At 44.8% G+C, this 71,211-nt stretch overlaps 2 protein-coding genes across 10 annotated transcripts; both read right to left on the reverse strand.

Moving 5' to 3' along the window:
* Window positions 1-8,509: 8,509 nt before the first annotated feature.
* Window positions 8,510-12,474, reverse strand: LOC101919812 (cytochrome c oxidase assembly protein COX20, mitochondrial). The gene is made up of 4 exons (XM_055811072.1): window positions 12,262-12,474; window positions 10,041-10,155; window positions 9,844-9,907; window positions 8,510-9,264 (listed from the first exon to the last, which is right to left on the reverse strand). Exons 1-4 carry the CDS (start codon window positions 12,292-12,294, stop codon window positions 9,123-9,125), a joined length of 354 nt encoding a protein of 117 aa, XP_055667047.1. The 5' UTR covers window positions 12,295-12,474; the 3' UTR covers window positions 8,510-9,122.
* Window positions 12,475-34,369: 21,895 nt separating this feature from the next.
* On the reverse strand, window positions 34,370-50,209 carry DESI2 (desumoylating isopeptidase 2). Of its 9 annotated transcripts, none has more exons than XR_008748083.1 (6): window positions 43,081-45,574; window positions 42,620-42,836; window positions 40,761-40,854; window positions 39,910-40,051; window positions 36,590-38,025; window positions 34,370-36,252 (listed from the first exon to the last, which is right to left on the reverse strand). XR_008748083.1 is itself a non-coding variant. In XM_055810518.1 (6 exons), exons 2-6 carry the CDS (start codon window positions 43,141-43,143, stop codon window positions 37,792-37,794), a joined length of 750 nt encoding a protein of 249 aa, XP_055666493.1. In that variant the 5' UTR covers window positions 43,144-43,191; window positions 49,779-50,209; the 3' UTR covers window positions 34,370-37,791. The 9 variants fall into 9 exon arrangements, 8 of the variants coding, with proteins under 8 accessions (XP_055666493.1, XP_055666499.1, XP_055666495.1 ...); XM_055810518.1 differs by adding an exon at window positions 49,779-50,209 and having other exon boundaries at window positions 34,370-38,025; window positions 43,081-43,191; XM_055810524.1 differs by lacking the exon at window positions 43,081-45,574 and adding an exon at window positions 49,779-50,209 and having other exon boundaries at window positions 34,370-38,025; window positions 42,764-42,836.
* Between the last annotated feature and the right edge of the window lie 21,002 nt (window positions 50,210-71,211).

Raw genomic sequence — 71,211 nt, forward strand, 5'->3', positions numbered from 1 at the left:
CTCTTGCCCCAGTGCCACGGGCCCCTCTGGAGCGAGTCACTGCAAGGAATCAGCTGAAACTGGGACTTGGCCAGTAATTCATCTGGATGTGACTCCTGCCTTAGTTTGTCTTTCTGCCAGTGCTGGGAACGGTAGGAGGATTCAGCAATGTATCGGTTGCTACGTAAACTCAGCTGTAGCTTAAAAAAAAAAAGATGCTAAATGCTTAGCGCATTGTCAGCATCCAAAGAAAAAAAAAAAACAAAACCCAATGCAAATGTAAAAAAAGCTACTATTATAATTACTCATGAGGGTGACTTGATATACAAGTGTTACTTTAGAGCAAGTTTTTCTGTTCTCTTTTCTGGTTTAGTAGACAATCTTTGATCTGCAGAGTAATTTTGGTTTGGGAAGTTACTGAAATCAGAACTCTGGGTAAGACAGCTCAGCCATTTTTCCCCTCAAATGTCTTCATGCTCAAAAAATTTTTATGACTTGGTAGTCAAGGGCAGACGCAATTTACACTAACGATTTGGGGATGTGCTGCTGGTTAGCACACAAGGACTGAAAGGTGCTTGTTATTCTCCCTTAGGTCAGATGGCTGCTTACTAGGACATCTCTGGTAACTAATGTGGCATAAAAATGCAAGTACGGGTTTTCTGGTCTGAGCGTGGCCGTTGTTTCAGTCACGTTAGCCTATGTTAACTGTTCTGCCACCCGGTGCTGGGGGCTCGCCCCCACCAAGCTCCAACACGAACTACTTTGCCGTAGCTGTGGGGAGGTCTGTGCTGGCGAGGAGCACTGACGGAGCACGAGCTCTGACATGGTGCCCATGCCCAAGAGGGTTGCAAAAGAAAAAAGCCCGGAGTAGTCCTGAAGATCTCTCTGGATGCCAATGCATGCTTCAAATACCCCCGACTGTTTACAAGGTGAGAGAAGAGTGAAAGGCTCGATTCTCTCTTTTAGTCTCCATGTAACCAATTCACATGCGGGCAGTCTAGAGCTATGCTGGGGCTGTGCTGAGCTTTCAGCTTTGTGGGGCTGTTGAGCAAGCAGGTAAAATAAGCCCTTGTATTATAAAAGGACTTTTGTCTTTATGGTAAGAAGGTAGTAAGAGATGGGGGAGAGGAAATGAGTAAGCCCTGTTGGAGGGATTTACTGTAATTTGTTTTTTTTTTCTGAAACAAATGATACTTGGGTTTTGCTCACATCATGCTGAGAAGCAAGATTTGGAAATAGCTGAGCTAGCAGAGGCGAGTGCACAGGCAGCATCGTGTGCAGGCGGCGAGCAGCGGGGCGACGTACCAGAGCCTGGCACCTTCACGTCGTGCACACTTGGTCTTCTCTGCTTCATGCTCCCTGCTGCTGCCGCAGCACCCGGGGTGCTGCCGGGCCTCCAGCCCGCAAGCACTGCATCAGAGGGAATGAATTCCTCAAAGCAAAATGGGATGCTGCTTTGCATGGGTGGTCCTCTGCACCACAGTGGGCTTTTTGTGCCTTGGGTTTTGCAGATTCTCCGTCTCTCAGTAGGTCCCAGGACGGCAGGAATGCTGTATGCAAGGCCCGCTGAAGATGCCATCCACCCCCCGGCTTGCAGCAGGACTGGCATGCGTACGCAGGTCAGCCAGGGCTTTGTCTGGCTGAAGCTTGAAAACCTGCAAGGGTGGAAATTATGTGACCTCCCTGCGCAACCTACTCCAGCGCTGCGCTGCCCCCGTAGCAAAACAGCTTGTCTGGCTCCCAAGCCAGAGTTTGTGGCCATTGCCCCTGCTGCATCACCTGCAACCATCAAGAGGCTCCTGCAGATGGTATCAGGCAGTTACCGGGTCACCCCACAGCCTGCTCCTCCAGACCAAGTCCAACTCCTTCCACCGCTTTTCCAGAGGGTGTGCACTTGAGCTCCCTGACCACCTTGGGAGCCTTTCACTGGAGCCTCCGTGGTTTTTCAACATCCTCATTGACTGGGAGGCCCAAAGCTGGACAGCAACAGTGGACACACTGCCTCAGCAGTGTCACATACCGGGGGATAAGTGCATCCCTTGATTTCTTGGCCGCGCACTTCCTGATGGAGCCCAGACTGTGGTTTGCCTTATTTGCAGTGAGAACACTCTCTTGGCCTGTGTTCAACTTGGCATCCACTGCGAGCCCCATCCTTTTCAGCAGGACGGCTACTCAGCTAGCTGCTTCCCAGCCTCCGGTGGACACTCCAGTATGCAAGCAGCCACATCATCATCATCATCATCATCATCATCATCTAATAACAAAACCAAAAACAACAACAAAACCACCACCACTAATAATAATAATAAAAATAATAATATTTTTTTAAAAAATCTAATTTATTGCTAAATAGCAAGCCAAGCACCTAAAAAGAAACATTAGATGTAACAACTTGTGCAAATTAAATGTCTTGTGCATCCTGTCTGTTTGCTGAGAAACCTCAGAGAAAGTGGCTGGGATGGCGCAATAAGAATTATTTTAGTACTTACATAGCAGAGAAGGCACAAACACTTAAATTGTCACAAAACGCATTTGGTTTCCAGACCTAGGGCCTTCCTTCAGTCACACCTTGTGTAAGAACTTGCGGGTCCCTTTTTTACAAGGAGTAGTATTTCCCGCGCAGAGCAGGGGCTGCCGGCGCTGGGGCTGCCCGGCTGGCTCCTGCACGTGGCTGCGGCAGGAGCTGCTTTCTTGGAAAGGAAGGAGAAGGTGGAAGGAATCGTGGTTGACTCAGTGCTCCGGTCCACGGGGCAGCACGCTGAGCCCAGCCCTGCTTGGCATTGAGGAAAACTCCACGGTCTTGCTCAGTGGTGAAGAAAGCGGAGGCCGGGAGACGCTTCCAAAGAAACCAGCATCTCCCTGGGGGGTCCCAGACATCCTCGGGAGGGGGCTGCTGCTACCGCTTCGGCAGCCGTGTTGGCACAGCCCCGGGATATTTATGTGCCTCCATGGCTTGGCAGCTGGCCAGTCCTTTTTTATTTTTTTCCTTTAAAGAAACACCCACAGAAGAGAAACTAGAGACTCCCAACAGTTTCTTTCGGCAGATCCTAGTACAGAAAATGAAGAAAAGATTTCAGGAATGATCTTGCTTTTATAGATACTGCCTTGAGAGGTGGATTATCCAGCAAGTACCAAGTGTAAGTATCCTTGTCCGTCTAATTCCGGAACAAACCAGTGAAAATTACACTGCTGAAAGCAACCAACAGGTTGTAGGGGGCAAGGAGGGAGTGCATGGGTTCCTCCTTGAATGGTGGCTGTATCTTAGGAGCTGCAGTTAGTGTGGATCCCATGGGAGGTCACCAGGAGATGGACGGTGTTGCTGATGTATCAACTGATGTACCAGCAGGTAACTATGAATTCTGTCAGGTTTGCTGCCATACTGGGAGTAGGCGATTTCATACGGGGCTGTGGTTTGCGGCATCTCACAGCCCTGCAGCTCTCGGAGCATTCCTGAAGCGCAGGCAGCACGGCCGCACGCGTGTGTCCACGAGTGTGTGTGTGCACGGGGGCACCCGTGGCTCTGCTTGAACTGAACGTTATCCTGAGGGAGCGGCTTGCTGGCCCTGTGGTAGCTGGGGACTCTGTGACCCACCTAGATGCTCCTGAGATACATCTTGAGAGTGCACATGCTGGTGGTATCCCCAGTAGGATGAATAGTGATGCAGAAAATGGTGAGTAGAAATGAACGGTGACCGGCTTTGGGGATGGAGAGGACCATCGTGCTGGTCAGTGGGGGTAAGAAGCCCTCTGCAGCCGGGGTTCACAGGGCCTTGGTGAGGTTTAGGAAGAAAAGGCTGAGCTCTTTTTACCCGTCTGGGAGCCCGAGCTGGCCGCTGCTGAAGAAGGCGGCACTTGGAAACTGTCGGAACTGAGAAAGTAAAACGAGTTCTGTCACAGCCTCCCAATGCTGCCTCAGGGTGACCCTCGAGGGCTCTAAATGTTGGATGAAAGTGTTACAAGCACAACAGTGGTAGCTCCAGATTTCTTTGGGGGGGGGCCTGAACAGAGTGTCATCCCCTCTGTTTTGAGGAGCAGATCGCTGGAATATTTTTTTTTGCTGTATATTTGCTTTATGAAGGATTCCTGCCACAGCCATTTGTGATAATGTATCTGCCTGATAACAAAATAGTTATTGGCTTTTCATCTTTGCTGCTATCATCTCAGCCAGAGCCTGAATGTTTCCTGACGGGGAAGGGGACGTTAGCTTCCCTTAGATCACTGAAGTAATGTATCCTAAATGTTCTGTTAGCGGGGATTGTGGGCGCCCTGGCTGTGAGTTTGCTCAGAAGGAGCCACAGGCAAATGGGCTGGGTGGATCTCTCATCCCGTTTCCACCGCATCTGTGCAGTGTCACAGTGATGGGGTGGTAAAGGAAGATCTGTCTCATGGTGTTTGGCCACCTGCGGAAGGTGAAGGTGGTAAGAGCTCTTGACCTGGGTGATGGAAAGCATGAGTATCAGCTGGAGTTGTAAAGCTTGTAGGTGAACTCCAAAAACCTGTGCGTGGAGACCAAGATGTCTCATGGATAAACGCACACAGTGATCACCGGAGTTGATCACAAGCCATGTGCCATCAACGGGAGAGATGATCTGTTGTCTGGGGAGAGAAGCCACCATGGCTGAGAGCTCCCCTGCCATCTAACAGCATTTGACAAAATAAACAAGGAGTTAAAAAAAATAAGCAAACCAGCATTTCCTTCTCTCCAGAGCATGAAGACAGAGAGGGGGAACCTTTGCTTCTGTTAAATAGATCACCACGCTATGCAGGCTCGGTATTTTTGGAGCTGTGGCCAGTCTAAAGAGCCCTGCAGTGCTGTCTGGCTGCTCCCACGGCACGGTGTGGCTGCTGCCGGGGGCTCCTGGCACGGCCGGGGAAGCGGAGGGCTCTGAGGCAGTCTCGCTTACAATAGATGACAGAAGTTGGAAGGATTAAAATATCTTCCTCAGAACAAGCTGCTCTTAAGCCTTTCAAACGAGCAGATCCAGGGATGCTGTGACCTCTTCCTGCGGGAACAGGCAGACCCGCTGCTGGATGGCTCTCAGGCAAACTGTGAGCCCACACAGAAAAAATAATAGCACGTGAAAACGTGGGGGCCTACTAACAGTTTTAACCAGGGTGCTGCCAGCCATGAAAAAAAATCTGCATTTTCCTCCCATCATCTCATCTAAGGCTCTACCTTCCCTTCACGAGCCTGCTCCCCTGCCCCCATCTGAAGGTTTAGCAGCCATGCCTGCTTAGTGTAATATTTCCATTTTAAGCGTAAGTATATATGTTGCAAGGCCTTGAGTCACGTCAACTAAAACTCAGCTCCACTTCTGACATTTAATTAATTCTTTGCTCTTCAACTAAAAAAAAAAAAAAAAAATCATTGAAGCATCATCCAAACATACTGTAAAACCTTTGTTTTGATCAGTTTTCCAAAATCTATTTGTTTCAAACTTTAAATCGAGCAAACCAAACAACTTTCACTGGTGACCACTGAGCTTTTGCGTTAAACGCTTGGATAGGAATGAGAGAAGTACGGGGATTAGTCCACTAAGCTGGCAAAAATCGTTCACTTGGGAGCTCATTACAACCCAGTTCCCACAGTACTTCATTGTTACCTGGGTTGCTTACACCAGAAATAACAAATGTACTTCCCCTCGCCCACTTAAAAAATGAAATAAAACATCACCCTACCAAGAGCCAGGCTCCGTGGCAGGAGGTGACCTTTCCTTTGCAGCACGGGAAGATCTGGGGTGGGTGGTGGTGCACACAGACCAGCCTGGAAGCCTGCAAAATGCAGGGAGAGCCAACGCCTCCCAAAAATCTCTGCTTGGGTACAGCTGTAAATGACGAGTTTGGGGTGACGCTTATCATCGCCTCTGCTGCCAACTTCCAAACGGTTCCTGGGTGCTGAGCCTGGCACAATGGTCGGTGGCTGAAGCATGGACATTTGCTTTAGTGAAGGCGCTGAGGAGCAGCCACATCTGCTCGCACACATCTCTATTAATGGAGATAGCAATTCACCTCAGATTGCCGTGTTCCTGCCCGTTGCCTTGACGGTGACCTTCTGGAACGGCTTGGAGGACAGGCGCCCTTGCCGTGCGCTCCTGCAAGCACCTTTTCCCAAAAGTATCGCTGCCGGGGGGAGTGGGAAGAGCAAGGTGTGGAGGAGCACAACGGGCCACAAACCCACCTGTTTATTTTGGTGGTGGTTTAGATTGCTTCAAGGGAGGATTTGAACTTCAGGGATAAAAGCTAAGCGTGCTTGTCAGTCACCATGGAAGTCACCAAGTAACGTTAACTCAGTAAAATAAACAGGATTTTAGCAACTTTATAGCTTAAAGTTCCTATACTTCATTCTCTCATTCAGAGGGGCTGAAACCCAAACGTCTTCAAAATTCGTATTTCTCTTCCTTTCTGGGAACTGTCTGGTAAGCTTTAATTTGAGAAATATTTTGAACCTTGTTAAAACAAGAACTATCACATCTGTCATTAGCAGCAACACTTAAAGATATCAAGTCTGACTATAAAACACAGATGGATGCTGTGTATTTCCACCAATAACTTAGATTTAAAAAAATTAGAGTTAATAGGGATATGGCTCACTAGCTTAAAAAATAGTTAGGGAATTGTTTTCAAATGTTAAGATTACTCCTATTAAGTTACAACAATTTTTTGTTTTCTTGTGAATGTACCCTAATTTCTGACAACTAATAACTTTGAGATTTGGGGGTTTTGTCCTGTCCTTCACCTTTTCAACAGGGGGTTGTAACCCATCAGTCCCTTTCAATCCACTTCCCATAGCTGGCGCAGAAGCAGCTGTAGCTGTAGCGAGGAATTATGCCAGACTTTCCCCTGCACGTTTAACCATGAGCATTCTTCCCCCTGCTATTCCACCCCCACTGAGTCCTGCTCACAGCTTACTCGCCGTAACCCCCCCGCCCCCCTCAGTGAAGGCTCCGACTTTTGGTTAGCTCAATTCCACCTCAAGTTTTACTAGCTAAGGAAGCTCAAACGTGCCGGCCACACTGCCTGCACATCGCCTCTTTCCCCATTTTTCTGTTAACATCTGGCATACTCACTTTACACTTTGCACAGTGGAGCAGAAGTATTAGATCAGTTATCTGTGCAATGCAGATACATCTGGCATGTCAAAGTTACTGGCCAGAATTGCTAATACTGTAGTTAAGCTGCTGTTGAGCTAATATCCTTAAATGCAGTAGCTTAAACCAACACCAAACAACACCGGAGAGGATCTAATGCTGCAGTTTTCCCCAGATTTTTTAAATTTACAGAATCTCATGATGCTTCTCCTTTTTTCTCATCAGTCACAGTACTTGTGCATTTTGAAGGGTGCCATTATGTGCATGCTGACTTTTTTCCTGTCAGTACAAACCAGCATTCTCTTCTTTCTCTACAACTGCTCTTTGCCAAAGAGTAAATTTTCATCTGCCTGCTTTTGTTTCCTAAACTCCCCGGCTGAACTATGACCTCGCAGCCAAAAGACCCCCTGCTTAGGTTGCAGTTCCTTTTCTTAGGTCAGATAGGAAAGAACTCAACCATGTATTAAAATAGGCCATTGCTAAGTCCTGGTTTGTGGCTCGCTCCGTTCCCCACTGCTGCTCCAAGGGCTTTACGAGGCAACAGCTCCCACCCCAAAGGGAAGGAGCCTCCCCCCACCCCCAGCACAGAACCAGGGGAAACATTTTGCTCTTCAGAATTAAGTTAACTAACTGTTAACTTCTGAGTTTAGACTTTGCAGTGAGGGCAGGAAGTGTTTCACTGCGCTAGTTCAGGTTTTCTGGAGTCTTTACACGTAAAATTATTAAAATGAATGGCCTCCATAAAAACCTTTTTTTATTGTTTTCTCCAGAAGAAACGAAAGGAAGAGGGGAAAAAAGGAAACAGAGTGTACAGGTTTGTTTTCCTCTTGTAAGAGGCTAATCCACAGGGGGTAAAAGTTTAATTATCTCAGTGTAAATAACATGTTTGTTTAATGCTTTCAAGTGTATTTCCAAATTAAATAAGTAGAGCAACGCGGCTGTTTACAACTGGATTCCCAAACCTCCCCACACCAACCTGAGTTAACAACAGATCACAAACTCCCTCAGACAAAGTATAAGGTGGGGGGAAAGGACTATTTTTGCTCAGTGAATGCCTGACCAAAAAGTGCTTACAGCATAATACACTATAAATCATTTTGTGAAAACAATAAATACATTGTGTCACTGATGTAAACAGAAGCAAGGAATGTTACACCCATCACTCATCTTTTTACCAATATGCAATTAGACCTAACACTGTATTTCCAAGTAAGATGGTTTCCTTAAAAAAAGTACCACTATATAATTTCAACTGAACGTGTACCGTGAAATATACAAGTAGAATATGCCTTTTTTGATTTAAAACCCCACAAAACCTACTGACCATCAGTACTTACAAAAAATACTAAAAAAAATTATTACTCCACCAATTGTAAAGCAATGCCCTAAACAGAAGCGCAAGATTTTTAATCGAGTAAAAAGATTAGTTACATACCTTAGACTGCTTCTGAAATTTGGTTTTATTCTTGGTTTCACACAGAACAAAGATGGAAATCCTTCAACTTCACAGTGTATACACATTATCTGAAGTTATTTTGCAGCTGAAATCTCACAAAGGCTACTGATATCACCCATCTTGCACAAACAAAGAATTCACCTACTGTTCAAATATTCCTGGTTTTACAAACAGCACAATTAACAGTAGCACTGAAGGATCCATTTACTCAAGACAACAGCTGATAAAAATACTTCTCTGTATTTGAATGAGATCTAATTAGAACTTTGCTAAAACGAACCATTCAGTTTATAATGGAAGTTAACACAGTCCCAAAACACTGTCATTAATCCTCCGAGTGCCTGCAATACACCCCATCGGTTCCCAAATGTGTGGTAGGAGGTCATTTCTCACTGTGTACATAGTCATACACATACATGAAAAAAAGGCAAGCTTGTACACCGACTTCACAGATTTGCTATGAATTTCTTGCTTGGATTTGCTAGGAAAACCAGCATGATTTATCAGGTTCAGGCACCTCACCCATTCACAGGGAAGACTGCCATTCTTGGACCACCTTCTCCCACGGCTGTATTAGCCCACAATTCCTCCATAGCAGGCTATGAATCACTTCTTTCATTGCCAGTTTGTTTTCTTTCTGGATCAAGAGAACTGCCTTCAAATAAAATTTTGTTTCTCATTCCTTCTTTAAGCACTCTTTGGCGGATCCTCTGTTGGGCCAAATTGTACCTGCAGTAAAACCTAGAGGAGGGGATGAAAAGAAAACATAATTCCCTGCTTAATACGTGACAAATCAGAGTTACTCAGCCAGCTGAAAAGTTGAAACCACATATAATAACGGTAGTAAAAGTCATTATGAAATGATGCACCATGAAAATACTTGGCTAACTGCTATTTCTTTAAGGCAAACATTACGCAGCCACTGAGGAGCAAGATATACAAGCCCAATGGAAAATGCTAATTTCTGCAATATGGAAATTAATTTAATGACCTTGTAGTATGCTGCCTTTATAATTAGGACAGAAGGATGGCATATGTGAAGGAAAAAAGAAAGAATTAAGAAAGACTGAAGTAACTGGGTGGCTTGACCTCTTAGGATTCAAGAAACAATAGCAAGGTTTTTTAAAAAAATAACAAAAATTCAAAGACATTGAACTCTCTTCCTTTAAAAAAATAAATATTTGGGGGAGAAGGAAGAGGATGCTTTGCCAGGCAAGATTTGTATGGAGTTTCTAAAACACTGTGAAAGGTCACACGGGGATCATGTTGTACAAAGCAGCCAACATAGGTCTGTGAAAATTCAAGAAGAGTTTTACATACCAGTATCCTAACATTGTGCAAATAAAGCCACCAACTGCAAAGTCACAAGATCTTCTAACTCTACCTGAAAGAAAAACAAAAATCCTCAGAAAAAACCTTGGATGACTTCCCATTATTAACAAAACCTAACAGCACATACAAATCAATTTTTCCTTGCAGAAATATATATCTAAAAACTAGAAGGAGTAAGTACTTACTGGTTGCTAAAAAATGTCCAAGACCCACAACTAAAGATCCCAGGGATCCATAGAGCACTGACTCTCGTGCACATGGGACACTTTTGACATCAAGAAATCCTAGGAGTTTAAAGGACTGTAAGAAAAAAACCACACCATAGATTTAAAAAATTGCTTTTGTAGAAGTCTACGATACCAACTCCACAGTAAAACTGACTCGTTGTCTGAGGAGTCAGAAATAATCACTTGAGGATTTCCTACTTCCAGGGTTATATCTGAGGAAAAGGGAACATACACAGCTGCGTCAGGAATAGTTTCCAAAGAGTTAACTATTGATTTAGGCAACATCATTTTGTACAAACCTGTTGATCCATCCTTTCTATTGAATATTACAAAGGAACGATTTCATTTTTTCCTTTACATTCCCCCAAAAAGGAATGGAGAAAACCTTTAAGAATCCAGGATCTTTATTCAAAGCCAACAGACATCACAACAAACAGGCAAGGTTACAATCAATTATGCCATCAGTTATGCCACATAATTTTAGTACCTGAAAAGGCAAATGTGCTTGGGGAAAAAAAAAAGCAAAGTTACTGGAGATTGTTCAAGTAGCAGAGAACCTTATACTGAACACTGAATAAAAACATTTATAAACCAGTAATTTTTAGCCTAATCCTACGTATAGGCAGGGGCTGTACACAGAAATTCTTCTATATACAACAGATAAGGTTTAAACGAACCTACCAGTAAAAATTATTTGAACTATTTCACACACTGTCGCACATCTGTGACCTACCCTAGCTAGCATCTATCAGTTTTCTATTTTCTATTTAAATATTTCTATTTAATTTTCAAATGGAAATTACATGTGGCATTCATAAACCCAAATGTGAACTGACAAACATGTTTTGCATTTCAGAGGTGCCTACGCTGGCTCCAGCATCATCTAAGCCTTCTAACTTGGAATACAACTCTTATTTCCCACCTGACACATCCTTGCAAATGCACCTTGGTGCCACAAGCAGGAGTGAGAAACTACGTACAGAAAAGCCTCAAGATAACATTGGTCAGGGTTAATGTGGCTACACTGTAGTAACATCTGCACATCTTTCTGCTATTAATTCGCTAGGGCATGAAAATTCATCTACATTCTATCGTGTTTAAACCCTTAGACCATTAAATACCACATGTGCAACTGTGCCAACTGAATTCTTGTGTAAGATGCTTTTAAAATGGTTTTGGTTTTTCTTGGTAAAGCTACGTACTTGGACAAAGTATATTTTGAAGATGAAGTATTATAGTTAACTATCTGTGGAGGGCTGACGGCTCTGTGAGACACTGTGAGAGGTCTGACTGGTAATGGGGATGGCAAGCATCTGACAACAGCTGGATTTGTATGCACGCACGGAAATCCCCATCAATAATTTTATCCATGTTCCCTATGGACACCCATCAGCTGTTTCCACATAATCCCCGCGTACAAGTGAGACAAACAGGATTTGGTCTAATCTCCTAATGAGTAATTTCAAGTACTCTCATATGGAAGAAGTCATGCGATATGTTGCTGTTGTTGGCTAAGAAGGTATCCCTGCCACATCCATGCAGCATGAGGCAGCCTTTTAAAATAGTATTTCACCTGTTGCTATACTTGAAATCACTGATTGCGACGCTAACTGCTGCCGTGACATAGGCTCAAGCGCCATGGCAGTGTTTCAGCCTGGAGAAAGCCTTGAGGAGGGTCTGTGGGGAAACATGTGCACACGCACCCCCCTTCACTTGGCCCTGCGTGGGTTTCTGTGTGCTCTTCCCGTTATTTCCTCTGGAGAAGAAAAACCCTGCGGGGCTTCAAGACTGGTGTGCGAGAGCCCCTGTTCTCCTCAGCGCTGCTGGCGCCACCGACACGCGTGGGCGCGGGGAGCTCCTCCTCCTCCTCCTCGTCTTCCTCCTCCCAGCGCCCGGCAGCGCTTCAGCGGGGCGCTCAAGGAAACCTTCAAACGCGTGGAGACCCCCACGCACGGCCACCCCCCTGCGCCTGGGGGGCTCCAGACCCGGCCCCGCCGCCTCCCGCCGCCCGAGCTCCCTCAGCCGCCCGCCCGCCCGCAGCCGGCCCGGCCTGAGGGGCTGCTGGCGGGGCATAGGGGCAGCGCTCCGTAGAGGAGGGAGGGCTACGGCCACGTTCGGGGCGAGAAGGGCCCTCGCCGCACTGCCCCCCCGCCCAGTACATCCATCCAGCCTCCGTTACCTTCCTCGGCTCAGAGTCGCCCTCGCCCGCCATGACGCGACAGCGCCTTTCCCGGCCCGCGCCCCCTCCCCCGCCGCGCACCAGCGAGGCCGGACTACGGCCGCGTAGAGAAGGCACGGGGAGCGGCCGCTCTAGCCGCCCCGGCCCGCCCCATCTCTATGGTGCCCGCGGGGCGGGGAGGGAGGGGGACGGCCGAGCGTGCCGGCGCCATTTTAGGTCTAGCGCTGAGATTCCAGCAAAATCCTTTGTTCAGTGAAATGGGTCACGGAGCAGGGCGCGCGCACGCACGCACGCACGCCGGGGCGGGAGGGGGAGGGGGGATGAGGAGGAGGAGGCGGGAGCGGGCGGGCGCTGGCGCTCAGCCCGGCCACCCCCCCCGCCGCTCCGGGCGGGCCCCTGTCTGGCCCAGGCCCCGCCGTGCGTGGGGGGCTGTTTTCTGTGGGGGGGCTTTGGGGGGCAGCCCCGGCACCCTGAGAGGCTGGTGCCGTGTCACTCGTGTCCTTTATGCGTGGGGGCCACAGGCGGCCTGCACAGGCCTCCCTGCTGGTTTCAGGCCGCAGCGCCCCGCCGCGGGACGCAGAGAAGGTTAAAAGCAGCTCCCTGCGCTGTGGTGTGCCATAAATCCCCGAAGAGAGGCCCTGCCTGGTGGCCTAGGCCCCGGCCAGTCTGAGCTGAGTTATTAAAAGCTAAAAGAGTAATAACACGGCTAGGAGACGTAAATGTGCTCAGTGAGTAGCCCTCAGTGGCAGAGGGAGGTGGTAGGTCCTTCCCTGGGGGTTGGCAGCCAGAGCTGCACGGCGTGGCAGGTGGGGTCTCCAGGAAGGTGCTGGAATGGGGTGAAGAAAAGGGCAGGTGCAGCTGGGAGAGGGCGTCCTGGTGGCAGGGAGAAGGAGACAGAGGAAGAATGATTTCAAAAGCAAGTGCCCTTGAGGATGGTTCGGGGCGGGATGTCTGCAACTAAATTAGAGAAAACCCTAGTGGGTTTGTTACCGAAATCTCGGAATGAAGAACTTACCGACACCAATGTGATGTAGATAAGCAGACGCTTCTTTATTGATGGCCGGGTGCGTAAGTGAGGCCTCTCACGATCAACGCACACCATGGTTCAAAATCATGCACCTTATATAGAACTTATTCATGCATATTCATTAAATATTCATGCAGAATCATGATATTTCCCGAAAATCATTAACATACTCTCCTCCCATATCCAATTCTGCGCAGTAAAGGTTAGAAAGGTCTAGAAATGGGTCTGGGGTATTATCCGGGTGGGTGGTACTTGAGTCAGTGGTCGCGATACCCCCTGCCGGAATTACCTTTCACTTAAGGTAACTGTTTCTTGACAGGTAACTATGAGTTGCTTCACTTGACTCTACCCAGTTCACATTAATTCCCATTTTGACATTTTAGTACATTCTCCTAGGTTACATATAAACAATCATCTTGAATCTTAAGTCCGTTATCTAAGTTCTAAACATTCCTACTAGGTGATTCTGACCAATTCCTCCGGCCTTGGTACGGGGTTATACAGAGGATTTCATAGCAGCTATAGCTGTACAAATAGAAGTTTCATTAAAATATTTCTTATAACTCTATATTCCTATTAAAATAACTGTGTAAAATCAAATGTGGTTAATTAATTCTAACTTATTAGCAAATCTGTGACAGGTTCAGTGAGGATAAGTCCTGTGCTAAATCAGGTAGACATCCTGAAAACGGTCCCTGAGACACGTAATTGTACCTGTAGTGATATCTAAAGAGGTAAATAGTGCTAAGTAGCATAGGACAGAGTTTTATAGTTCTGCAAGATACTGTAACAATAATTTTGCTGCAGGAAAACAAGTGCCTACCTGCTGAGTAGTTAAATTTAGAAACTTTTCTCTCTTAGCAGTGAAGTGTAACAGGGATGAGAAATGCTCTTTGGTTTAAAAAATGGTATGTCTCAAAACAGGGTTACTTTCCTAGGGGAAATGAGATCTCTCCAGACCTTGCTAAATATTATTTTTGTATGAGGTGTGATTTTTTTAACCCTGTGGTCTTTTTCACAAAACAAAATTTAGGCCTATCTTGGGTTTTTTTTCTGTCATTATGTGTTTTCAGGATGTTGGAAACAATCTGCTTTTACACATAATCAATTTTCATGTATCATGAGTTGAAAAGTGCTACTGTACATTTACAGAAGCTATTTTAAATTTCTGTTGGATTAGAAACAAGTCTCAATCCTTCCAACAGTCCCAATCTAGCACCATTTTATCATCTTTGTGGACTTTGCAGGCAATGCTCAGAATTCGTGGAACACTGATTTATTATGTTTACTACCCATTTTTAAAAGATCAGTGAACATTGCTTGAACTGTGAGTAGTTTAGCCTGTTTAATATATATTATATATGTAGTGCTGCAAACGCAGGATGTTTGCTATAATACGTGAAACCCAAAATTATTGGCATGATCTTTCTGTGGAAAATTTTGTAATGTCTCTTCTTATCTTAGTTGGCCCCCAAAAATGTAATAGCATTTTATTAAGCAATGATAAACTTTGATGACTATAGTGAGAAATCCCAAGAGCATACTGATATGCCTGCCATTAACAAGGCCACAGTGGTGAAAAGTAGACACTGCTTTTACTGCCGATGAGGTGGCTTGGCCTGCAGAAGTTTGTGTTTTTAAGGAGAAGAATGGAAAGATCTTTTTTTGCTTTGAAACAGGAAATTGATTTTAGAATGAAGGTGCTGGAGAGCAGAGCACACAAACTGAGCATCTTCTGGCTGGTAGTCAAGAATAGGCTAAGGAGAAGTGTGTGGTTTTCCCTACGTGTCAGTTATCCCTTTTCCAAATACCTGATCCATACAAATTACACAGAAATAGCCATTGACAATAAATGTATCATTCTAATTTTTTCGTCTTCTCTTTGGTACTCATTGATCTGCTTTATTGCTGCACCTCACAGTTCTGCTTCATCTGTTTTAGCAGTTGCTCTAAAGGTAGTAACTGTTACCCTTGGAGGAATTGGAAGCATGCAGAGGGCTGCTTGGCAGTGCTTGGGAGCAGTGCAGACACTTGAGCTGGAGCCTCCTTAGCTTAAAAGCAGAGGGGCCACTGGCGCAACACTTTAGGATAGCCTGAAGTGTGTGGCTGGCTTTCCTTCATGGCCTGTAGGGACCTGAGATGTTGGGGTGTTGGGGGGCTTGGGGCGATGTCCTCAGGCTCTTGAGGAGGGCAGGGCTCTTGAAGCAGGGGCCTCGTACTTCTGCTTTTCTCCCGATGTGTTTTGAAAGCTCTGGACGTAGGATGTTCTTTTTCACATGCAGGATTTGAATAAAAATGCAGATAACTAATTCTAGCTAGCTAAAATGCAGGTTTTAGCCTGGTAGCTGATGAAGTGGGATGAGGCTCTGCGGGCATGCGGTACTGTTCCATGTATGAGGGTGGTAGTACAGGGAATGCGCCTGCTGCCTTGCCAGCATGATTTGCTACAAGGGCTGGACCAACCTTTGATTAAACCCTTGGTACAGCTGGCCCAGCAGAGGCACATCTTGGAGCATCTCTGTTGTATCCTATCAGTGTGTCCTACAGGGAAGGTGGCTGAGCAAGAGCCCTGGCCTACGTGCCTTCGGCCATTGACAGGGACACTGCGCTGTTTCTGGAAGCTGGGCACCTTGTGTATACCTTTGGGATTGCTGCCTTGGTTTTCTGATGCTAAAGGACATGACTGATACAGAAAGATCTTTCCGTAATGACATTATCTGGAGCTGCAGACCCTTGGAGAAGCTGCCTATGCACGCTTAGTTTTCCCCATCGCAAAGTGGTGACTGACACTCGCTCTCAGTGGTTTGAACTTTCCCTATATTTATGCAGTCCTTGTTTTTATTAGTGGTGATCCAAAAGGTGTAGCATCCTTCAATGGGAAGCTGCATGCCTGTCCACTCCATCCTGAAATTGCCAGCTTGGGAACGGTTTGGATTGGTCTTTGGCAGCAATCCTTTTTCTGTCCCATCCCCCTTCACCTCCGTGTTTAAAGGTCAGGCCAGGCAAAAAACTCTTGTCAGTCCAGCAGTGAGAAAGAGGTGACCGCGTACAGGACATGGAGCAGTGGGCAAAAGGCACTCGCGTCACAACAGTGCAGACGGGAACCTGGCTGGCTGGCTGACTTGTCCAGTGCTTATTTCCTTCATCACACAGAGCACTTTCATGAGGAATCTGAACCTATGTGCAAGGATCTCATCACTTGTGAAACAGTTCAGGCTGTACTCCCTAGGAGGAGCAAGCCATCACACAAACGTGGAATTTCCTACCTTTAGCAGTTACTCCTAGACCACGTAGCTTTGTGGAGAAGCAAGGACCTGAAAAAGGTGTGACAGCCTGTCCTAAGAAATACATTTAACAGGCAGTATGGATGATAACCACTTCAGATTGATGGCTACCATAGAATTTCCAGATAATAAGCCTTCAGTGAGATGAATTAATCTCTGCAGGGGTTGCGTGCTCTGCCCGGGTAGGTTGTGAAGGCAGTCCTGGTCTGTCTGTAGCAGTTGTTACTGGCAAGTAGGGGCTGCTCTGCCTGTCAGTATCGAACCACTCTCAGCTTTGCCTTTCAGCTTAAAATGTTCCAGACTGGGCTCCCAGCACCAGCAGCAGTCCCAGCCTTCCTCTTCTTTGCTGGGCCATCCTGCCTTCTCCTTTGTACCACCAGCTCTGCCACCTGATGCAGCTGAAAAGTAACGCTACACAAGAAGCTGTTTCCCGGCCAGTGTGAGGGGAGAAATGCTGATCTTTCGAGAGCAGTGCAGAGTGAGATCAAGTGCTGCAAGAAATTGCTCTGCTGAAGGTGTTGTTTGCTAGGTACCAGGCTGTTAGGTTCCTGGGCTAGTAGTTGAGGCATGGCGCAAGACAAATTTTGGAGATGTCCACAGAGTATTTTTTATCTGTCTTCATGGTCACCCTGAAGCTACTTAAATAGCAGCCCAGCAATTGCTTGTGGTGATCATGTGCTGTTGCGTAAGCTGTGAAAGCAAGGGGGACACAGAATTGCCAGGAGGAAGATGGTTATTCCACACATGTCCTCAAGTTGTCATGAGGGTGTTTGTCCTCCAGGAGAGGAACATTGTGTTACTGGATGCAGGTGTGTAGGAATTACATATTTTGATAGTTTTGCGGCGTTAAATGGTTATTTTGATGGCTTCAGAGACTGCGCAGTAGGTTATGTCTGAGTAAGCACCCTTGTGGGGCCGGGGCAGGCAGGAGTGTGTGCAGGCTGCTGTTGCCAAGGCAGTCAGCAAGCACGCTTGTGCAACTGAATAAAAAAAAATTACTTTTTTTCCCCCCAAGCATTAATGCTAATGCAAATTAAATTTCAACTGCAAGACAGTTTTATTCTAGGTTTGCTTCGCTGATGGTTTCTGTGGGCTGACTTTTGCCTAACTTATTCCTAACTGCCTGTACAAATGATCGTTTCAGCTGGAAAATGTAAGAGATGTTAATTCAACATACTCTTCTAAAAGCTGAGGGAACAAGGGCAGGCTTCTAACGGCTTTATTTCTTCTGCCAGATCTTTAAATCTGTTTATCTTAGTCAGGCACTTGATTCAAAAAGGAAGAGGGGTTTGTCTTAAAAAAAAGAGGCTTTGTCTTAAAAAAAGAGGCTATGAAACATAAGGGTTTATAATTGTAGCTATTCTGTTAAATGTAGAGCTACATTTAGAATTTCCTAACTTATTAGCAGCAATTGGACTTAACATGCTTCTAACTAAAAATAGAACAGTTTTTCTTAATGTACTGAAATTTTTGATATATTACAAATTACTTGTATTTTATCTTTAAAGTGTGTCTTAAATGTGTAAGTGGCAAATACTGACAGATAACTATGCTTTCTTGTACATCACTGTAATTCACTTCAAGCAGATGATGGTAGTATTTATTTCTGCCATTTTTGGGTCCACTTTTTAAGTTGCAACTATGTAAGAGGTAGAACTTGTTTTCTGTAACAGAGGACATGAGGAGATTCATGCTGTTTCTGAAACAAGTCTGAATAATAATGGCCTAGAAACCATGGGGTTAGAGAAACACGAGTGTGGAGGGGAGCTCTTCTCTTGCCTCAAAGCTACTTTACTTAGGCCTGTTTCATTCCTAACATGTTTATCTTTGTTTTAAAACTTCCCCTTCCATTTCATGTCTTAATTTTTCAAAATACAGTAGCTGTCCTGAGGTTTCTATCATGAACGGTGTGGAGGACAGTTATGAACTCTGAGCCTTGAGTTCCATGTATGTCATATGAATGTGTCAGGCTTTATTAATTCCTGGGGGAAAACGGGAGACCAGAATGAGTAAGATATTTGTATGGTAATTGTTTCTTTTGGGATATGGTTTCTGAGAATTCGTAATGAACCAAAGAGGGTTGCGTCAATAAGAAATTTAGACATAAGCTGTTTAAACACGCACACGACAGAACTAGAAAATTCATTGGAGGGGAGGGGAAATAACATCTCTTGAAGGCTTTTAAATGGTCAGGTGCCCTCTCATGCCCTCAGCACAGGTTGCTGGGGGCTGCAAGGGTATTCTGAGGAAGTATCATGGTGTGCTTCTTATGTCCTTATGCTTTTTCCTATATACCCAACACTAGCTAGATTAACTTTTTGCATTACTTGCTGTGGCTCTTGCATTTTTACCAAGATTAGGCTAAAGCCCAGAGAAAGGAAAGAAATATTAATATTTCTTTAATGTACTATGATCTGGACAACTGGTTCATTTTTACCACAGACAGTGATAGAATATAATGATGTCACTGAACTGAAGGGTAAAAGAGAAGTGGTGTGCCAGGAGCCACTTTGATGATGTGTTTTGCATGCAGTGTGCCGTTAAAGTAGAATTGCAATTAGCAGCATAACAGGGAAAGAAGAGTCACATTGAAGGAGCAGAGCATATCAGCGTAGACACCCCAAGCAGGCAGCTGGAGAGGATGTTCAGAAATGATGCCATGTATCCACTAGAAAGAAAGTATGGGGCATCAGGTAGATCTCATTATATCTTGGGGGTTTTTGGGGTTTTTTCTTCCTTTTTTTTTTCTTTCTTCTTTTTTTGGGGGGGAGCAGGAGGTTAAGGGGCTGGGGTTTTTATTTTAATTTTATAATCAAGTACTGAACACTTTAGAGTAGGTTTTGCTGACTTATCCCCACCTCACTTTGTCTGGTGACACGACTGTCCACTAGCACCCTGCCAGATGCAAGGTGTGAGGTAACAGTATACTCCTAAGACAGCTGCTGTCCAAAATACATGGAAAGCTTCAGACAAGTCAGGGTGTGTTTTTTTGTCATGCTGCAAAGGCTGGTTTCAGTATGTTAGGGCAGGATCTCCTGTGCAAAATAGTGCACCTTTGGCAAGGGGCAAGGGAAAGAAAGCTTTTGGTTTCAGAAGGATCTCGTAACAGCCAGTCTGCAAGGCTGAGATTTGAGAGATCAAAGTCAAGCACAGCATACTATTTCAAATCGGTTCTTCCAGATTTGCAGGCACCTCAGGTGTCCTGCTTTGGTGTCCAGATCTGTTGGCAAGGATTCAAGGTTTTTCCTGTTTGTGACAGGGATGACTTCATGTCTTGCACACTGAGAGTGTTAATTTAACATATAAATATTTCTGTACCTGGTGTGGTTTCTGCTGCTTTCTGAGAAGGATCAGATATCAAAAATACTTCGTGTCTTGTTGCTTGTGTTTTCAAATCCAGTATTTTTTGCTCTTTTCCTGGTGCCACACTGTGACCTGGCCTGAAGGCTGAGTCCGCCTGTTGGTAACTGGCTACCGAGGGCTACAACCTTCTGTCATAGCTGGGTTTTGGAGGATCCTAGTTTCTCCCTAAAACATCAGGTGCTGGGCTAAAGTCACGTACATCTATGAATTAACTCTATAGAGCACCTGTTGCAAGACAGCCAGCAGAATTTGGTGGGGGGCAGAAGCTGAGCTCTGTTGTTTTGGAAGATAGTAGGGCAGCTGGAGCTCTCTGGGCTGCTGGGGGAATTGTTCCCGGGTGGACCAGGGGGATTTGTGTGCACCTTCTGCACTGAACTGTTTGTTAATTATTGTCCCCCTCCGTGTGCCCAGTGGTGCTGCTGAGGAAACCTTCAGGAGTCTCCCTTAGTGGCGAACCCACTGCTGTTATCCTCACCAGTGAGACAGCTAGCTGCTCCCTGAATTCAATTTCTGGCCTCCTGGGCATGGGCATCTCTTTGGTGGCTACTGGTCTATGCAGAAAGGTTTCTTTATTGATGCTGGTAATCCTATTGTCCCATACATTTTCCCATTCTGATAGTTGTATTTTGCCAGTTTGTCAGACTTGTGCCTTCTTGGTACCTCTGTGGGAGCAAGAGCAGAGACTAAACCTGTGCTTAATTACCTCACTTGTAAACTGTTTAAAATTCTTAGAGAGCTGGATATAATTGGTGTCTAATAGATTAGATTTTCTGGTCTGCTAAAGCTAAAATAGCCTAACACAAGCCAGAGGTAGCTGGTGAGCTATTCTTCAGTCCTGGGGAAGTCGGTGTTGGCAGGAAGCTTCAACGACAAGCTTCATGGGCCTGGTGCTTCAGAGAGGGGCCATTTCTGAGGTGAGGAAGGGAAAGGAGTGCTTATTTTGATGAACAGTCCTTTAGAGTGCTAACTTGGGCTTACTCAAGTATAATTCTCAATAATAGTGTCAGTTCCATCTGATTCCCACCTCGTCCTTGCGCTCGGGAGCGATAACGTATGTTCCCGTATTTTATGGTTTCCTTTTTACGTTTGTTTACCTCCTGTGAGGGTACTTTAAAGTCATCGATCAAGATGATCGTTGCGATACAGCAGTTTTTTCTTAAATTCCACATCTTTTTTAAGTGCTTGTAATGAATATTAAGAGAACTAATGCTGTTCCAAGGGTTTGGGGTTTGCGTTTTTTCCCAACCTAACTTCGGGCAAGCCTCAGATTTATTTGTAACATATTAGAGGTCTCCGTAAAATCTTATCTATAACTGGCATAATTATCTGCTCAGAAGAGAAAGACCAATCTTGTCTTGTGGCAAAAGAGCAATGCCTAAGAACTTCAGGCATTACGCTGTTATTTTTAAGTCAAATCATGGAACAATCCCCAAACCCTCACTGTTTAATTTATTAGGTCTTTCTCCAAAGAATGCAGAGCTGCTGTGCACTCAGAGGAGTAGAATTTAAGCATTTTGATTTTATTTAAAGCTCAGTAACCATCAGCTCCTTAGTTACTAGGGGTGTGTCTGCTAAGAGCAGTCTGTCACCTGTCACTGGGCTTGTGAGTGACTGTGATTTCAGATCCAGAGTTAAGACAGGTAATTAATGAAATCGTGCAGGCTTCAGTTGAGAAAAGTGCTAATTTTTGATATTGTTATCCACAAGAGTGCTGCTTTTTCAGTTAATTTCACATTCTTATGCAATTTCAATCTATAGTTACGAAGAATGACATATGGACCAATTTTAGCTCATTTGCAGAGGTGTCTGAATGTCCCTACAAACTGTCCAGAATCTGTGAATGTATATAAATGCTGGTTAAACTTATTTTTTTTCATAATTAATACAGCTTAGTTCCTGGAAACTTTCTAGAATCCATTTTGTTGCACATACACTGATATTTCACCAAAACACTAAGCTCCCTATTTCCTTAAAGCTTACTTATAACTTCAAATTTACTGAGGTTATTAGTTTGATTTGGGGGGAAAAAAAGAGGCCAGAGTACAGACACTGAATTTTTACAAGTGCTAAAACATCATGTAATCAGTGAAGAATAGCATCATTAAATAAAACAACAAAACCTGTTTTCTTGTCCAGAAAGATAGGAAATTGTTATTGGGCCTCTAGCCCAACAACAACGAAGTTACCATATTTAATGGCACTATAAACTCAGGAAAAATAGGGCTGGAAGGGATCCCAAGGTGTCACTTTGTCCAAAATTGCGTAGGAAATAGGAACTAGATGAAAACCGCACACAAATCCTTTCTGCCTTTAGCATCCTTCTTGCAATGTAACACCTTCAGGTCGTCATTGCGAATGAATGCTTCCACAAAATACTGATGTGAAGGGAACATTAAATGTCAGGTATTTAATTTTTAGTACCTGTATATTATCCTGTTGGTGCAGCCTGCTTTTGCATCCAGTGAACACGCCTGATCAGAGTAAATCAAACATCGGGGAGGGCTGGGATTTGGAGAGACAGGTACCTTACCCTGTATGTCTTCTGTCGGGAGTCAGGCTGGTCGGGACTGCCCGCATGGAGTGGGAGCCTGAGCAGTCTTGAGCGAAATAGTTGGCAGAGCCCCAAGAAGTGACATCTCTTTTGGGTTTTAGAGCCACGGTAGAGCAGCTGTCACTGTGTTCCCTTCTCTCCTGGGGAGGTGCTGCTGGTTGCTGTGTTGGTCTCCCCTCTGCCTTCCAAGCCCAGTATTTGCTACAGCTTTTGTAGATTCCTGGGAGATCCTGGTGCTAGCGGAGCTATGGCCACCTGTGCTGCATTTGCCTCTGGCCTTACCGTGTGCAGTGTGGAAGCTGAACATGTATTTGGCTGTCTCCCCGCAAAAGGGTGGCCCCTGGACAACAAGCAGAGTGCCAACCTTCCCGACAGCCTCTGAATTGCCCTGGCGAGGAAGCAAGACTCTTCCTTCCCCGGTTGGCTTGGGACCCACCATCCCGTCCTCACGGGCTCTGTGTCCTTTTGGGCTTTCCTTGTGTCACCACCTGGCTGGGGGCTTTGACAACCATCCCGAGAGCCCTGAGGACCATCCCATGTTTCTCCAGAGCTCTGGGTAACCTGCTCTCGCTAGCTTTGAGTGTGCTAGCCTGTTAGAGGGAAGGAGGTAGCCACGATGACTTGTGTATTCCACCTTGTAGAAAGCAGTGGTGGAAGACTGCGTTTGTGTTGCTTTGTGAAGAGATGACAGGAAAGGGGAAGGAGCTGGTGTGTGATTTGCTTAAGTGCTCCTTTAAAAGGAGTTGGTGGGAAGTGGGGTGGTTGGAGGGAAGCTTGGTAAAGGCTCTGCAGGCAACAGCCACAGATGGGAAATTTGATAAAAGTTAGGGAGGTCAGAGGTGGAGCTGGTGGCTCCTGTCCTGGAGGGTTTGAAGGAATCTTCTCAGCAAGAAACGTCCTCCACCCCCTCCGTGATCAAAAGCTTTCTGTCTTTGCCCCGTTTCAGCTCTCTGGAGAGATCACCTATCCTTCCACTGACAGCTTCACGACCATACATGCCCCATGCTCCCTCCCCAGCAGGGTCCCGATAGGCAGACCTCCTCTGTCCCAGAAACTCTCTCTCCTGCAGGGAAAAGCACTGAGTCATGCCGCTATCTTTCTTCACCTTTGTCTTCCGTGGGCAGGTTATGGGCAGCTGGTCATCCAGGGCCAGGAGAGGCCATCACCAACCCTTGGGCCGTGTCCTCTGCGCCCTTCCAGGTCCCCCAAAGAACACAAATACTAGGAAAGTGGGCAGCTCTAGGCAAAGATAAGACATGTAGTTACAGAAACAGGTCAGCGAAAATGTCCAAACACCACAAAGGCTTCTTGTTGCCACCATGCTGTTCTCACTCCATCCCAGCAGTGCTGAGCACCCCCTACACATCTCCTCATTGACCTGCCATGGTTGGAAGGTAGTACACCATTGCTAAGTTGAGCAGATCAGAAATACTCTGAAATTTCACTGCCTTTTTGAAGGTCCCTTCCTGCTTCAGAAACTATTTTAAAACCATATTCGGAATTTCCCAGGCTGCTTGCCAGCAGATACCGACCAAGGATGTTCCATCTGGGGGAAAATTCTTCCAGTTATTGGAAGCAAAGGTGTTCTCACCTACGTGTTGCCCTCAGACAGAGGAAGTGAATGCATGAGTCAGGTTAAAAAAAAAGTAAAATGCCTCTATTGTTTTATCACTCGTCAGGATACGCGGATTTCATATGTGTCATTTGCTTGACTCGCCTGCAGCAGTTCTGGGTGTGTATACCTGCCAGTCCCAGCCTCTTCTCACATTGCTGGGGATGCTCAAGTCATCACAGCTATAGGGCGGCAGAGGCACGGCAGCATCAGTGAACTGGAAGAAAACTTTGGTGTTGCAAGAGAAAGCTACAGAGAAAGTTCGGTGGTGCTGTCAGAAGGCCCTGCTATTGTGATTCGGGGTGCAGTTCAGTTATCGCTGTGGGATTAAATTGCATTTTGTCAATGTCCCAGACAATTTCCAGTTAGCAAGTTGCACTAGATGCTCTTTACGAGGCGGGGGTGTGTGTGTGTGATTTTCCTGTACTTTGTGTGCCACTATTGGAAAAGAACACTGGGAACCAATTCTGAAACTCATTGTCTCCACTCCCATATGACTGTGGGTCAAGCAAATTCTAGACTGAAAATTCGTTTGCAAGTTGATGCATATGGCTGAACAGAAGTAAGAGAGACCAGCTGTGAGCAATCTGGGAGTCAAACATGAGCATTCCTTTCCTGATCTGAAGGTTTGACTCTGAGGGGCAACTAGAGGCTTTGACAGCAAAGAAGAATGTAGGGACTGGCGCCCTGAGCAGCCAGCGTTGCTGCCTCTGCTGGGGTGGGCCCCCCACGTGCCCAGCTGTCCTTACGCTGCTCTTCTCCACTTTTCTTCGTGTGGCTGTCCAAGGCTTTACTCAGCGGGTCCTTACAAGGCAGGTAGACTCTCCTCTAGGGTTTCCTTGAGTCCCTCTCGTCTTCTGTCCAGGCTCCTGCCTTGTCTTCTCAACATCAGCTTAACTTCTGACCAAACTTCCTCCTTAAATCCTTGATTTGATGCAAAACCTGGCTTCTCTGATTGCTGTCCAAGACCTTTATTTACTATGGGACTCATCTCCTGGCTCTGTTCTGGCCCTAACCATTTAGGCAGCACCCTGGCACTGTATTTTTCCTAGCAGCTCCCAAGTGCTAAGCCATGGCTGGGCCAGCTGGAGCACGAAGCCGTGTACTTTGCAAGCTCATCAGGAAATGAGCTGATCCCTCAGGGAACGTAACCCATGTGGGCGAGAGGGTTTCAGAGGAAGGAGGTGGAGTACTCTGAGACAAATTATTCATCCAGGAAGAAAGGTGGTAGGCTGGAAAGCTGATTTCCTCACATCACCCTCTACCTTCCCTGGCAAGGCTCCGAAGAGCATCTGAGCCTCTTCTGACATGAGCTGGGAGGAAGGGTGAGAAGGAAATCTGTGAAAGGCTGCCTGATGGAGAGCTTACTCAATCCTGCCAATCCTGTCCATGCCAAACAAGTTCCTTTCAACTACGTGTGTGTCCTTATTCCCATTACAGTACTAAATCAGCTGGAAAAGCACCTTGTGTTTGGCTGGCTGAACCGAGAGAGACCCAGCGCCGCTCTGTAGGCAGCTGGACTGTGCCCTGACTGCCCGGCAGCTTCAGCCTGAAGAACCCAAGCCACAGCTCCCCTCTGCACATTTAATCACTGCCTTGTATGTCATATAATGCATCCTTCTTTTGCTGTCTCATTTATGGAGTGACCATCATGTTCCTTTCAGCTAATTAATCACTTTATTGATAGGCTAAGTGTACACGTAAATTCAAGTCATTGGCAATACCATGTGTCTGTTCACTCTGCATCTTCAAATGCCACAGTGAGGCTCCTGAGCTACACGTTTCTTCCACGAAATACCGTATCTGTCTTCTGAGGGGCTTTGTTTCTCCTTTGATGGACTATAGACCATCACGTTCTGCTGCTTAATTTAACATCTAATTGCTTGTTAGTTGTACTGTAAAGTCCTTTATGACTTTGTTACATGGTTGCAGTAATTAGTGTTTATATTCCCGAGGCCTGCGTAGCAGCGCTTTAATGCTGCATAAGGAGATGAAACACTCTGCAACAGTACAGATTGCTCCCAGGATTTTTAATTTTACATCCTCAAGTTTTGTAGAGCCTTCCTGTGAGAGTCTCTCAGAAACGGGGTCATGGGTAATCCAGTATAGTCATTTTGAGTGGATTTCACAGCAGAGATGCAGAAGTATATTTATGGGAGGCCTCTGAGATCGTGGAGCTTTCACTGCACCGAGGAACACGGGGACTTTTCAAGAACGATCACTTGTTCGTTATCGCTACGACCGGCTGTCATTTGCAGGGCGTGAACAAAAGTGTTTGATTTGATTGCCTTCAGCATTTCTGTATTCTTGACTACATTTTTGTGCAATGTTGGACCAACTTCCAGAAACATCCAAATTCATGCTAAAAATGAATTCCACCCTGCTAACATCTGTTTCCAGATCTTTTCTCTGATCTGCCTGATTATTATCCAGTGGGGAGACTTCCCACTGAAGTTCTTCCAGTGAAGCGATTCCCTGCAGGTGCTCACACTGTGTTGGGTTGACCAGGCACAGGGCACGGTCCACACATCTGGGCTGCCGCTGTCCTGGTTTCAGCTGGGACGGGGGTTAAACCACGACAGCCGCCTTTCCAGGAGCCGCGAGTGGCTGCGGTGGCGGTGGGCACAGCTTGTCCTCACACCACCCGTCCTGAGCCTTGGCCCCAGGCCTCCGCCGTGCTACCCAGCCTGGGCTGTGGCATTTCTCTCATCAGGCTAAAATGCCTTTCTATTCTGGTGGACTCTTTCCAAATGAAACTTGATCGAGGAATTAATAGTATGGAGGGAGAGTTAAGCTTTTTAAGTTTTGCATGGGTTTCTGCCAATGATTCCACCAAAGGCCGGCTCGCTTTCTTGCTGCAGAGCTTTGTGAGGCGTGACTTTGGTTTATTCAATAATACATGTATTTCTGAGAGCAGCTTACATAAAAGCTGGCTCATCCAGACTTTGTCTTCATACAAGGCTGATTTTTGACCACTCGGTGGCCATGTCATATGTGAGAGCAGACACTGAACGAGGTGTCCCCGTTCAGGATGTGGGTAAGAGGGACAGGCAGCCTAGCAGTGACCACCCGTGTCTCTAACCCACCATTGCTGCCTTTACCCTTTCCATTCAAGGCGCATCGTCTTCTTGCAGCCTCTTGGAGATCTTGCCACATGATCATCCATTGCTGCTACTTCTGCAGGCTTGCCTTTCGTAGAGCAAACGATAGATTTCGGCCCTCAGAGATGGCAACAGCGCGGCCTCTTGTACCCACCTGTACGGAGCTAGTGGGACCTGGAAGTCCCTGCTCCTTCCTCCTCCTCCTCTCCCCTGCCTGGGGCTTGGCAGGCGACGCAGCACGCGCTGCCCGCAGCTTGCCTTGGGGGTACCTGCAACTTCTCTGGAACTGTTTTTACGCAGGGCAATACAGCGACGAGTCCCTTTACTCTCATTAGAGCAAACCCAATCTGTTAGCTTTAATCTGGGAAGTCATTTTCATAACATGATTTCTGCAGCAGCCAGTTTCTATGGGAACTAAGAAATGACTCGCGGTGCATACAGGACAGACCGCTGACCTGCTTGTCCTTCCCTGGCCCATGCAGCTGGGCTTCCCTCCACTGTCACGGGCACCGCACTGCTTATTGCTGTCAGATGGACAGGCCTGGGCTCGGAGGCTTCAGATTGTTCCAGCAGCACCCACCGAGGGCAGCGCCTTTCTGGGCTGTCAGCCGTCCCCCTCAGCCTGCCTCAGGGCAGCTGGTCCTGCAGCCGGGGGAGGAGGGCAGAGGGAGGAAGGGTGCTGAGATGTCTTCACCCCCTCCCACCACTGTGATGTTCCCAGGCCCTAGCAGCAATGGAAGGATTTGTGCTTTGCTTTGAATGTACGTGTGCCCCTTCCTTTTTGGACTCTACGTGACATGTTTTGCTCACTCCTCTATTCCACTGCTCCTAGCATACTCCTATAGGTTAAACAAGTATATTTAGAATACCAGTCCTACATGTGTTGCACTTAATTTACAAATATTCTTGGAATTCTTCCTAACTCCCACCAGAAATATCTGCTCTGGTTAAGTCTCGTCAGCTTGCCTGCTGGCATTTCCAGGTTAAGGTTCCGTTACCAGATTCTCTTTAAATGCACCAGGAGCAAACGCACCGTTGCACTTTTTGAGGCCAGCTTTGAAGAGCGAAGCTGTTTGAGCAGCGTAAGCATCAGCCTGTGCCTGTGGTGTGTCCTCGTTGAGATGTCCTGCCTGGAAAGTGCTCTTTTCCAGCCACAGACCGGGAAGGGATCGGCAAGAAGAAGGAGCTGCGCTCTTGCTGGGAGTTGTGACTGGGGTGTCCCAGCACTGTTATTCCGGCACTAAATGCGGCGGTGCCGAGTGGGTGCTTCCTTGGGAGCAGCCATGGGATGACTCCAGCATTTCCATAATCCAGACATTGACTTGTATCAGGAGAATTAACACCTGGCACCAGGTGATATTTTTTTAATTGGATCGTGGACTTCCTTGAGCTTTCAGCAGCCAGGCAGCTGTTGATGAGATGCAGTTTCTCTGGGTGGCTTTTGGAGTCAACTAGCCTCGAAGGTAAGCTCTTCCAGCCAGCCAGGAGCAGCCACCCCACTGTCTCAGCCCGTCTGCCTGTGGCTCCTGCTTTGCCTAGCTACCCGAGCTGGACGTGCCTCAGGTGCCTGCGGTCTCTGAACCCAGTCCCTGTGCCCACAGGAGGAACGAGTGCCTTGAGCCTCTCCTTTAGCCGCGTGGTGGCTGAGCTCTCCCATCCCCACAACCAGGGGTTTACTACAGAAAAATCAGTTTCTACCTTTACTCTTGTTCCAAGCCTCGTACAAGCACGGTGAGGCAAGCAGAACCCCAGCTTTTTGTTTAAATGGGAATACTGCATTATGCAAACAGCAGAAGAGCCCTTGCTTTCCTCACCAAGCATAAAAGCCAGGCCGTTCATTTCTGCTGCTTGTCCAAGTGAACCGCGTTATTGACTGAGTGCCTTAAGCATGGCCCTGTACTAAAACCTGCAGTAGAGCCTTACCAATCCCACCCCACCTCATCCCATCCCACTCCTTCCCATTCTGTCCCATTCCATCACATCGCACCCCGTCGTGTCCCATCCTACCCGGTCCTGTCCCCTCCTGTCCCACCCTGTCCTGTCCCATCCCATCCCATCTTGTCACATCCCATCCCATCCTGTCCAATTCCATCCCACCCCATCCCATCTCTTCTCATTCTGTCCCGTCCCACCCAATCCTGTCCCACCGCATCCCGTCCCACCCTACCCCATCCCATCCCATCCCTTCCCACATCCCCCTCCCTCCCGAGGCAGGAGGCTCTGAAGGAGCCACAAACCCTGTCACACTCTGCCATGACTAGAGGTTTTGTCTGTGCAGTTGGGTGGGGAGAGGAGACTTGTCCGACCACTGACAGCCACCGTTTTACATTTAAAAGCAGCTTTAGCCCTTGGTCTGAGCGTCCCCATGCCGAAAGGTCACTTAGCACTGGAATAATTGCAGGGGGGGCTTTCAAAGTCAGAGGAAGGGGACATCATGGGGAGGGGGGAACCGAGATGGAGCCCTCGAAATCCTTTGCTGGGTCTCCAGGAGCCTGTTCTGCTCATCGGTGCGTGGCTCTGGCTCGGGCCCCGGGCAGGGTGCGCTGTGCCTGCTGCAGCACCCCCGTGGCCGGGGTTAACCCCGTGGGCGGCGTGTCCCCCCAGCTCTTGGCCCAAAGGCGCCCAAAGGCAGGGTGGTGTTGGGAGAGGAGCACCGAGAGAGCTTCTGCGGGCTGCTTGGACGGGAGGGCACAGGGTTCTGTAGTCTGCAGTCATTGTGGAGGGGTGCTGTCATCAGCTTCCACAGTTAGGCTGGGAGAGCTGTTAATTGAGTCCTTTGGCCCCTCCAGCTGCCAGCGGACGGGGCGGTTCTAATATTTCTCAAAATCAAGCTGGCAGTCACTACAAGTGTGCTTTTAGGGTAAGGTTGTTTTTTTTCCAAAGCCAAAAGATTAAAATTTATGAAGGTGATCAGCTGAGAAGTAACCTACATAACACTTTTCTCCAGCTTGCAGATATGGCTTAAAGGCAACAGCCAGCTCGGAAAGATGGCACGAAGTCACCGTGGAGCCTGCAAGGAGGGACAGACCTGAGCTGTGCCAGGCAAACGCTGCAGAGGTCACGGCTGGTGGGCGCTGAACAGCAGCCCCTGCCTGGGGGGTCGCTGCTACCTCAAGACATTCTTAGCAACCCCCCCAGAAGCTGAAGAACTCTAGATTGGTCGTGACAGTCAGGGAAGCGTCAGGACCTGCAGGGCTACCTGGTCTGCAGGTAAGAGGTCCCCAGAGACCACGTAGGAAGTTGAATGTCTGTGGAGGACAGTGAGGAGAAAAGGTGACTCTGAGCTACACACAGGCTATGCCACAGGCCAGGGCTGGGGAGGTGCCTAGTCTAGCTCCGTGTGGATTCCTGTTGGTACTTGGCTGCATTCTGTGGTATTGGTGTATTATCAGTCATTACACATCAGTACATTTAGTGTAAATAGAGAAGATGTCTTTCGGCTCTCATTTGAAGATAACCTCGGCGACATTAGCACCAGCCGTTACACCTTTGAAGCGCGAGCTGGAGAGGTGCTCGAGGCTGCTCGTCTCTCCGAAGGATGCGTCGCATCATCCGTACTCTCTGAAGGCGCGGGGCGAGCGCGGCATCCCCACGCGTGTGCCGCAGCGCGGGCGTTTCACTGGGGGAGCGCTTGTGATGGGAGCAGTGGAGCAGAGGCAGCTCGAGGCCACAGAGACTCTCCTTCTCTTCACAGGCACGGGCTTGTTAAGGCTCCTGGAAGGGCAAAGCAGCTTAAAGCGATGGCAGAGATGAGGGCATCCTCACAAGCTGGCAACTCCCTGAGGTGTTTCTCTGCCCTGGACTCCAAAGTGCTGGAGCTGAGAGCCACCCCGAGCGGCCCCCGCTCAGCTGGCCGCCCTAATGTGCTTTTACTGAACTTCCCAGGTCTCGCTTTGACTTAAAAAAATAACTGACCTTCCCAGTTGCATTTGAGCCAGCTATGTAGCCATCAGCTCTTGCTGGCCTTCACTACTCAGATGATATTTGCTTAATGGCATGTGAATTAATTTGTTGGAGGTTGACGCTTCACTGCAGGATTAGTTAGTGCCTCTAACACAGGGCTGGTGCACAAAATTTAAGATGCATAGCGTCTTGGGGGGTGTGTGTGTGAGGGAAGCAGGGAGATTCCAGTGCTCTTGGAAATCTTCACTTTTAGGATGCGATGACTGGAGTAATGAATGAGCTGAAGTACAGAAGAAAAATAAACTCAATTCCAGCTATTTAAAGGCTCAGCAATTCCTTCCAGGCAAAAAACAAGCAGCTATTGTGTGGCTGTGCTGAGAGGGCTGGGGGGAGGCACACTTTCCCACAGGCAAATTAGGAATGGGAAAAGCAGAACAAAGCCCGCAAGGCTCCGAAGCCCGAGTAGGGAACACAAGCCATTTTCTGTTCGACATGATTTGTGTTGTCATTAGGTGGGTTTAATGGGGCTTTATTCTTATTCTGGGAGGAAAGCCCTGGCTTTGCTTGAGCTAACAGTAATGACCGTTCAGACCTGGGAAACGTGAGGGAGCCAGCCAAAACCGCATTCGCCATGTCACTCAGGCGCTCGCTGGCAATGGGGGGGGTCTCCTCCTCCTGCCCCCCGTCCCTTCCTGGTGCTGGAGGTTGGCCAAGTTTCACTAGAGCCTGATAAAAACCTGACTGTGCCCCATTTGGCAGGGGGGTGCTGACTGACGTCATTGATCTCGCTGTAAAGGAAGACCCGTATCGGCCATCAGCCACGCTGGGACCAGACCCCAACGCCCCTCTGCTGCCCCCAGTCACCTGGGGCAGAAGCCGAGGCCGGCATCGTGGCTGTGGGAAGGGCTTTTCTCATCCGAGAAGGATTGGGCCCCTTCCTACCCCTCCTTCCAAGTTATCCCCAGCACAGAACGGTTCAGCGACACGGTTGCGGCTTCTTGAAGCGTAGTATTTGGGCGCCTTGTGTCAGGCTGCGTAACAGTGAAAGGGGACAGAGATAAAAAAGGTTGCCTGAAAGGAGATCTTAAGAGTTGAAACCCACAAGCTTAGTCTGAACAGCCCCTGTAGGGCACGCGTAAAGCCCCTCTTTCACCTGCCTGCCTTCACTCGGAAGACACGGACGGAGATTCCCCTCCTCTCACGGCCGTGGGCTGGAAGCACACACAGGGAGGCAGCAAGCGCAGCAGGCCGGCTGCTTTGAGGCTTCCAGGACTGACAAAGCACGCGAAGGGGAACAGAACCACCGGCCACCCATCGCCCAGCTGTGGAAGGAGCGGGGTTACCTTCGCGCTGCTTGTCCTGGGCTGCTGCTCAGAGCCGGGCAGGGACGGAGAGCCGGGCTGGTGGGAGTAACGTCCCTCTCTAAGGAAACCGGGGGTACACGTAGTCCTCTGTCACCCCCAAAGCGGTGTCAGCGCGGGAACCTTACGCTCCTTTATGGTCCCGGTTCACTTTGTGATAAGCTCATTTTAGCAGACCAGATCACATGAGAAATACGGGATTCCTACTCCAGCCCAGCAGGAATTGGAGCTGGTGGTGGAGTACAGCTGCTTCCCTAAAGCGATGCCATGGCTCCCTGAGAAGTTGTTACATTGGAGAGTTTGAAGATTTTTTTATGATCTCATTTAGATCCAACCAAAGGGAATCGGAGAATGCTGGGAACCATCCAATACCCATTTTCATTGCGTTATTTCAAGCACTGCGAAAGAAAACATTTATTTTGGGGGAGTGATATGACTAAGGTGCCTTTAGCTGTAAAAAACCTTTGCTCATTGAGAAGCTGTTCCGATGACAAATTTGCCACATAAGCCCTGCAAGCCTGATGAGATTTCATTTTCTAAACCCTTTTTATTTGAAACATTTCTGTTTTCTTCAAGAATGGTTCAGTTAAACTGGGCTACGCACCCACTAACAAACAATGCACTGTATAGTTTTTGTGTGTCTATCTCCCTCCCAGAAGTGGACAGGCACTCGGCCATCAGATGCCCAAACTGAGTTTTTCTGGTCATCATTAACCTTAATTGATGAACTCTGTCAAATTTTTCAAGAACTTCAAGAGGGTAGAAGCTCCTCCAACTCTCTTGCAGCTTTGCTAGTGATTAGGGTCCACTAGCAGTCGGAAAAGGGAACGCACCTGTTATCTTGGCAGCTTCTCCATCGGGTCCTGTCCCACCTGCATTAGCAGCACACAGGGGGACGCCAGGCTCCGCACACCAAGCGAGCACGTCCCCTCCCAGCTGCGGGGCGAGAGGGGCAGAGACCCCAGCTCTGACAGCCACAGGGCACTGCTCCCACCTGTCAGTGCCCTGAAGGTGCACAGAACTCGCCCGTTAAAGCACCTGCACCCACCTGCGTTTTGCAAAGTCCGCAGCCACCACGGCCGGGTGCCGGCAGAGCCCATCCTCGGGGGATGCTGCCAGCTCTGCCCGAGCTGGGGGTGCTTGGGGAACCTGCTCTGCAGCTGCCAGTGAGGAGCAGCCAGCACGGCAATGCTGCCCAGAGCGACCACAGCTTCCAGCAGAGGTGCCACCGCCCCACAGAACTGCGCGGGGCAGGGGGGTCAGGCTGCAACCCAGCCGCTGAGCTGCCCCCTGAACTGAAATAGCTCGGCAGCTTTTTAACGGAACAGCCGCCTGGCTCAGCGCCGGGCTGTGCCACCCGCAGCAGGCGCAGCCACGGCGCAGGTAGCAGTGGCCGAGGCCGGGTTGCTGCTGGTACTTTACGTAGCCTGGGTACTCCTGCTCTGCTCAAAGGAACCGGCCAGGTGCAGACGTTACAGACCCCCGTGCCTCGTAGCCTGCGTTGGCAGCAGGTGAAGCAGCCAAGGTCGGGCTTTCGAGCAAATCCGTAGAACGTGGCACGGAATATCTGCACCGCATCCAAGGCACAGCTGGGTGTCTGGATACCCCAGCCACTGCAGGCAGCACACCACACCTGAAAACGTTTTGAATTTAGTCTGTTAAAAACTGAGGCTTTTAATAATGCCTCAGACAAACCAAACTGCAGCTCTCGATGCTCATGTCAGAAGACGATAAGAATATTATGTCAGAATAAGCCTGTAATTTAGCTAGTTTCCTTATGCAAGGAAACCCTCAGATAGTTTACTACTCTTTGAAAGCATCTTTCAAACCCACCGATCAGCCTGGGAGGCACTGGCAGTGCAAGCTGTAGGCACCAGGGCAGTAACACACACAGCCAACTGTCTGGTTTTTTTTTTATAAAAGTATTTTTAATAAACTGATGGATTTAAGTTTAAGATGCTAGACAACTTGTTGCCATGTACAGGTAACAAAAGTCAAAATTCTTTGAATTTTATACAAATACTATGTAGTACAGTAAACTTGAATACAAGTTTACAAAAAATGCATCAGTGAATATTCAGCTTGTAACCAACTTCCAACAGTGAAAATTACCATGTATCAATAGTGATCAGAATTGCATTGCAAATTTTAGAAGTAATGCAACTATGTTTTTACCAAGCCACTCTGAAGTTACTGGTGCACACTGACAGTACATTGGATTTTTTTTGGCTTGCTGAACAGAAAATGGCATTTAAATAAAATGAGTTAAACAACATAATATGTATCAAAAGTACTATCTTACAGAAAATTAAAGAAGAATGAGAAAGTAAACAGAGCAGAACCCTGAAGTAGTGATATTTTTCTACCCGTTTTGATGGAAAAGACTCCACAGGTGTCCAGCCTTCTCACAGCATTTTGGAGTGTTCTAGTCCTAGCACAGTGTGGTCGTTAGTAGACTAAAGTAATCCCTGCTTGGCAGTAATGCTGGTGAAAGGTAACTTGCTCTATTGCTAACGAATCGGAGTAACCACTGGCAGGGTGACTTCTTGGAGGCATCCAGTGGAGGCTGAGTTGACAGCACGCGATTGAAGTTACGGTACCGCCTGCTTTGACACGATACCCAACAGCCTTCAGGGTTCAGGTGTCAGTTTCCTCACAGGATTTACAGATGTATGGTTTTGAAACAAACAAAAAATAATAATTACGGAGCATAAGACAGTATTTTCACCTGTACAGCTACCAATAAAATGAACGTTTGTTACAAACTTTCCAGTCTGCTTTATAAAAAATAGTCTCAGTTTTACTTCTAAATAAAAACTGTGCTGTGATCTGTCACGTTCTTGCATTGTACATGCTGTAGTTGTGTGTGTTAATGAAGGTGTAGAGATTTGTGACCTAGCGCTCTGGATGTATCACAAGCCTAAAAAGCTGATTTTGGTACATAAAAGTTAGGTAGCAATGAAAAGTCATTCTATTTATTTTTTCCTAAAACTTAGGAAAAGCTACAGTACATTGCTAGATCAGTGGCCTCAACCCTGAGCTGAAATAAAGGACCTGCCTTGGCCAAGAGACTTAGTCACATTACTACCACAGCTGCACAGCAGAGACAAAATAACCTGTCCGCGGCCTGTTGTCTGAGCTGTAAGTAGTGTGAGATGCAGTTCTGTAATGCTTGAGAGTTGACTGGAGACCACCATGTTCATTTTCACTACAGGAAAAAAAAAAGGAAGGAGAACTCAAAAATTCAGAGAGTCAAGTGAAAAACCACTCGACAGGGAGAGTCAGCATGTCCAGCTTCTGGAGACCACAGAACGGAGCCAGCGGGAGGCTTGTCAGTCCTAGGCGTTTCCCACTTGGTAGATTATTAAAACACGGACCAAACTGCAGTTAAAGCGACTTCTGCTGCTACCCCGCTCTTTCCAGCAAGAGTCTCACATGATTCTTCCACCCCTCCCAGAACCAAGCGCCTCTCTCTCTGTACCTACACTGCATCACAGAAGATGAGCAAAAACTGAACAGCCTGTCTGACAAAGGATTCAACCCAACCGCCAGCAGAAAAACTTCCACTCGTTCCCAACGTGAGTTGGAGCTGGCGATCGCTATGAATTCATATCACGACATAGCCTACTGCACTTCCCCGGAGGGTCCCATGGCACCGACTACCCGTGGCTGGGAGCATCCGTAACGCGAAGCGTTCTCGCCTCCTAAGAGGACTTTTTTTTCCTTTTAAACAGCAGAAACCGTAGAGTCAGTGTTTAACTTCATGGAAAAACCAAACCTGGCAACAAACTGAAAATAAAGCTTGTAAAAATCAGTTATACTTGTAGTAATGCACACTTCTTTGTGAGCTGGTCGCGTTATGGATGGCGTGGCTTTTGGTAGTTTAAGGCAGCAAGTCTTACAAAATACACAAGCTCACCTCCCTCATGTTTGTGCTACTGTATCCTTATGTGCACAACAGAACCTCACTAATTTACACTAATGACTGGAAGAACCATTAATTCTCTTGGTAAATGAACAAGAATAAGGCATTCCATTATATATTCTGATCACTAATTATAATTTAGCTCTAATTATAATCTACCAGCAAACATACTTCTGTGTTTTAGAAAATAATCTCTCTTACCTTCAGATATAATTACGTGTGCAGATTAGTGGGTTCTGCTGTGTAAACACGCAGGTGCATAAGCAATTTTCAGGTTTTTCTTCATTACATCTGACAAGAAAGTTACTGCCACAGATAGAGACTGTGGGAAAATAAATTAGGATTTCTCTGTAATTTGTGCAGATATGCACAACTGGGCAGTAATTTATAGCTCAAAAAAAAAAAAAAAAAAAGGCATGAATTTTACAAACTCAAATGAAGCAAAATCAGCAGCAGAAAGCAAGGCCATTCCCCAACCATAAACGGCTTGTATTACACTATTCCAAACTATATGAAACAAGAACAAAAAAAAAAAAAACCCGAACAAAAAAAACCACAAAAAACTAGTACTAAGTTGTATATACAAGTTTGAAATCAGGGAAAGCAAACAGTGGAAAAGTCGTTGATGCTTCTAACAGAAGATATTCACACATCTCAATCCTGGTTGAAGTAGACTGTAAATACAGCCAGGAGATAGGATGCAAACTACACGGCTGAGTTAAAAAAAGAAAAAAAAAGAAAAAAAAAGGGATCAATGTGCATTGTAAGATAGAAATTTCCCTTCGTATGTGCAAAAATCCACAGTTTCGTTAATGTAGAGGTCATACTTCTATTAACAGATCTCAGACAAAAGCAGTCTCCCTGCATCCTGGAATCTACCTGTTTACATCAGCCACTTTAAGTGCACAGTACCCTGTTCACATATATAGTAATCAGCAGTTTCTGGCATTTCTCAGAAATTTAACGTTCACCTGCCTTAAATCTTGAAAACAAAGGGGAGAGTTCATCCAGGGCATCATACCACTGCTTTTGAGTTATACCAACAGTTAAACCAAATTCTCTCTTCTTCCATGGTGGTAGGAGTCCTTACAGGACTTGTAAACAGCAGTACACAATACTGTAAACAAATAATTTAAGTTCTGCTTTATACAAGATGTTAAGTTAACCCAGGTCTACCAGACAGGTGAAAATGAAAAGGGTGGCTTCACACAAAATCCTTCCCTTTTCTCCCAGCAATTCTTTTCACTACAGAAATAATCCTGAGCTGAAACAGGGGTTGATGAGAGCCTTTTTTGCATATTAAAACAACATTCTAGAATCAGCTCTCACGTTCTGTTAGGAAGTCAACTGCTGGAGAGATTAATCTGAAGTATTTCAAACCATTTGTTACTTTGGAGGAGGACTTATAATTTGGTGTGGCGTCCAGTTCTAGCCCCAGATGCCGAGCTTGCCAAGGAAGCCGATGCTGCGGCATCCTCAGCCTCCTCCAGCTCGTCGTGTAGCTCCTGGCTAACGCTAGACTGGAGGGCTGCGGGAGTCAGCCACTCCTTCGGCAGACAGCTCTGGAGGAACGGTATGCAAGAGCTGAAGTAGGCAAGGCGATTCACCCACCGCGGAATCTCTTTTCCGCACAGAATCTAAGGGGGAAAGGGAAAAAGAAAGGATTAATTTGTCTTCTAGACTCAGCAGTAACACAACTACAGTAGTGTAAATAAAAAGCAAAGGCCGCAGCAGCCTTACGATCTCCGTATCACCAAGGCATGTCAAGAAGCACTTGAGTTAATTGCGCTAAGACAACTTTCTCCGTCAGTAAAAGCAGCATCCCAAGTCACGCAAGGAGGCTTGTTGTCCACTGTGAGAGTTTGACACATGGTTCTACGCTTTTTTTAGAAGCCCTGAACAGCCCAACCACCTCACTCTTTTTGAATAACTTCTACAAAAGGCAGAGACACGAGTTAAGGAGCGCTTTCTATTCCCTGCTAATTCCTCAGAAACAGAAACAGCAGGAGAAACCTCACCCTTACAAAAAAGCACCCCGAAATCAAGTGGTCAAAAAGACATCGTCAGTGCTCCAGTTAGGTGGAGCTACGCACACAGCTGAGGCCATTTACTGTGACGACCTCCGAGGGCTTTGCACAAGACATCGCTGTCTTGCAGCACACGGGCCAAGCACACACATTTAGGTTCACTGCCACACGAGCAGCTAGACAATGCCAAGCTGGCTGCAACTCCTCTGAGATATATAAAGCTGCATTAAATACTTGTTTTTACTGTACATCCGTCAATTAAATGGTTTCGTTGCCACTGTTCAAGGAGTGAGCTGTTCTACCTAACTACCTCCATATTCACTTCTGGTATTACTTACTCCAGTGGAAATCTGGAGAACACCATAGCTAATGGGGACACTACTCTGCTGTAACTGAGCAGCATTTAACTCGTAGTCATATCCCTGTATTATAGTCAATTTGAACACTAAATAGGACAAGACATAAAATAGAAACTACATGACCATGCGGTTGAGAAGTACAGCAAAAACCTGGCCACAGAGGCCAGATTTCACGCCAGCTGCAGCTCTGCCGGTGTCTCACCCTACTTACTCGTACCAGCATTGCACATGAATCATCACCTTGATAAAATGTTCCAGTACCACTGTAAGATCTCACAGTCTACACAAAATACAGTCTACACAATAAGTGTGCCATTAACTATTTTGAAAACAAAACCAAACCCCAAATAATTAAACGTTATGGAAGTTGGAAGTTCAGCACGGAAAAAATAGCTATCCCTTTTTTTGGGAGTCCTTCAACAAAACATTAGAATAAATTCTGACAAGCACAGGTTGCCAACCACTGAAAAATCGTAACTGCCATTCCCCTCTTTGTCCTGGGTCACTTGTTCCTGACCCTCTCCTTTGTGTTGACACACATGTGCACGATCAGGCATTCAATTTTATCGGTAAACTGATCACGTTCAAATAAAGCTGAGGGGAAAAGCAAAGCCCATTCAACTCCAGGGTCACATCCAGCACGACCACTCAGGTATCTACATGACCAGCGCACAGAGCAATAACTTGACAAAAGCCTCTCAAGGAGATCAACGTCGGCTGTGAAACTTCAATGCCTTCGTTATTCTTTAACAGTAGGTCATAACTTAAAAATTCTTTTCAGTGTGATGGTTCTGTGGGGAAATACTGATAAAAATAACACGTGGTTCTATCTTCAGTAGTGATCTCTGGAGCACCTGAAACTATTTTAAAATCCTGTTAATACTCTATTTACTAGGTCTCTCAATTAAGAATGCACCCCTGCTCAAACACAAACTATATATGACAATGATATTTAGCATTTTTGGCAGCAAAATCTTGTGCTTTGGACATAAACACAAACAAAACCTGAAAAAGGGTGACATTTGCCCAAGGTAACAGAGATGGGAAGTTGGAAATTAGGCCAATCATTCCAAAGGGCAGGAAGGAGATGACGCTCTGTAGCCACCTGGGAAGCACCTTTCTATAGTTTGTTTACCTCAGATAAAGCTGAAGAGAAGTGATTGCAGTTTTTGTGCATTAGGTGATAAGCATTTCCTTTGAATTCCTTTCCAAGCTCTTCTACTATTTTTTCTATATCATCTTCCATAAAATCCGTGCTGCCTAGAACCACAGCCTCTCTAGAAGAGAAACAGAGAGTAGAAGGTGATCAGGCTCCCGTGATATAAGTGGGTTACTGTTCATACATTGCTCAAAAGTCACCCCACTGTGGATGGTGAGATCTTTTTGCCCTCCCAGAATAAAACAGATTCTTTCTATTCCATTTTATGGCACCGATTTCATCTTTATCATGAGAGATTATTTCCTTGCCGATTGTCCACCTGTAGCTCACTTCAATTCTTTGCATCTTAACTCTGACAAACGCTGGATGCAATTTTCCCCTCTTCTCCAAAGGATATTGTTTCTAAGAGACAGCTGAGAACAGGTAAGAGCTCATAATGCAGGGAAGGCAGTCTCACCGAGAAAGCAGAAAACAGACACGGGGAAACCTTGGAGAACAACATTTTCCTGCTTTTTCTTGGAATAAAAATTTCACTACCTTGAAAAAGTTACCCCATTGTATATACTGTATGAATAACACAAGCTAGCCACGTAGTTTGTACACATTTAAGGAATGTAATAGTAGGCTAAAAAGAACATTCTTTGCTGTAGACACTTTGCTGCGTCATCACCTCTGTCCACCGTTCACTTCCAAGTAAAGAAACCACAGTAATTTCTCAGAAAGTCAGGAATCCTGTAGTATCATTCAACACATCTATCCTCAAAAATAAATGCAACAAGTTGTCTTTTTAATATCCCTTCTCAAAAACAAGAAAATACATCTCTTACTTAAATTTAAATGTTTCTCCTAGCTCAGAAGCATTTCCTGGTGAAATTTCAAATATTCCAGAAAATGGGTATGGATGACCACCATAGGCAAATTCTGAAAGAGAAAGCTCAGATTTAACAGCAATGGCATACACCACAGTAAAGAACACCTGATGTCACTGCAAGGTCACTTCACAGGGATCTCAAGCTAGGAAGCAGACATCTTATTTTTGTAGGTAACAAACGCAAGGAGCTGGAAACAAATAGTTTTGTTAAGTTACTAGTCAACCCGAGTAAAAACTGACAGGAAGTTTCCTGTATCAGTGTACAGGTTTAACTTGAATAACTTTACACTAAGTATATACTGTTTTCATTGCATAAGCGAGGATTTCCAACTTAAATTGTAAATCCTACCAATGTTCTTTATACATGCTCGTCTTTATAAGTCCACTTACAGATTTATAAATTAGGGATTCAAAGGACCGCATCCTTAAAGGTCTGATGGTGCTTCTATTTGGTGCGTACTACAGTTGTAAGTGTGGCAGCGAACAGTGGCCTAATAGTTGTGGGGTTTTTTAATTTCTTGATTTGCAAGAGTTCAACTGTCCTGAGTTGTTCACTATAACATGAAAGTAAACCGGTGCATCTGCTGGCATAAGCACTTACACTCCCTGAGAATATCATGGTGTGCTTTAGCTTCCTTCTGTGTCTGCAAGATAACACAGCACGCCTCACCCAGAGCGCAATAAAAAGCTTAAAACATGACTTCACACTTCCTTTCCTCAAAACTCGTAACACGTCATCCAAGTCTAGCATTCGGTTTTGTAGATAATCTTTTTTACAACAGGTTAATAAAGTTTGATGTGCTTTGAAAAATGCAAGTCATTGTTCTCGCAGGGGTATGACCTGCTGTACGCAAAAGCTGCTATAATCTGAGCAGGAAGGGAGGCACACGTATTTGGCACAGCACTATTAAGAGTCAGGTCTTTCTGGTTTGGATTAAAAGAAATCCAAAAAGGTATTAACAGTAAGCATCGTATTTTGTCAATGCCTTGCTTTGGTAACACTTGCAAACCCAGTTACAATGTGACCATTATGAAACATCCCTATGTTTCAAAACTATAAAAGTACATAAAAACTTTTTTTATATTTTTTATATATATATATATATAAACCCAAAATGATTTGTTTTGACTCCAAAACCAAAAACTATGCACCGTGGCCTTTGGATTTCATGCCACGCCTTTTGCCGCTTCCCCACACCTCCAAACACATTCAAAAAATCCCCCCCAAAAACCAAACCCCAAACCTGAGGTAGATTTTTCTTCTTTAAATGGACTACTTTTAGCAACACCATCACCTCAGAGCATCGTTATACTGCTAGGCAGGCACACCTCAGACCTGAGCCTGTGCTACAGCGTGCTCAGAAACACCTCGTGAGAGCAAGAAGGACGCCTGAACAGATCAGGAAGCTGCATTCCCAAAGCACAACCTATTTAGCAAAATCAGAGTGTATTACTGTATTTATGACAAGTGTACCTTTTGTAAGCAGTATGCACGAGATGCCTTTTAAAGAAACTGTCTCTTTAAAACAAACCAACCTACCAGTAAGGCACAGATTGTTTTTCCTGCGCATCATGCACTTCTAGGTGCCTCTCTGCAACAGACTATTGTTTCTGTAGTTAACTTGCACCAGGTGCTGGCAGAACACCGAGGAAGCATGATTCAACCATGCTTACATGAAGCATACATTTGTTTTAACAATAGATATTACAAAAACTAAAATAAAGATTTCTATGTCTAGCTGAATAAATCGCACACTTGTTCATAGCAGCACAGCTTTATACAAGGATGCAAGACAGCTACCGGATTATTCATACCCAAGGTTTTTTCCAGAGGCAGAAGAGATAAGAAAACTGATGAGCAGGCTTCAGAAGTCAAGTCTTCTCTCACTACCTGAAAAATGTTTTTTAAATAACAGCATTCCCAGAACAAAGAGTAAGTTACAGTTTTGTCGTACTTACCTCGGCCGTACACCTCTATACCTGAATGGAACACGCCAATTCCAAGGGAAGAAGTATATTCATTCATCCAATACTAAACGGAAAGAAGAAAACAAGAAGGACTCTGCTTAGTTTCCAACACAGATCTGTCTTCTGATAGCAGACTGGCACAGAATTTGTCCCCCACATTAAAAGCATAAAACCCTACCGCAAAGTGAAATGGCACAACCCATTTATTGGGAACAGAACATGCCGTACTGCACGCAGTGAATTAATTCCATTAGGTTCTGCTCCAGTGTTTTAGCGCTGTCGATGTCCGTCAGCCAAGGACACTGTACCTGGGAGAAATCCCGATCCAACTCTTGATTTGTCAACAAGTTACAGGTTGCAAAGTTTTCCATTAGGTGGAACACATTCTAGAATCAACTGCAGTAATTCTGCAGGAGTGCCTATTTTTTAAAAATAATAATAATCAGGATGTAGGACTGTAATATACACACACCAACGCTCATTTATAGCCATGATGACACTTTTGTTTATCACCAGGTGAGCATGAGGCACATTCAGAGATATATGATGGACTGAAATTACCTTAGTGTACTTTGTCATATAATACTTGGTGGTGACCATACAAGGGACTAAGCTCTCTCCAGGCTCCTGCTGTATGTCTCGCCATACATCAGGTATAAAAGTCTTTTGCATAGGTCTAACACCCGTTTCTAATTACCACTAGTATTGTAGCCAACAGATAATAGTTGCGTCTCAAAAGGAAACCAAGAAGCAATCTTCAAAAAATAAAAAAAAATAATTAAAAAGGTGGGTGTTGGGGGAGAACCTTTCCATAGTAATTTCTCTTTTTTCAAAAGTAGCAGCAAGTGCCTACCAGGCTCTATCACCCTCAAGGCCTTAAACACGCACAGAGTCCTGGAAAGGGAAAACCTCAAAATTACTGTCTTTCCTTGGCTACAGTAGCACCCTCAAAGTATCAGTGTCTAGCAGTAACAACTCTCAAGTGACACAATTTAAAAAGGAATGTCAAACAAAAGCTTTTTAAAAAAAAAAAAAGAAAGAAAGAAACCTTAGTAGTTTTTCTTACTAGCCAATTTCAGTTTTAAGAATACATCTTAAAAATCCAAGGAAAACATTATTTCATCAGTTACTCCAGCAGTGGGATTTTTCCTCCCAGGTCATCTGGCCCCAAAGGGCACCACTGTGACCTTCTGCCATGCAGGCTTCCAAGTCAGCTGGCAGGCAGGACACGGACTGAAGCAGTACCCCCAGCAAATTAATATTTGTTTAGCAAACGGGAAGAAAAAGAAACCATCTTCACAGCCTGTTGGCATAATAAGTGCTTTCTGATGTGAAGTCACTATTAAACCAGCGTAACCGATGACAAAAATGTAAAAGGTTACAGGTGTCACGCTTTGTTAAGACACGCTAGCTGGAGTTCCTGCATAATTTACAAGGCCATTACAAACACTGTGGCATATAATGTGCATTTCTGAAAGCTAGTTTTCTCCCAATAAAAATGATACACTCAACTTTGGACTGAGAAGCTATTCATGAAGATCACTACAAGGTAAATGGCAAAAAGGAGCAAGTCAGGCCAAAAGTTACAAATTGAATATGTTTGGCTTTTACCATCATCCTTCTTTTAAGTATCATCAAACCTAAAATAAATAGTCCCCCAAATTCAGTTACCAGCAGGTGCCAAACATCAGCACATTATTTTTCAAGCTCGACGTTCACAATTGTGTGAGCAGGCACAGCACACAAATGACTATCTGGGTAACAAGATGCTGAGGATTTGATGTTCTCTTCTATAGACAAGTTATTTGTCGGCAATTTTGCCAACATGAATTCACAGAAGATGGATTTTGCTCCTTGTATTTATATAAAGTTAAGGCTCCTTGAGATCTGCGGATAAATCTTGCCTGCGATTAAACTTTACCCTTTGCTTTAGTTTCTGGCTTTGTCAGTGCGTTGCTGTGTCAGCCACTGGGCTACGGATGACTCCACGAAATCATCACCTTAGTCTATTCAAAGGGCTTAGCCGTTCTTTCCTTCCTCCCCCCAGAAAAAGGAAGAGTTAGTCCATATCAAGCAGCTACATCCAGAAATAACACTGGGTTAGATTTACTCTGTACAGACAGACACAGAACAGGGATAAAGCAAGAGGAGGGGAAGCAAGGAGAATGATGTTAAGACTATGCAACTAACTTCGGGGGTTTGTGAGCATAAAAATAATCACAAAAAACCAAACAAACAAAAAAAAGGATTCTGCCCAATGAAGTAAACTCAAAGCCCCCAGGAAAATGGAAGAACTACTTCAGCATAAGCCTGTTTCAGTTCTGAAGCCAGTCCTATCCCACACTTTACCAGCTGACCATTTCAAAATAGTTTCAGGTTTATATTTATAGTCAAAACCGTAGGCACATTCAGCATACAGCTTGCCAGCACAGGAAGAAAGTATGTTTGCCTAATGAGAAGGTGTATCCAAATGAACCTAATCTAGAACTGAGCTAAACAGTGTCCCTGGTGCTCTACTGTTTCGCCTCCTGGACACCCATTTGGCCAGAAAACTCTGGGTCTGGCCTCTGAATTCCAAATAATCTACATACCATATATGCATCAGATTTGTAATGCCAAGCAAGGTTATCGCTGCTCTCAGAAAATGGAACAGAAGTTACACAAGATATCCCTTAAGCAGTAAAAGTAATAAAGCCTGGTTTGCTACTAGGCAAAGAGAAAAAAAAAATATTGATGCTCCTCCTCTCTCACAACCGCATGAAACCAAATGCAAGGTATAGGGAGAGGACAGAAAAGTGGGTCACCAACCCTCCTCATGGATCCGTACAGCAGCAGACGACCGGGATGGAAAGCTGCTCTGACAAGGTGTTGGGCAAGACCAGCGCTGTTCAAGTACGCGCTCCTCCTTACTGCTGCCACCTACACACCGGGCTCACCAGCCTACCAAAACAAACGTTCGCGGCTTTGGAAGAAGTGCCTAAAGCGAGGTGGCACTTCACTTAGAATTTCCAGTAAGAACAGAGCAGGTTAATTGAAGATAAAAGAATTTCAATAAGGCAGAATTACTTTCCCCCTGGGAACAGTAATTATATCTAATTATTACTTAATCTGGATCAGCTATTGGAAGGTTGGTCACATTTTTTCATTGAACAAAATGCCTTATCTCGCTGAAGAAAGAAATGCAGGACAAATGCAACTTAAAAATGTGCTGAATTTGGCTACAGTTGAAAAGATTGTATATGACATACAAAATAAAGATTGCAAATTAAAAGACATCTGTATAGCTCACTGGTTCGGTAACATGCTGTAAGTTCCAGAATCCCAAGCTGATCCCAAAAGCTACATCCTTGCTTCCATTACACAAACTGGATTCCCTTCATTTCTGCCATAGTAGAAGGCACAGAAGCAGCACAATCCCATATACTCAGTATTTTGCAGTAAGTCAGTCTTGTAAAACAGGAATTCATGTTTAATGCAACTATCAGAAGGAAAATATTAGAGAAGTATTTTTCTATGTGCACAGTAAAGTCATGCCACTGAAATGAAAGAAAAAACACTAATCCCAGTGCTTCAAAAATATCTTTGTGACTTTCTTCAGAGCTTGCATTTATGTTAATATTTTGGATTGTTATAGCCTTATTTGACAAGGGAAAAAACAGGATGCTACTTTGGGCACAGGAAAACTAGACTCCTAAAAATAGTAGTTAAAACGAAACTACAAAGTACTCTGGCTCTCAAGACACAATGTATCAAAGTCTTCACCCTACTCTTTCAATGATCATAAAAGATTTTCAAAGGCATGAACTGCAGCACATAAATATGCCCTTAAGCTTCTCTCACTTCGTAAAGCCACCAGTACTTGAAAGTCCACTTTCTTGCGCAACACACATCCACCCACCCACCCCTCCTCGCCCTTTGGTATGATCAAAGAATTTTGGTTTTTCAAGTGCTAAGGACATTGGAAGGGTATATGCTCCAAAACCAACGAACTTCAGTCCTGTAAGGAGTTTCAAGAGTAGCAAGGTCGCCTAGTATTCCCCTGCATACCTAAGCGCTGCCTGGGAAATGAAGCTACAGCTAGCACTCGGGTTAAAATAAAGCTGTTCATACGACTGTTGCAATTATAGTAGTGTTGATTCTGTCAACCAGGTGACCAACAGCGGTCTCTTGTTCCAAAAGAGAAACAAAAAACCTTGGTCCCAAACCTGAACTACAAAAAACCCCAAATGCACCACCAAGCAACACGGAATGTCAGAAGCAAAGAGTAAACCTGCTAGTGCCTCAATACACAGTTGACAGCATTCGATCAACAGACAGAATTTTACTGTTACGAAGCTGTTAAGAAAGATGCTTCCCTTCTCCCCCCTACACCACAGCATCAGTGACTTCAGCAGGCTGTCTACATGTGGTAATGTAACTGCTGTGCAACATGAAAGCGAGGCCTGAGTTTAAGCTCCTGGTTCAAACAAGTTTAAAGTGGACTGAGACAATGTTTAGTGAAGAGTTCAAGGCAGGACACACAGTGACAGTGCCTTTCAGACCCTGTGGGAACCTCGGTTTCTCTTTCCAGTTTAAGGAAATCTTGTCCTCTGATGGTCAAATAATGTAGACATTGTCACAAAACAACACACACAGCCAAAGCAGGAAATAGAAACATTCTGCTCCGTGGCCTCAGCTTACACTACACATAATTTGTCGTGATGTACAGCTTCAACAAATACCACAACTGCAGACCAATGCACAAAAAGCCAGCCTTCCATGTGATCAAACATCTGCAAATAAACATGTTGCTTGCTTCTTTTGGAGAGTAAGTTCCTTCCACAGATGGTGGCTTTAGAGACTATGCTACTTCTTGACGTAGGCAGAGCCCCACTAATCGCAATGGGACACCCATCATGTCCTCAGGAAAAGTATGACACTTGTTTTTATGAGCGCAACCTTCCCATTGCTTCCCCCCACCCCCCTTCCCTCCTGTCAACTGTCAGCCTTCCCAGAATGGTTGGAGTAAAACTGATCGCAGCAATTCAACTCTGGAGGAAAAAAGGAGGATATGGGCTGCAGCAAAGAAATCTAAGGAGTAAGAGACGAAGGAGAACCGTGTGAATGAAGGAGTAGAACATTACAAGGGAAAAAGAAAAGGAGTGCTGAAGTCACACCCCACTGATGCTATCACCACAGTGAGAATGGAGGCTCTCACGGAGGCCATGGCATTGCTTTCCAGGCAGATGCTTACACAGGAGACAGTCCATTCTGTCACGTTCTTACAGCCTGCCTGTGCACTGGGCCCAGGCAACACTTTGCAGAGCTAAGCACATCTTCGTGAGAACACTGGGGCTTCCATCTTAGTGAGTCACAAGTGCATCAAGCCTTGACTTCAAAGATACTATCTTATGTAAGAGTCCTGAAACTGAAGTCCTACTTCCTCCTCTGTACAAATATTTATAGTTAATATATGTAAAACCATCTCTTTTCATGCTGAAAGAGCTTCTCTGATGCATATTTTTGAACTGTAGTCCAGAGAAGTCATACATATGCATGCGACAGAGCATCCTTCCCTCTTTAAATCTAGTATAAATAAGGCACACTGGCTTTTGTCATATCAGCATCACATACGAGCTCAACCAGGTGAGCAAAGACCCCTTCCCCCAGCTGGCCCCTCAGAAAACAAAATCGAAGTGAATACACTGCTCCTGTCTCCAGTCTCCCCTCATTCTCTACAATGAAGGGAAAACAACGTAGAAGTAACAGGTTATATTTGCTGGAGATAGAACCTGGAAACAAAAGGGAGGTGGCAGGGAGAAATCCTTTGACAGGGCCATTGATCTCTATGATAAACATTAGGATGAAAGACAATAATGACAAGAATCAGGCTGGTTCATATAATCTCATATATAATTTTAGTTTCAAGCCACACTGCTCCCTATTGATTGCTATCAAATATTCTAGCGCTTGAGCCTGAGTACTCCCAAGCAAACAAGCTGCATTTTCTCTGTGCCAGCAGTCACTGACTCTACACTATATGCCTTCACCCTTTTAAAACACCAAAAGTTCACTTTAAAATGGTGGTGGCAGGAAAGCCTACCCAAAATAAGCCAAGTAACACAAACACAGCTACCTGAAGCTAGCTGTCAATCTTCCTATCCCTCCACCCGTAGGCTCAAAACGTGGTCAGAGAACTGGTGCTACTCGCTCTCATTTCCAGAGATTGAAACGCATTAACAGATAATATTTTCTTAATATTACTTATCCGCACCTCCTGTTCTACGCAGGTACTTACACCTCATTTGTTACCATGGCACTTGAGCAGCTTCCAGCTGAAGGTAAGAAAATACAACAGTTGCTGTAGGTGTCACAGCAAGATTACCCAGAAGGGAGGGAAGGTGAGCTCGAAGGACGACAAACCAAGCGGGAGCCATCCCTTTATTTCTAAGTCGCAGCCATACCAGAACTGTTCAAAAATTCAACGTTACCGACACAGCACTAAAAATCTTATTCCTACAGAGACTCTGGTTACCCCCAACTACTATCCTGCTGGAAAATCAGCTGTTTTCAGGGTGTTCAGCAGCAGGAAAGGCAGCTGCCGCCCTGCCCGCTGCGCTGGGCCCTGGGGCAGTCCCAGAGGAAGGCGAGGGGCCGGGGGACACTCGTCAGGGGCACAGGGGCAGGGGAAGAGCTTCCCCTGCCGCCAGGGACAGCAGGTCTACCCGTCACTGGCAACCCGACGCCGCAGCAAACTTTTGCTGCGGGTCACAGGTCTGTGGGCACCGACGGGCCCCCCCCCGCGCTCTCGCCCTCGCCCCCCGCCCTGGCTGCGCTATTGCCCCGCTCCGCCGCCCCCACGGCGCCAGCTCACGCGTGGGCTGGCAGGGGACGGGCAGGGAGAGCGCCGTGTGCCCCGCGCCCCCCAGCAGCAGCCGCCGGGCGGGCAGCCGGGACCCCCGCCCGCACCCACCGCCAAGCTGCGGGGCCCCCGCTGCCGGCCCGCGGCGCCGGGCCGGGCGCTCACCATGTCGTACACGTTGAGGATCACCAGCTGGTTCGCCATCGCCGGCGGCCCGCGGGCGCCCCCCGCCCGCTCGGTCGCTCCGGCTGCGGCGACGCTGCTCAGGCCGGCGGCGGGGCGCTGGGCACCCCCGGGGGCCGCTTCCTCCTCGTCCTGCCTGTTGCTGCGGGGCGGCGGGGGGCGGCGGGCAGCATGGAGCCGCCGCCGCGGAGGGACGGGGCCTCGCCCCCGGGGGCTGCGCTCAGCCCGCGGCCGGGGGGAACGGGCGCGGGCCCCACCCCGCTGGGGACGGCGCTGCCGGGAGCGGCGAGCGGCGCCTCACGCCCTGCCTGGCACTGCCGCCGCGGCCGGGGCGGCGGGACGGCCCGGCGGCCCCTCCAATGGGCGCAAAATGGAGCCGCTGGAGCCCGCCCCCGGCTTCCGTGAGGCGCGGGCGGCCGGGACTGCGGCTCCCGGCGGGCAGCGCGGCAGCTCCCGGCATGCTGAGCGGCGGCTCCCGGCATGCTGAGCGGCGCCCGGGCCGGCCCGCACGGCCGCGGCGTGGGACGGGGCGAGGCCCCCGGTGGGCACCGCGCCGCCTCCCGGCTCCGCCCCGGGGGGGTGAGGTGGTCGGAGGGGAGCGGCTGGGCCGGCGGGTGAGGGCTGGCGGGCGGCACGTCTAGCGGGGGCCGGGCCCAGGCCCCGGGATCAGGCTTCAGGCGCCGGGCCCGGCCCCCAGGCCCTGGAACCAGGCTTCAGGCACCGGGACCAGGCCCTGGAACCAGGCCTCGGGTCCCAAGCCTAGGTGCCGGGACAGGCCCAAGGTCCCGGAGCCAGGCCTTAGGCCTCAGGCCCAGGCACCGGAGCAAGCACTGCCACGCCTTCACACCTGCCAGCCTGCTGCCGGCAGCCCTCTTTGATGCTGAACATGACACGTGTACGTTACAACTCCAAGCGCCCAAGTGGTGGGAAGGGCTGTGTTTTTTGAACTGCGTTGGTATTGGTGAAAATTATAACTGGGAAAACTCACCGAACCAAATGACAGATCAGAGCGCTAACGTTGGTTTATTGCACTGCTGGGTGCATGGAGGTTTTTTCTCCTGACATGCACACTGAGCTACTCAAGGGTGCGCAGCGTATGCAAGAGTATTTGTATTTTCATAGCATATAACGTACTCATTTTCATTCACACACAGGGTTGGTTACAAGTTTCTTGCTTCTAATGCAAATTAGTACATGTTCTCAGACAGCTTAAGCTTTTTATTGACTACATACGCTCCCCAAGTGGGGGTTTGCCTTCCTGGGGACTATTGGGAGTTGGAGGTCACTTATCTCCCAGTGCCACAATTACCTTTCCCCTACTTTTTGCTGAGCCCATTCTTCATGGTGTGCTTCCAGCAGCCCATCTATCTTGTGGGGGGCACTTCCTTTCAAAGTTACCCTCTTGGACAAAGGATTTATCAGTGCTCAGCAAAGCACTTAGCAGGATACACAAAAATATTTGTATTTTGAATTAACCATTAGCAACCACTTTGTTTCAATTGTCTCAAACTTGTAACAATACATTTTATTGATCCTTCCCTTCACCAGTTGATGTCACTTCCCCTTTTTGAGGCTGTGAGATTTGGTGACTTGGGGGTTTAGACAACGTGGGGAGCAGCCCCCAGCACTGCCATTTTATGTATCTGTTCAGTGGAGAGCGGGAATTTGAGCTAGTGTTACAGAAGTAATGTTCAAGCCTTTCAGACCTGCATACAGCCTGCATGTGGATACTGGTGGATGCGTGGCCATATCTAAGACTGCAAACACCTCTGAGAGTAACCTTGTTGTACACCCTGGTGGTAATGTAACCTCAATATAACCTTGTCAAGCAATAGCAAACCAAAAATCCAGCTGGTGAAAGCTTCAACAAGAGAAAAGATGCTTTCTCTCTTCCAGCAGATTCAATTTTATAAGGGTGGCGACTGCCCCTTTATAGAACTTTAAAAAAAGGGTGCAGTTCACAACAGGCTGTGGGTGCACCCTGGAGAGGAAGGTGCTGCAGGAAGGAGGATGTACCACCCCAGGGGTATTCTGGTTTTCACTGTCCTTACATGCTGCAGATGTTTAGATGTTCAATGTTTAGCCCCTCTTTCTCAGCTAAAAGTCCTTTTGGCTCCTGAGCTCTGCACCCCTGGGCTCTGCTTTGTGTGAGAACAGCTTTGTCCCTCCAGCACAGCTGATGCAGGCAGCTAAAAAAAGCATCGGTTTATTTCCTGTTCTGGGGAGTGGTCCTTGGTTAGAGGAGATAAATACTGTTTCAGTAACATCCCAGAGGTTTGGCTACTGGTTGTCAGAATATGAAATTCCAGCACCTGAAAGACTGATATGTATGAACCCGTGGATCACCTTAGCCACAGGAGAACTTCTGGCACTAATGCCTTGCTTTGCCAGTGAAACAGTAAACCTGTGGGCAGGGTGTCTGTAACTTCTTTGGGTCGTGCTCTTCATCTGATCCTTTGTCTGGCAGCTAGGAAACAAACTGGTAGTTATTAAGCCAAGAAGTTTTGTGGGAAAAAGTGCCTTCTGCATCAGGGAATACTGGTTTAAATTGCACGGGTCAAAAACCTTACCCAAAAAGGCAAGGACTCCATTTCCAGCTAACAGCATGCTTTAACTGGAAAAGAGAAATCCAGAGTTTTGGAACGACTTCTGGTGAATCACTTATTCTTCATTCTGTCCTGTTTGTTGCCTGCCTACAAGATGCACTGTGAAGAAAAAGGAGAGAAAAGCATAAATTCTAGCCTGTAGGGACAGGCAAGAGAGATAAAATTTGTATTATATGAATAAAGCTGAAGAACAAAGCCTCAGGGTGTCATTTATTTGACTTAAAAATTCGATGTTGGCATTTAACTATTAGACTGACTACACAGGGTAGTAGTAACACAATACTATGGCTCTGACTTCCTCAGTGATGCAGTTTATCTTTTCATGCGGTTGTCCGCAGAAGACAGGAAAATCCTTCTTTTGAGCAAAAAGACTGTGACTAGCTAGGTGTCGGAAGCAACGTCAGGCATGCATGAATATTGCAGAAAATTATGCCTTATACGGTATGTTTTATAGCAGTTTGCAATTATCCCAGTAGTTTGGAGACTGAGAAAATACAGTATGGGGATACTCCAAGGTACACACCGAGATCAGTTTGGCAATTCGGTAGGTTGTGATCAGTCAGTAGTGGGCACTTGCCACAGAAGAAGTATAACGTGTGTAGCCAAGGACTTCTGCCTTGTCAAACGGAAAGGCAAGCTGTGTGAGTCCTCAACATGAACACAGGAAAACTCAGAGAAGAACACAAACCAAAATCATTGCCTACCGACCTGTACTACATTTGCTTTATGGCACGACAGTCTCCTTGTATGGGAGAAATACGCTTGAAGAGCAGTTTGGTTTCTTGTCTTTATGGGAAATGACATCTCTTTAGTTTTCGAAGGGATATAAATAGGATTAGAGGAGCACCAATTTTCAGCCATAAAAGAGAACGGAGAGGAGACTGAGGCACCTTAGATTCACAGAAAGATGGAGAGCACCCCACACAGATGTTGCATACCTCCTGCGTGTCTCCTGCATTTGGCAATACCGGCGGCTAAGGTGGAACACAGATGTGCAAATGCTCCCGAAGGAACCGGAGCGCTCTCACCTATCCTTCAGCCTGTGGGACCACGCTCTCTTAAGGGAAGGCTGCATTAACGTTCAGTAGAAACAGTGTTTTCACAGGAGGTGAAATTTCAAAGCTGAGTTCTGATTTTTTCTGGTTCCTGTCTTGGTACAAGCTGTACTGAGGTAGATGGGATATGAATCATGCAAAATGAATAGGTAGCAAATGATTAAAAACGCTGATGTATTCTTTGTGCCAGATTTCTACAGCTTTTATAATCTTTATGAAAATTTTCATAAACTTGTGAATATCAAATGAAGTGATTATGAGAAGCTCAACCATTTATTTACCAATGGAGCTGTATTAAACTAATTTTAGGACATACAGAATGATTGCTGTTAACAGTATAAGCTTTACAAGGTATCTTAACTTGTGAGTAAGAAAATTCTGGCTAGAAGTGCAAAAATGTCTTCAGCTGGAATGAAAAAATGAGATTCAAGTAAGACACTTAACTGTTTTAACAAGTACTGTAACTCTGACATTTGTATATTGAAGGAGAGAATAAGCTTGAGAGGATATATAATCCAAATATGTACTTTAAAGATAGAATTAATGTTTGTTAAGAAGTAAAACATGGTGTCAAGAAAATACCTTCAGGAATGTATAATATTTCCTCTGTGGACTGTGCTCCTCATTATGAGAACTGAATTGGCTGCAGCCCCTTGGATAGAGTAGAAATTCTGTGTGCATTTTTCTATCTGAAAATATATGCTAATATATTTTCATATATATAGCATATATATAATATGCTAATAGGTTAGGTATGTCAGCGAAAGCTGTGTGATGGTGAGGCTCACCCAAGCATGAGGCTCACCCAAGCATAAGGCTCACAACTAGCTTCTCTCTGTCTGGCTTGAAAGGTGCCTGTTAAAAGCTGTTAGCCACACTGACCTGCACTCGCAAATCAGTTAAAGTTGTATTCAGTAGCATGGCCTGTATATTTGAAACTACATACATTAATTGGTATTTTAGAGATACTAAAAGTGCTTATAAAAACTTTAATAAACAATATTTCAGTGTCTAAAATGACATCGCATTTTGACAATATGTTTTATGAACGGTCATTAGTATGACAGATAGTAAGACACTGGTCTTTTAAGTCTTGCTCTAGTTCTCTTGAAAGGTGAATAATATTTATATGTTAGTAGTAGTATATTTGTAGCTGATGATGAGGATGACCAAAAAGATGAAGAGCATGCTGACTGAATAGAGCGTAATTCTAGGTGTATCTGACCCAAAATGAAATAGGATTAAAATACAATTACTTTTTAGATTCCTGCTTTATTTACTGAAGAATATCTCAGATTTCATACTAGCAGTACATTCACTTGGTACAGTAACTCATGACAATATATGTTTGGTTAATTATTAGGGATTTCTTTTAATCTGTATGGTCATAATGATTCAGAATCCAATAGGAATACTTAAATGGTTTGCCTTTTCAATCAGTGGCAATTGGCTTTTTCAGCCAATGGCAATTCCTTTGATTAGGGAACAAGAATAAAGCCTTGTCCTAGTAACGGGCGACTGTACTGGGGTCCTTAGAAGTTCATTTTGTTTATAAAGCTTTCCAGCTCCAGGTATCGTTTGTGCAGAGCACAGAAAATAAAATACCACAGAAGTTGGAATAACAAGCAGGTAGTATCCACTGGTTTACCAGGCTGAGGCCTGCAGATTGGGATCCAATAATATCTCTGAACACTTTTTACCTAGCCAAGTAAGTGGTAAGGCTGGCTAAAGGCATTCTCTGAAGTTTCTGGGTATGTTGGAGAAGTGCTAAGGGGATGATGTTAAAATATTTTTTATTCCCATCCATGCAAATCCTCTATTTTTACCAGGAGGCTGCAGAAACGTGATTTCTGCAGTAGTAATAATGGCTAGAAACGAGCCTAAGCAATTGCAAGGGATGTGTCTAGCTCTGTGGATCTTGTAAGAAGACTTGCATTACAGCAAGTGAGGTTTGACAGGCTGGCAAACTTCCCATTCACTTTCAAACAGAGATTCTGGAGAAACTGCATCATTAAAAATGTATGGATAAATTCTTCTGCCTTTATCTGTGAATCTTCTGCACAGAACAAGATGGTATCTTGTCTTTATGCTTTTGTAATACCAAGTTTCTTTCACACAAATTTCAAATAATAATAAAACTATAAGAATAATTTAGTAGATTAAATAAAAATAATGTTTAGAAATGTCTGCTAGCTGTTACCTTTCAATTACACCATATGTACGGACTGCAAAGAATGCTTTCAAAACACAAAACCATAAAAAAGCCCTGTTAGCTTATTTTCACAGCTGAGCGCAAAACCAGAGAATCTTACGAAACTGGTCAGTGCCCAGAATCACCCATCCTTACATGTTTAATGAAAAATTGATAAGTAGATTAGAATTATTTAATTATTAACATTATTCAAAACCTTCTGAAGTTATAAGTAACAGGCAAAAATAAGTACATAGTCAATTTTTAATATATTTGCAGTTACAATTATTTTTTCAGCAGTAAAGCCAACTTTTGTGAGCATTCAGGCATATGAATACACATTTTTATGTGTCCTCTGCCTTGGAAAAAGCACTTTCTGCACGAGTCATCCCAGCAGTATCAGCAGGGCTTGTGGAGTTTAAAGAGGAGGTAACGTCTCTCTGGGAAGATCAGGATCCAGGGGAATATTTATGGCTTTGAGAGAGGTTAGAAAAAGTTTGAGAACTGTTCTCTTTATGGTAGGCTTAGCATAAGCAGGGAATGCTGCAAGAATTCCGGTGCATTAACCAGCCCTTACTCTTTTCCATCTGACCTCTGTGCTGGTGGTTCAAGCAAGCAGGTTTGAAAGCAGGAGAGGAGAAAAGCCAGAGCTCGCTCCTTTTTTTCAGGTTGTGAAATGTTACACTTGGTCGTTTCAAGCGTAAGGTTGGCTAGTAGAAGCAAACCACCAGGAAATGTGAACATACCAGTTTATTTCATTGAATTCTTATTGGAATTTATCTATGTTCCCAAAATATATGGGATGTGGGGTAGTACACTGAATATTATACAGATCAATTTATTTAAAAAAATAAATTGGCATGGATAAAAAAGTTGAAGTATGAAATTGTTAATTTGAAGTGAAGACAAATACTCTTGAATAAAAGCAATATTCCTGTAAGTTCTTGTAAAACATAAGTTAGAACATTTTCAAAGATTTTCAGATAGCCTATGTTTATTTACAAATAGTATGGGGTTTTTTTGTAAATGCCTCATTGTTTTCAGATTACATACTCAGTGTATATGCTGTGGATTAGTCTGAAAATGAAAAAGTCAAGGATTCTCAGAAATTGTGCCCTTATTTCTAAGTTAGAGCTAGGCAGAAGCAAAAATAGCAGTAGCACCCAAAGCCAAAGGATATCCTGAGTGAAAATATGTAAAAATATCAATGGGATGCTTTTAATGCATTTTTACCCCCCATCATTACATTTTACCACTTTAAAAAAACCAGACAATAACCTGTAGTTTCAATCTAATATCCTCACTGGGAACACATAAATGGCATTACGACTAGTAGCCCAAATGATATAACTGTTTGAAGTGGGGTTTAACATCTGATACTGCTCATGCAGTCCTTCGTTTGTACTGTTCTGATGAAACACAAAACGATTTCTAATTCTGAACAGAAATAATAAGAGAGTTACTTGGTTTTGAACTTCGAAAAGCAATTAAACACAAATTAAACACGGATTCAGTGTGGTGTGTTTTTTATGTGTAAATAGTGGCTGAAAATCAGTAATAGATTGGTTATTACATAAATAAATGTGTAACTGAGCATAAATCAAATACCCATGTGAACATAAATCATATAATTCAGTCTCTTGACAGAGCTATTAAGAAACTGCCAGTAATTTACCAAACACATTTATCAGTCCTTACAGTAGCTGTATTTCTACTGAAGTAGCTGTATCTCTCCTAAAGTCATCATCGTAGAGAACTTTCTGATCTTACAGTTGTAAGTCAGTCAGTATTCAGTTTACCCTGTTCCTCTATTGCACAGATCTCAAAGCTACTACTAGGCAGAAAAGACAAAATATAAAACAGATAGAGAACTTGAAAGATGCCTCAGAATTTATTTCTGAAAATCTTCAGAGATACTTTCCTCAGTCTGAAAGGGGCATGAAGATAATTATGGCCAAAGTCCTGGACAGGACAAAGCATTAGTTGTGTGGATATTACAGAACACAGACGCTTTTCCCATCCAGCTGCTTGAAGTTATAAACCCCAGACACCATGGTTCATACATGCTCTTTACATTCTTTCAACCTCATCACACTTGTGGGTTCCTGGCATGGCTTCCAACGGGAATCTGATCAATCAAACAGCAAAAACAGAAAGGGGTTCCTTCCTCTGTGTTTCTCAAGATGTATTGTCTAGATGTACACGTCTACATTTGTGCCATTGGTATGTGTACGTAAGCTCTGTGAGTCAGAAAATTGTCCTGTTATTATAGACAGAGAAGGCACACTAACATAAGATGTGAAGGCTTGCTTCTGCAGAAGAATGTATTTTAGGAAAAAAAGATGCATGCAAGCATTTCCTTGGCTAAATACAAGTATAAAAAAGGCTTGAGTAAGAGTTTTCTGTGCATTTTAGAAGTCATGTTATTTTCATAAAAAACTAGAAAAAAGGTCAGCCATGAGGAGCTGACTCTCACCTACACTAATGGGCCAAGGTAATGGTGATTGAAGAGGTTGTCTTAGTGGACAGATTTGGAAGAGGTTGGTAGTCCCGTACTCAAAGGATTTTGTTATTAAAAGATGCAGAAATTTAATTAAGGTTCCATTAAGAGAACAGTCTGCTGGCAGGAGAGCTGAGTCTGCTTTGCTTCTTCAAAAGTCTGCCATCAGGAGAGTGGGAAAAGCAGATTAATCTTCACACAGAATAATCTTTAACCTAATTGTGCAAGGCTAAAAAATGGCATGAAGTGAGCTGTCAGAGCTGTCAGAGCTCTAGCAGAGCTGACAGAGAGACCAAAACGCTTCAATTTGGATAGATAGTAAAGAATGGCTGCTTGGAGGAGGGCTCATACTGGAGAATATGATCTTCATGAACAGTGAGCTAAAAGCCTTTTCAATTTGCCTGTCTCAATAGATCTTCTGGATTCCTTTCTCCTGTTTACAAGAATGTTCCTCACTGGTAAGAGCAAGATTATAGTAAACCCACTAGCATCCACATCCAGGTAGATGAAAAGGATTTAAAAGGAAAAAATTATTGCAAGTTGGAAGTGTTCTGGTGTTCTGGACTGAAAGTCTCAGAAGATCCTGAAGCCAGAGTTGCTGAGGGAAAGTCAGACTGCTGAAGGCCAGCAAAACCACTTGGTCCTCATCCTACCTTACCTTGACCATCTCCTGTGAAAGGCAGGAAACTGGGGGAAATGTGTACACCGGCAATTCTCACCATGCAACTGGGAACCAGTCTGATGCTGACCTGAAAGCCAAGCCTCCCCTGGCGCACAATATCAATAATATTATTGATACATAAGGCAAAAAGAGCAATACTGTGCAAAAAGAGCTCTCTTCACAGGGAGCCACATGGAGAGGACAAAGGGCAATGACCACAAGCTGCACTGGGAGAGGTTTCATCTTGATGTAAGAAAGAATTGGTTTACAATGAGAACAATCATTCAGTGGACACGGTAGGGTTCCCATCGCTGGAGGTGTTCAAGATGCGACTGGACGTGGCACCAGATAATCTCATCCAGGCTCCTTTTCCCATGAAAGGTTGGACCAGATATTGTTTTGAGATTACTTCCAACCTGGGCTGATCTATGATTCTGTGATTTGAAACTATTCTACAAAGATATTTCAATTTATCTGGAGTTACACTTGTGATTAAGATTAGGATCTAGCAATGAGGAGGGTACCAAATAGGTCAGGCTTCTTAAAGATGAATTGATGCATAAAAGCAGCATTGTTTTTATTAGAACTATATTCTAATGGTAGGAGGATTCTAAACAGACATATGTAACTGTAATAATGAAACAGAATTCACCCTAAATTTAACTGTAGCTGCGTTTCTAGTATCAAGACCACAGAGACTACTGAAAATGCTTATTGAATTGTAATGATGTTATTGCCCCTTGGAGCAAAAGCCCAGAGCTGGGGTTCTGTGAAACAATTTTATTTAGGTGGGAAATAAATGCTATATGAGGTTGACCTAAACGCCAAGGAAACTAATGATAAATAGGATGTTCAAATGGAATCCTTTCCAAACTGGCATTGGTAAAAAAGCTGTCTCCGTCTTTGATGTGGAGAGGATTTCAGACAAATTTCTGTCTCTCTGAACAACACAATGGAGAGAAATTTTTGCCAAAATTTCAAGCCAGACACTCCAGCCTTGTAGGCAAGAAATAACTCATTCTTTGCCTTTATTTTTTAGGAGGGATGAACACAATTTTTGTTGCTTATTCTACTTCCACTGGCTTGAACCCACTTTTCTTCTGACAGCTTCCTGGTGTGTGTTTGCATTCTTTTAGTCCTCTAATCCCCCTCTGGCTTCCTGTCTAGCATTCTTCTTTGTGTTCCACTCTTCTGTGTTACAAGAGTTTCAATTATTCCTATTGTGGACCACAAAGAATGCTTTACTGCCTATTAAGTGATACCTTTGTCTTTCTTACAATATAATAACCAAAAATGCTGATAATATATTTTCAGCATGAAATTAGCCTTTTAAATCATTTTATGGTTAGACCAGTGCAGTATTGTCATATAAGCTTTATTCTATCCTGTCAATGCTTTACCATGCCCTGCCCCTGCCCAAGATACGGTAATGCAAGAATATGAAGTAAGATAACAATAGATTTTATTCACGCTATCACCAGTTGTTTCTAAATATGCATTTTCATGCCTGTGATTTCCATATTTTATCCAATGTAGAGTTTTTACTTTGTTCAAGCACCATGGGCCAAGACTTTTATACAGACAACCTGCCTGTTAAAAATAATAATAATAATAATAAAACCCCCAAACCCCTACAGATTAAAAATGTGAATTTTAAATGTGCATCATTTGGAAGTATGTGGTACATGAAATGGCATCATGCTTCAGTATATTTGATTTACTTGTCTTTAGGAGCTAATTGTGTTTGTCAGGTTGCAAATGAGTAAGCAGGATCATGTGCAAACCTCCTGCATAGCCGTATATGTATACATAGAAGCGTGTCAGAGGAGGTGTATTTGGTCTGGCTGAGCCCCGCAGCAGCCCCCACAGTGCCGTGCTGTGCACTGGGAGCCAGGAAGGTGCTGATAACACCCCAGGGTTCTGGCTGCTGCTGAGCGGTGCTGGCACAGCATCGAGGCTGCCTCTCCAGCATCACCCCCTCACCAGTAGGTGGGGGCGGGCAAGTTCTTGGGAGGGGACAGGGCCAGGGCAGCTGACCATCTTCGTCATCCTCCCTTACTAATCGATGATATGGACCCGCTGTTCTTGTTCACCATTTCTTTTTCAATACCAGGGCAATTACTCTGTTTGTTGTTTGTGTCCCTATCTCAACCATGGTGTCCTCAGATGCAGTTTGGGTCCCTGAGTCAACCACAGTCCTCTGAGAGTACTGAACTGCGGCTCGATGGGTGCAGGCCAGGACCCAGTACAGCGCTGGAAGCTGCTGGTTTTCACTGGGGTAGGCAGGGCACCCTTTTATCAGGTGGCGTGTCAGTGTGCCAGGGTTGCTTGGCTGTTCAGGTGTAAAGTCCCAGGTTATGGGTGGCGATAACCATCCTGGAAATCTGCCCAAATCCTTCCACACACCCTGCCACGCCGGGACCGGCCACCTCAGGGCACATTTCAAAATTGCCTCACCCAGAAGCTGTCTTCTCTTACACCAGGACAAGACCAAATTCCACAAAACCCATAACGGGCCAACAGTAGTAATTAAACAGCTCATATAAGGGTGACCAAGGACCTCAGGAGCCTGCATAACAAAACCACCCACAGCAGTCCTGGGCAGGGAGAGTGAGATGTATTCCCTCATCTTCTCCATAAGATAGCTCCCCAGCAAAGCCATCAGTGCCAGGGCAAAGCACATAGTCGTTGTTTGTACCAGCACGTTCCCCAGTTCCTTCATCCTCCCCACAAAACAGCTCCCCCAGCACAAGCACCTTGCTCTCCCCAGCCAGAGAATCAATGCCAGGGCAAAGCACATAGCCATTATTTCTATTAACATGTTCCCAAGCTTAGCAAACCAGAGAGAAGCAGTTCAGCCAGCAAATTCCATGACTCACACAGGAGTTTGCTGCTTAATAACTACTGTAGCTATAGCACACTTAATATAAAATGTCGTTGTCTCGTGTCCCTGAAAGAAACGTGCACCAAAAAGAACTGTGGTGGGCTGACCTTGGCTGGACACCAGGTGCCCACCAAACCGTTCTGTCACTCCCCTCCTCAGCAGAATGGGGGTGGGCAGGGGGAGAAAATAAGATGAAAAAAAACCTTTGTGGGTCAAAGTAAAGGCAGTTTAATGAAGCAATAGCAAAGGAAAACAAAAGATGTGATTCTCTACTTGCCATCAGCAGGTGATGTTTGGCCACTTCCCGGGAAGCAGGGCTTCAGTACGTGTAGCAGTTGCTCTGGAAGACAAATGTCATAAATAACAACTGCCCCACCCCCACCCCCCCCCCGCTCCTTTCTTTTAGCTTTTATAACTGAGCAGAAGTCATATGGTACAGAATGTCCCTTTGGACAATTTGGGTCAGCCAGGCCCAATACAATCTCCACCCCTTATTCCATACCATTTGCGTCACGCTTAGGTTGCACATAACTTGATACATATATGTATCTTCTAACCATTCTATTGTATTTAATTCTGATTACTGAAATTCCTCTTACCACCACTTACAACTTAAACTACATACCTAAACCATCTTTATAGCCAACATACAGCTTTATACATGCTCATTAACTACTACCCTTTGTCCTTTAACAGACAGATATTACTTTTTCATTCCATGAGCTTCCTCTGCTTCTTCAGATGTTCACAAAAGGCTGTGACTTTGGCCCATCTGTCAGTATGGGTACTCGGGGCAGGAGAAGCAGCATGTTTGATGGCTGGGCACCAGCACTGGCTTCGTCTGGGTCATCATTCAGTTGTATGGCTCCTTGTGAATCTCACTCTTTGTTGGCTCGGGTCACTCCTGCTACATTACTTTCTACAACATACAACTCACATCACACATTATTTCTCCCCCAAGGTGAAATCTCCTTGAGGCACACACCCAGTCTCCCCTTCCTTCCGCATTAGCCACCAAGTACACTCAGGTCCTCGAGCAAAGACAATCCCACAAATGAGTTTGCCTGTTCCCATGGGACGGGGACCTTACCTCCCCCCACAGTACGCAGTTTTGTTTGGGCAGGGATGGTTAGGAGATCCTCTGCTCCGCTCTGGTGAGACCCCACCTGGAGAACTGTGTCCAGCTCTGGGGGCACCAACATAAGAAGGACATGGACCTGTTGGAGTGGGTCCAAAGGAGGGCCGTGAAGATGGTCAGAGAGCTGCAGCACCTCTCCTGTGAAGACAGGCTCAGAGAGCTGGAGTTGTTCAGCCTGGAGAAGAGAAGCTCCAGGAGCACCTTATAACAGCCCCCCAGTATCTAAGTGGGGGGACAAGAAAGCTGGAGAGGGATGTTTTACAAGGGTATGTAGTGACAGGGCAAGGGAGAGTGGCTTTAAACTGAAAGAGGGTAGATTTAGATTAGGTTCTAGGAAGAAGTCCTTTACTGTGAGGGTGGTGAGGCGCTGGCACAGGCTGCCCAGAGCAGCTGTGGATGCCCCATCCCTGGCAGTGTCCAAGGCCAGGCTGGACGGGGCTGGGAGCAACCTGGGCTGGTGGCAGGTGTCCCTGCCCATGGCGGGGGGTTGGAGCTTGAGGATCTTTAATGTCCCTTTCCAGCCAAACCACCCTATGATTCTATGATTTCAACCTGCCAGTCTTCTCTGTGCCTTAAAAACATAAGCAGCAAGTCTTTCTTTGAACTAGTTTGAACTTCCTTATGTTACTAAACGTCAACTTAAAAATGACACTGATTTCTAAAGACCCGTAGCCAACTATTGCTATCAGCAGTATCCGGAACTAGTAACTAAAAATTACAGTCCCCAGGTTCTTTACACTGTTCATTTAACAGCACAATGGGTGAAGCTGCAGCAAATGCCCATTAGCCGGTTGGGATCAGGTACAGATAATGCTTTTGCAGATATTTCAGAGAGTAATCTGAAGTAAGCAAAAAACATTTGAATAGTTTTCTGTAACAATTCAATCAAGCTATTCTGGTAGAGAATACTTACAATACTTGTTCACTTTAAGTTCGTAAGTACTGTGCCTGTACTGTAACAGGAGAGAAAGATGGTAGGAACGTTAATATCAGAGCAGCCTCATTTTATATTAAGTGATATATATTCAAAATATATACCTCAAAAAAACTCAGTTTCATGGCAGTATGTCCAAAATGACTAGTCTTCTTTGGGCTGTTAATGCAGTGTCTTTCCCAGGTATTTTGTAGGTAGTGGAATTATGTTTTTCACAGACTACGTCTACAGGTCTAAAAGACACAAAACAATCTGTATAAATTATCTTCATTTAATACTTAAGCAGGGCACAAATTTGTAAATGATTTTTCATTGTTCTACACTTGAAGAATTATCATTATTTGTACAACAATTTTCCATCTATTATTTTGGTATTCTGAACACTAATCACAAAAACCCCTTTCTCAGTAATTTCAGGATGTTACGGAATTTTCTAAGGATATGCATTTTTAAAGAAAATATGAAAAAGCTGGCTTTGGGGATGAATTTTAGGCTAGTTTCAAATTAATTCTAAAGGTAAAAGACATCTATTGGTTATGCTTTTACTTCCCTGAACTCTTTGATATGTCAGAAAACTCGGTACAAGAATGAAGTCTGAGTTACTAATGCTGCAGTTCCAATCATGGGTGTAAACAGTGCAGAGTTACAGGAAAATAAGGCTGAACAAACCACAGACGATCATCTTCTCCATCCCGCTGCCCCAAGACAGGGTAGAGGACACCTACATCATGCTGGCTTTCTCAGGGATGATAATGAGAATTGATAATATTATGGAAAGTTGGATGTTTTATTTTATTTTTTAAAATAATTTGCTGGTTTTTTTCCTCAGGAGTTCTAAGCTATATAAATCTGTACATAATTCTAAAAGATAAGCAATCAAATTATTTTTATGCAGTTACACAGCAAAAGAAACATTTTATAAATCTAATAAGTGGCATATATGAGGCTAAGAATACCACTATATTAACATCTATTTCAACTAGTTACCCAGAAGTAAACGAGTGATTAAAACTTACCTCTCAATATCCATAGGCCTTCCTGGAGGGCAGCCAGCATAAGATACCAGAAAAAATGACAAACTTGAGTTTACCCAGGAAACATTCCAGAAATGAAACTTGTCCATGTGCTTTGTGAAGTCTGGTCGCTGCTAATGGGCACGACGGCCACTGCACCGGTTCTGCGTGCTGCTTCAGTGCCGCGGCTGCCATCCTCTCCCCAGGCGGCTTCCTACCTTACTCACCTTGGACACCTTTTCATCACTACGGTGCTGTTCCTCTCTTCCACACTTCTACTTAGGCAACGTTTATATTTTATAAAATAATTTCACATGATTTTAATTAATTGGAAGGATATGAATTGGAGTGAAATCCTCATGGCAGTGCATCAGGATTTGCTTATAAGAATCTAAGAAGCATTATTACTGTAATTTATTTTTTTTTCAAATTACCTTATCAAGCTACAGTGCCTACCTGATGCTGTAACTTACATGCATTTTCAAAGATGCTAGGCTGCAGTTCAACTGAAATAACACTGCTGTTAACTCTCTACAAAAAAAATCCCTCCCACAAACCAGGAATTTTTGTTAGAATTTATTTTGAAATAAATCAGTAACAGCAAAGAAATGAAAGGCAGCAATACCAAGGTCATTTCATTTGGAGGCAAGAGGCACTTATCATTGTTATTACTTATTATTTCTTATTTTATTACTACATCACCTACAGTCAGGGTCCCATTTTACTCTCACTGTACTAATGCAGGTATCGTTGTGGTATTGCAGGTGGATGTTTGAGGGACTCTGAGAGTTGGTCCTGGCAGTCAGTGATTTTTAAGTGCTTATTGATTCCAGAGAAAATGTTGACTTTATTAGACCTCCTGGTTACTTTTTGGTAACACAGCAGCTATCCAAGGACAGACTACATCATTCAATCTTAGTTTCAGGACTAGTATTCTTGGAATGCTAGAATAAATACTGCTTTGGGAGGATGGATTAATGGTTGCTATGAAATGGGTCTTTATAGATAAACACAAGTGCAATTAAAGTGAAATAGCAAACACAGCTTAGAAAATGTGAAAAGATAAAAGATATATTTTTTTTTTAGTTTGCAGAGAAAGCACATTGTGAAGTGCAGAAAAGTCAAGTTTGGGTGGGAGGTTGATCACTGTTGGAGATTTGGGCTTATTACTGAACCCATTAACAGGTGCAGTATCATCTGGAATCGGGAAGATGGAAGTAAGCAGAATTACAGACATCCTCCTACCTGAATTCACTTTTTGCAGAACTCTGGCTTGTGTTGAGATAAGATGAGCCCCAAAACAGAATACTTAGCTGCTTGCTTTTATCATAGTTTTCCATAAAGAGATTGATTTCAGAAAATCATCGGTCCTTGCAAACAGTACTGAGGACAGCTGATTGTATTTCCCATCTGTGATACAAGATTCTGAAATGGCAAGGTTTGTTCGCTAGCATTTTTAGCGCTCCTTGAAGGAGAATATTAGAGTTGAATTAGAAGCTTGATTCAAAACTTGTAAAGATCAACAATTTCTGACAAAAGACTAATCAGGCTACTTTTTCCTTTGATGCAGAGCTTACTGATCATGTCATCAGATTAACATAAAGACCTTTCTCCTTGAATCCTGGGCTAAAATCAGCTGCACGAATTCTGTAACTTGCCAAGAAGCAATCAATGTTGACTGATTTGGACGGAGTTAAAAAGGGGTGGAATGGCATATGCACACAGACATTTTGAGGATCCTGCCACCATTACAGGTATGAGCTGATACAGAAAGAGAAACTGAACGGTGTGCTGAGGGGAGGGAGCAGAGAGGAGGAAGTCTGAAGTAATCAAACATGCTTAAATGAAGGGCTCAAAGATGGATTCACATCACAAGAGTGACTACGGAAGTTACCTGCCTGAAAACAACCAGATTTGACTGCCTTGGGGTGCTTGAGCAAAACTTGAGTGGACTTATCTCCAAAACTGCAAGTAATAATTTCTGCTCACAAAGTAGGCTTGGTAAATTTGCTGATCTGAGTTAGAAGGAGGCGGAGGAATATGTGTGCTAATTCTGGGCATCCAGTCCCTTACAGTCCTTCTCCTCAAGTGCATAGAGCAAACTGAAAATTTGTATTTGCTTTTTTATGCATCACTGTTACTACCAATGGCGTAGGTGATTACCGTTGTAGCTAAAGAGAAGTACAGTATTCCCTGCCAAGACTTGGGATCTTTGGAGGTGGGGATGCAAGATGTAGGGCCTGCCAATGACAGATTTAATGATAAGATTGCTTCATTCATTGGCAGTGAGATCCTTATTGGGTCATAGTTGGCAGAAGAATCCAGAAGTCTACAGGACGTATACCAGAGTATAAAGTCTGTGCTAATTTTTGAAGAAGGCTTTAAAATCATCTGGTATCCTAAAGCAACGGTGGACTTCAACAAAATGAAGAAGCCGTTAACAATGTCTGATGGTTCCCGGTAAACAAATGAATAACTGGATAAAAAAAAAGGAATGAACCCTGGTGTAGGAGCCTCAAAGCAGATTTTAACGTGGGTTGCAGTACTGCTAATTCAAAGATGAAGTCAAAGAAGAATGGCCATTTGGGGTGTTTAGCTTTCTTCATGGATCATTTGCCAATTTGGCTGGGTTCTCCACCTAACTGAAAATCTAAAAATCTTGGCTTGCATGGAAAGCAAAAGAAGTTATTCAAAACAAAACACAATACAGAATCTGAGCTCGTTACCAAATGTCAGACCAATTTAAAAGGACACTCGAGACTGGCAACATAACTTCTAAAATATAATGAGTGTAATTATGGGAACAAATAAAGGAAAGCTGATAGTAAAGCATACAAATCACAGTAGTTAGGACTACTAGGCATCTACTTTTGCTTTCTGAGTATCTCAGGACATTTTAATTACGTCTGGATTCTTCTGAATAAAGAACTAAATTTAGTTAAATAAAGCATTTTAGCTCTAAGGTGACTAATTTGTGATACACGAAGGTTTGAAGCATCTGAAATAACAGGGAGTTGTAATTAATTTTAAACATAAGGACGAGGTCTGACAACCCATGCATCTGTGGAATAACATTCTCCCGACTAGTCTATCTGATACATTCATCTGTTCTCAAAATAATGCTTCAAAGGAGAGTGAACACAAACACACCTTCACCTCACAGAGAGTAATTTGGCCATTGTGTACTGGTGAAACCATACCTTTCTAATTCCTGCAGCATACCTGATGGAACACTTAAGCCTGACATTAAATTACATTCATTTTCTTGTGCAGAGTTGCAAGCATTACAAAAATGTTGAAGGCAATGGCCACTTTCTTTTATCAAACATGAAACAAATTGATTTCTCAGGCATCACACTGCAAAATTTTTCTGTCACTTACCAGATTATTTTTGTGATCCTAAAACCACCATAGTATTTCTACATTCCTTTTGAACAAAGGGTATTAGAACTAGACACAAATGTATCAGTCTCAGCTTTATCAACACTATGCACCAAAGCAAACTGATCTTCTTAGTTCTTATTCATATTCTCTAATACATACAAAACTCCTGTTCGGTCCTTTGCCAGAGCACTGTACTACCTGTTGAGGTGCTTATTTTAACAGTAGCTGAAGTCACCTCCTTCAAAGAATAAGCATGTTGGTACATTTTACCCGCTTCTCGGGACTGCTTTATGACCTCAGGAATTCCCGTTAGGCCATGGTGTTTTGAGTAATGAGTTGGGTGGTTAAGAATCCCTTGACCGTACCAGCAACTCTTGCATGACTAAGGTGGGTAATGGCACTGTCTGTACCAGGAACTCTGTTGACCAGTGAAAGTGGGGGACGAGAACAGGGACAATCAGTTATTCCCTGACAGCCCTGGGACATTCCTCACCTGGGTCGTAGCCCGAGTGAAACAGTACCATTGTTATTGGAACTTTGAAAAATTACCTACTGGTTGCAGCCAGGATGGAATTTTAGAGATGACTAAAGCCAATCACCTTGTGACCTTATAAACTGCGGTCCTAAGTGCGACCCTTTAAGCTCTCCTGGACCGCAGTGGGCTGCAACCAGCATCTCCCTCTGAGTGGAATGCTGCTCAGAGGTCGAGAACTCCTGAGTTTGTGAGATTAGGAGGACCGTTGCTGAAAGGTGACGATGGCGCCTGGGCTGATACCCCTGCTCCTTGAGGCTCAGCCCTTCGCCTATTGAGAAATGCAGTGGCATTCAATGTAGTTCACTGAACTCAAGGGGAACTTGTAACAGGTATACCTTTGTACATTGGTACATATATTTCTATAGATTGATTCCTTTGTGCTTGTGTGCATGTGTGTGTGAATTGATTCAGGTACTCATAATACGTATTGTATAAGTATTACCATTTAGAATCCATAGTTAAATCACTTTTGTACTTGAAGTAAATCCTATTGATCTATTTTGTAAATGTTAAATTAGTCATAGATTAAGCTCAGCTAAAATCTTATGATCTACCTTAAACTATGAATAAACCTTAGACATCCTTTAGATATAAACTTTTGTTTGAGGATAATTTTGACCTAGCCACACCTAAACTCTAGGAAGAGTTTAGAAAGCAAGGGGGTCCACTCTGAACCTCATGACTCAACGGGAGGGTCTCCCTTACTCTTTTGTCCTACTCTTTATACGTCCTCCATTAGACAAAACCCATTGACCGGGTCTGAGACTAAGATTAGACCTAGCAGCACCCAAACTCTATCAGGATTTTAGAAAGCAAGGGGGTGTCTACGCTGAACCTCGACTCAACAGGAGAGCCTCCCTTACCCGTTTACATCTTTGGTCTCTGTGTAAATCATTCTAACTCGATTCTTAATTTGGTCTTCCTTGGTATGTTTTATCCATGTGATCAGTAATAGAGTGAACCTTTTCATCGAGCTTTGTGAAGTTGCACTCCCACAAATTCATATTAAAATCATTTCGCTTATACCATTGATGGTGATTCTTGAAGTGACCTAACCTAAACCACTCATTCCAACAATGAGGTGGCTCAGTCATGTGCCACACTCAGTAATCTGTTGTATATCTTTCTAGGAGAAATAACTCTTAGTTTATTTGTGGAATGTAAGGTTCAGGTTCTAGAAAGGCACTATGATGGTATTTGCAAAAAGGCTTACCAAATGAGAGAAGACATTTTTTAACCTTCAGTAAGCTATCAATTTGTTATTAAATCACTTATATACAAAAGACAACAGCATCTTCCTTGTCAAAGGGACATTTACATTTCTGATAAAAGGTGGTTGATAGTATGGAAGAAGGTCAGAACTATCTCCTGAGTAACAAGAGTATCAACAACACTTTCAGAGGTGTTGAATAAACCGGTATGCATATCTAAAACAAAAGTGAGGGTAAGAGAGCTAGGATTGACCTCCAACCCTAGATCCTCATCAGTGAATGTAACCTTGGGATGTAGGCTTGTTCAACAGCTATGTCTTCACCCAGGAAAATATAAATGCTGAAAAGCCTGTCAGCTGGAACATTCAGAGTGAAAAGAAACTTCAGAATGAATCTATGTATTAGGTAAAATGTGCCCATTTTTTCTGTCAATAGGACCCTTATAAACCCCTTGTAACAGGATTACCCATTTTATAAATACTTTATTTGCTTTCCCTAACGTGACTCATGTCCATTGTGGGCTGCATGTGGCCCTTCTTGAAGTACTACAGCAACAAGCAGTATTAAGTGTATTACATAATTTATGTAAGAACTGTCAGGGCAGCTAGTATAGTACTGCTGGAACTTTTAATTCCTACTTATCAAAACTACATTATCAGCTCAACATCTACTGTATAAACTGTCAGATACTCACAATGCCTTTGTACAACTGGCTTCTAAAGTATAGTCAGATTGCTGGTAAAATATAAATGTCTAAACGAGAACAAAACATAACAATAATCTAATTGTCCTGGCTTTGGCTGGGATAGAGTTGATTTTCTTCCTAGTAGCTGCTGCAGGGCTGTGTTTTGGGTTTAGTATGAGAATAATGTTGGTAAGACACTGGTGGTTTAGCTGTTGCTAAGTAGTGCTTACCCTAAATCCAGGACTGTCCAGTTTCCCATGTTCTACCAGTGAGCAGGTGCACGAGGAGCCGGGAGGGAGCAGGGCCAGGACAGGTGACCCCAACTAGCCGAAGGGATGTTCCATACCACAGAACGTCGTGCTCGGTATATAAATGGGGGGGACTTGGCCGGGAGCCACCGATCGCTGCTGGGGGACTGGCTGGGCATCGGTCAGTGGGCGGTGAGCAACTGCATTGTGCATCGCTTGGGTTTCTTCAGCTTTATTCCTCTGTCTCCCTCTCCTTTTCATTACAATTTTTATAATTATTGTTGTTATTATTATATTCTATTTTATTTCAATTATTAAACTGTTCTTATCTCAACCCATGAGTTTTACCTTTTTCCGATTCTCCTCCCCG

The sequence above is a fragment of the Falco peregrinus genome, chromosome 7, assembly GCF_023634155.1.
Source record: "Falco peregrinus isolate bFalPer1 chromosome 7, bFalPer1.pri, whole genome shotgun sequence".
Classification (NCBI taxonomy): domain Eukaryota; kingdom Metazoa; phylum Chordata; class Aves; order Falconiformes; family Falconidae; genus Falco; species Falco peregrinus.

Bases quoted from the DNA above. Each gene is read 5' to 3' on its own strand.
- LOC101919812 (XM_055811072.1), bottom strand. From the start codon at position 12,294: ATGGCGGGCGAGGGCGACTCTGAGCCGAGGAAG. The intron at 10,156-12,261 runs GTAACGGAGGCT...TTTTTCTTACAG, and splicing joins GCGACTCTGAGCCGAGGAAG to TCCTTTAAACTCCTAGGATT. The intron at 9,908-10,040 runs GTAAGTACTTAC...TTTTTCTTTCAG, and splicing joins TGGACATTTTTTAGCAACCA to GTAGAGTTAGAAGATCTTGT.
- DESI2 (XM_055810518.1), bottom strand. From the start codon at position 43,143: ATGGAAAACTTTGCAACCTGTAACTTGTTGACAAATCAAGAGTTGGAT. The intron at 40,855-42,619 runs GTATGAATAATC...TTTCTCTTTCAG, and splicing joins GCCTCTGGAAAAAACCTTGG to AATTTGCCTATGGTGGTCAT. The intron at 38,026-39,909 runs GTAAACAAACTA...TTTCCCCCTTAG, and splicing joins TCTCTTCAGCTTTATCTGAG to ATTCTGTGCGGAAAAGAGAT.